Source organism: Cyrtonyx montezumae, unplaced genomic scaffold (assembly GCF_038088225.1).
Source record: "Cyrtonyx montezumae isolate F1298 unplaced genomic scaffold, pur_monq_1.0 scaffold_3, whole genome shotgun sequence".
NCBI classification, from domain to species: domain Eukaryota; kingdom Metazoa; phylum Chordata; class Aves; order Galliformes; family Odontophoridae; genus Cyrtonyx; species Cyrtonyx montezumae.
The window spans coordinates 75,455,737-75,511,295 of record NW_027072034.1 but is presented as its reverse complement, the minus strand read 5'-3'; the positions used below and the strand labels follow the sequence as shown (position 1 = coordinate 75,511,295).

Sequence of the window (55,559 nt, the reverse complement as noted above, 5' to 3'; positions counted from 1 at the left end):
AGTCAGATAAGCTGAGTCATGATAAATCCACTCACATGTATCTTGAATCTGAAGTGCAGAATGATCAAGGAACTGTATGTACAATGAAATTTAAGTTAAAAGCCTTCTCAGGGTTTTACTAAGTACACGATGATATGAGAATACTGGTCACTTCACTGCTCTTAAGTAATCCTCAGATTTTATGTCCTCTCCCTGTGCACTACTGAACTGAAGAGGAGGCATTTAAATCACGAATATAAATCACTTGTACCTGTTCGGGGTTCAGATAAAGCTAAGCTTTGTACACCTGTGATCTTCTGTCCTCCTCCAGCTCCAGCAGAAATCTTTTAATCAAATGGGTGCTACTTTGCAAGACTAGATCTTCAATTTTTTTCTGTTTCCGAAGCTTAAAGTGAGCCATGGAACTGGGAGGCTTGACTGTTTATCTCAAAGGGAGGAGAGACTGAAATAGGTATTCAGGAATTATTTTATACTTAATTTTTCTATTTTACACTCGTTATGCAGCATTTGAAATTGGTCAAGCCTGAGTGACAGTTGCTGTAGCTCTCTGTATCCCATCTCAGTCTGCACGTTTTGCTGCTGAGATGTACTATCTGCTTTTGACTATGAAAGGAGTAGAGACTTCTTCCATGTATTCCATATCCTTCAAAGGCGAGAAAAGTTGAGGGATGAACAGAAACATTTATTTACTTGGCCTAGGCAGAACTTCCCCAGACTGCTAATCCTCCAGTCTCTGCTGTCCAGCCTATGTCATTCACAAATGCCAGACCTAATTAACAGTATAAATGTGGCCTGAAAGCAGTTGCTGTATACTTAATCCTACTGCATCTTGGATATGCTTTAAGCCATATGATTAAGTTAGGAAGTTAAGATGTCATTAGGAGAATTTAGCATAGCTGCATAACTAAACTTTAAATACATACCACACCTGATTCTGCAACAGCTTCCACACAGATTCCTACTGATGCATTCCTATTGCATAACCCTCTTCCACTGCCCATGCAAGAAAACTTTATGGAAGGTACGTTTACTTCTCTTTTCCATTTGATACAAGGGCATAAGAAAGCAACCTGATCTTAGAGAGGTGATGGCAGAATACGGCTGAGAATAGGAGAGTAATGATTAATACATTAATTAATCAAGAGGCTGCAACATTAGTATATCACTGATCCATCATGAGATGCTGAGAGACAAGGACTCAGGAAAAGGAGTTTGAAAGTATTCAAACCTATACTTGTTTATCTTGACAGGTGAATGTTTTTGCTTGAATTTCATTAAGTCCTTAAGGGAGACAAGGATCAATTTTTGACCTTTTTTTGCAGATAGTGTGGAAGAAACGTATTTGATTGGCAACAGGAATTCTGTATGGGCTTGAAACATAGATCAGTGGGATTGTATAGATCTACAGTCAAATTGCTTCAAGTTCCAGATATTATGGAGTTGCCTATGCCACTGCTCTACCTAACGTTTTTTCTGTCCCCATTCATTTCCATTGCTTTGCGTTAACATGCTTCAACTGCCACAAGTCCTTTATTTTCTTGTTAAAATAAGAGAAAATGCATGAATTCTATGACAAAGGAATTCCTTTATTTAAGGGAAAAAAGAAGGAACACTTTTTCCATTACCAAGTGAAAACTCTACAAAGTAAAGTATTTCTCTTCCAATAGTATTTTAATATAAAAACTTAAATCACTTACTGTGGTCTTGCTGTTCTAACAGGCAGTCCTGTGGCACTGCAGGAAACTGAACCCAGGTAGCTTCAGCCTCACTCTAGCATCTGATCGTCATTTCATTGTCTCAGTGAAACCAGTTCTGTGACCATTCACCAGAAGCAAAACATCCTTAATGCCAAAACAAATACACAGCATCTTTGCTAGCCCAGCACAGACTGAAGACTAATAGCATAATTAAAATGAGAACCTTTGTTTAAAAAAAATTTATTTTGAAAGTTAGATACAATCTTAAAATTGTACAAAGACAACGAGCACTCAAATTACACAAGAAGTAAGCAGTGAGTACATGAGAACACAACAGAGGTGAGTCTTGCCTCTCTTCATATGTAAATACAAATAGAGATAATCCTTGTCAAACTTCCAGCTTATTTGTTTTCTCCTCCCCATAACTAGCTCGTGATGCTGCAAAGTTTAGTGGGGAGCATGTCATCATTCAGTTCAACACAATTGATAAAAGGGGCTCGAACTAAAAATAGTCCTTCTATCGTGAGAATATCCCATACTTTGCAGAACCAAGTTTCTCTCTTAGTTGAAAAAGCCACTTTCCCTTTCATTATATCCCGTGTTTCACTTCCTATAAGGACCTGCTGAATCAAAGGCTTGAAAATGCTTAAAAAATCCTAGAACTCACGTTTTCCAAGAACATGCAAGCTGAAACTAACATGATGTACATATGTAATTCACAGAACAGAGAATATTCCTTTTATCTAGTCTTTTACATTTTGAAAGTGTTCTAAGAAACGCATTTCAGAGTCATTTGAGCTGTGAATTGGCTAAGCTAATGTACATACATGGCCATAGTACATTCTTTTTTTTTTTTTTTAAATTACATGTAATTTCAAATATATTACTAAAAAAATGCAGTCTTCCTGCAGGAAAAATAAAAAAATTAAAAAAAGCAAAACCCCATGCAGACTGCTAAACAACATAACCACAGCCCCTGTTCCGGGAATTTGTTGTTACTTCATTTTAGAAATACCAGAAAACCTCTGCTGTAAATCTTTCTTAAAATCAATAGTAATTAAAACAAGGTTATGTTTTGTCCAACTGCAGCCACAACAGCAAAATTATGGTACGAACTTGACTGCTTGAAGGACTCGGTACCGAGGCTTAGGGGAACCATTTTCACTTTAAAAGCAAACAGCTGTAAATGTCTTGTTTGTGACCTGGGCTATGTCCATTAATATGAACTTATTAATTTTTGTAGGCCACTCAGAAGTGCTTTCTTTTTCCACTGTTTTATATCATTACAAGTATCTGTTGCAATGCTACAGTATGTTGATTATCATAGTTATTATTTTTTTAATATAAGAATACCATTATGAAGACATTATTGTCTTACAGATTGCTGTGCATTACAATTCAGCTCTGTGCAAAATCCTGATCACTTTCACTTCCAGGTTGTTCTAAGTCGCCTACAGTATGGCTACACCGAAAGGGATCCTCATCAGGCTCATACCTTCTGCAGCAATTCTGCATTAAAAAATAAATTGAAACTAGACACTTAAGATACTAAAGATAGCTACAGAATTGTATTAATTCTGTGTACAGAGCCTAAAGTTATAGACTGCTTCTGAAGTAGAAAGTAAACTTCTGATAGACTGAGTGATATAATATTGCTTTGCTTTAATGAATGAGTGACTGCTTTTAAACAAAAGCTGTAGCTATCACTAACTTATATTTTCAAGGTTTTCTCTTTGTTTTGCTGTGCAAGAGTATACTTAATATTACCATATGTTTTTTTTTCTTTTTCATTTCACTGCAATAAGACAGCAGCTGTAAAACAAACAAACAAACAAAAAAACCCCCAAACCCCACGACAAAAAAAAAAAAAAGCCCCACGTCAGGACAGAAAAGGCTCTTGGCAGTGTACCTTTTACTTGGCTGTAGAAGATTTATAAAACAGTTCTAGCCCAAGGCAGTTTATGAGCTTAAGCAAAAGCCAAGCTCTTGCAATAGCAAATGATATTTGGGAAGGCAAATTTTGATATATAGGATTAGAGGAAAAGGAAAACAAAACCATTATTACACCAGAAGCTAGTATCACTGACAGGATTGCTACAACTGCATGAAATCCCACTAGCTTCAACAGGAACCAATAATGCAGCAGTGTACTGAGTACCTATGTACTGGCACGTGCCTTCTGCTGTTTGCTTCTGTCCATTTTTTCAAGCACTTCCCATAGCAGAAGGCTGCAAGACACTGTTGTAATACTAGCTGCATTTCTGCAGAAATTGCACAAAAAAGCAGTTGTTAGTAAGAATGTAAGTCTCTTTTAATCCAGCAAAAGAGACTCTCCTCTAGAAATAGCCACAGAAATAAAATAAGTAGGTTACTTTGTCTCTTGTAGCAAACACGTAGTATTGCTGTAAGTATCCTGAATAAAAGAAATAATGTGATATTGTGAAACTTTACAGGAAAAGGAAGGTGAGCAGAAAACTGGCTCTACTTGAGGGAGTTAAAGCATGCTTGCATCACTGTATCACTGAGTGGAGCATTTCTATGCAACTTAGAAAATGCTTGACACCTCCTTAAATTCCAAACATCTAAAGAAAATCAAGCTCTTTTTACAGCGCTCCACCATTCCATTAAAAACATTTTAAAGCAAGCACTTGCATCAAGTTGACTATTTGGCATAATAATTTGAATTAGCTTAGTAACAGTTCACTAGATTCGGGAGAGAGTAACATTACTGAACTTCTTTTCCTTTTTGTCAGTTCAATGGATGCCCTCTTGGCACAGGATGAGAAATACATCTCAGGTGTGTAATTCCATTACAGCTTCAAAGTGTACGGGCTTTCCTAGTTGTTGTTACAAATACCGAATAGCCTTTGCAGTAACTGTTTTGAGAAGTGTTTTAATTATTTTACCTCCTTTGACTAAAAGGCTGAGGCAAGAAGTAAAGGACTCAGGGAAAGATGCAGGAGCCTCCACCCCTGCATGCTGTAAAAAGCTTGCTCAACTTCACTATTTTTTTGCCTCCTCGACCTCCAGTTTAAATCCAGCACCTTTTATCTTGCTATAAGAAATGGATATTCATTCCCTCTACTACTATGACCTTGGTCCAGTGTAAGATTCATTTGCTAGCGACTGTGCTGCAAACCAGTTTACTAGTTCATCTGCTTAGCTTTCAAACTTTGGCACTGAAACTGGAGGGAACGTATTAAACCAAGAAAAGGATATGAAGATTTAAAAAACCAGGCATGGCAAACCTTCAGAACTTTTGTAAGAATAGTGGAGTTCAAAGGTTGGTACAAAAGGCCACCTATTTACGATAGGTAATGAGTGCATCCACAGTTGCATCAAATAGGATTAAAATATTCTAGAAGAAAAACGTTTCCTCTTAAAACATAAGCCAACTTGATTAGGAAATTGCCATCGTCCTCCCCAACAGATCGGTTGTGTTAAATAACCATTCTACAGCCTCTTGCATTTTTAATGTGCCGAACTTCTTGGTTGCTCACAGAATAGATTCTGGACAAAGCAATCCACTGACATGATGAACAGTTCCTATCGCATCCTCTTCTTTGTGTATTTCGATGTACAAAGGTTTAGGTAAGGGAGGTTCTCCACCCAAGTGCCTTTTTTCTAAGCATCAGCTGCAGCTGTACTGAACATAGATGGGATGTATGCCAGGTATGTTCCCTGCACTCAGTGTGAGTCCTACATCAAAGCAGCTCCGAAGTCTACAGCAGGGTTAGCGACAGTCTCCAGCATACCATTTAATTCACAAATAGATTGTCATTTCTACAATACAAAATAGCTTGTAAAACCAATATGTAACACTGTATATATGCATGAATATAAAAATAAACCACACCATCAATATGTAAAACTTCACAACGATGATTAAAACAGTTTTCTTCTCAACGATCTTCAGTATTGATGAGCTGGTTCTCATTGTCGTACCCATCGGGCAGGTACGCTTTCCTTAGCTGCTCTGACTTAGGTATTGAACTTCCGTTCTTGACGTAGCGAGACAGGAAGGCCCGCACAGAAGGATGATCAGCCTTCTCAAGAGGAATATTGGCTTCCAGGCACATTTTCACAAAGTCCTGGATGACGCTGGTTTTCTCTGTCTGAGCAGTGCTGTTGCACTGAAGGGAGGCAGTCAGAGTCCTCTGCTTCTTCCTGACGTTCTGCTCTTCAAACTCCGCCTTCCGCTTGGTGTGCGTTTTCGACTTGAGGTGGTCGTTGATGGCTGATTTGCGAACGTGATTCAGAACCACGTTGCAGGAGGTGCAGAAGAGTTTTCCGCCATCTTCGTGCAGCTCACTGCCAAATTCAGTTACCCGATCCTGAGGAGTTACATACAAAGCAGTCTTCGAGCGGTTACGTGACGGAGTGGACTTCACTCCAAATCGTTCCATTGCGGCCTTCGGTGAGCTTTGCCTGAAAGCTGAAGAAAAACACTGTTAAGACATGCTAACCATTTCAATCAAACCATCTTGAGTGCAGTTCATTCAGTATCCAGCGCAGTGCTAACTGCCATCTGAAAGCCAATTGCATGTAAGATACATGGACAAAACTATAATCAAACGGTTCTGCATCTTTTAGTTACTTCGAAGAAGGAAGTTCCTTGTGGGTCAGGGTAAACTACTTTTTAGTTCCTACATCTAGAAAGTTCAATAGAACCCTTCCATCTGTTCATTGCTGAAAGTCACACAAAGATGGTTTTTCCCCCCACAAAGACAGTTTAATCTTGAAGATCAAGTTTCCCTTCTTAATACTTCAAACATATTTGACGTTTTGTGAGCTAATGCTGAGTCAGTATTCTTCTGCTTATTTCCTCAAAGTTTGCATTACATGTGTCAGAAAAACCCTCAAGCAAGAAGGCCACCACTGCTCATTTATACAGCCTCAAAAATAAGTGATCTGAGCTTTGCTGGGACTCATAACTGACTTGGAACACCTCTCACTTTTATTCCTGCCTCAAACATCAGAGATTAGACTGGGCCTTAACTTAAGAGTCAATTTTTTTTTTTGTCATTGCAACAAAAGTGCAATAAAAACAGTCTGATGTAAACAGAAAACTGCATATACATTTCAATTAAAAAATAAAAGCCTGTTTTTTTTTTCCCATGGAGACAACTACTCTCAGAAACGTAAATGATGACTCAGAAAATACAGCTGGACTGTTTTTAACACTGCTGTAAAAATACATTATCAAAGCAAGCAATAACCTAGTCAAGTGTACTAAAAATCAATCAGGCTCTCTTTCTCTTATTCTTTTTACATTTGCACTGTAGAAGAGTGTAAAACTTCCCTATGACCAAGTTGAAGGTTTTGGGTTGCTTTTATTTTGTTTGTTTTTGAGCAAGAGGACACTTCGCAAATACTCTGAGGAAATCTAACAAGTTGCCTGGATATTTACGTATGAGGATGAATGACTTGCAGGAATATTGTATTACCTCTGCTGAATACAAGACAGAGAGACCTGTGTAACAGTAGATGTGTTATTCTCTTTGTTTACTTGTTCCACGTATTTTGCTGTTGTAATGCTTAAAACAATGTGCCTTTAAAAGACACCAATTTCCCAACTAGCTGTAAGGCAAGCCTGTCCAACTTTAGGAATGGAATAGAGCTTGTGCTGTCCAGAATGCCTTTCACTTGCTCTGGAAATAGAGCACTCAGAATTCAGTGTTGAAGATTTTAGTCTTCAAAGAACACATTGCTACACGAGGAACTGAGATCCTTTTTGGACGTAGAAGAGGAAGATCTTGCTATTAGACACTTCCCAGTCCGTTTTCTGAACTATCTACTACGTTCCACATCTACAGGCTTGAACGATCCTGCTCAGCCCTATGGAATAAGGCATTTTTTTGTTGCCATCAGTGTTACTTTCTTCTTTTCGTTACCTTACAGGTTCTATCCACACGAGTTTCACCAGCAACCAAACTTTCAACAAGCCCTATCCCAGCGTCAACTTGTTGCTCAGGTCTCGGAAACGTCAAAAATGAATCACCTACAAAACAAAACTATTCGTGCTCGTATCAGAACCGGAGGCAGCAATTCTGCGAGCCCGACGAGCGCTGAAAACACGGGGTGTTTTTCCTCCCGTCTCGAGGATTCTGCACAAGCGATGCAGGGCTGGTCCGCGGCTCTCAGTGGCTGCGGGAGCGCTGATAAGCCAGTAAGGTTACTGGAGCGGGCGCGTCCGTTTCCCGTGGCACTGTCCCCGTGTCGACGCGGAGCGCCCGCAGCCCCAATAGGCGACACGAGCCCGCGGGAGACCTCCGCGGCTCAGCTCAGGAGGGCATCGCGCGGTGACAGCGGGCCGGGCCCTGCCTCCCTCCTACCCCAGCGCCCTCACGCCCCGTCGGCCCGGGGCCGCCTGGTCCTCCCTCAGCCCGACCGAAAGCAGACAGGTGTGGTCCCGCAGCCCCGGAGGCACCGCCCCCTGCCGAGAGCCGTTACCCGCTGGGGCCGCGCCGCCTTCGCCCGACGCTCCGCCGCCGCCGCCGCCGCCGCCGCCGCAGCCAGACACTGCTACCCACCCTGGCGGCCGCGGTAGGCGGGACGTAGCAACCGGCCTAGCGACCGCCGCCCAAGAGCGGCGGACGGGAGGAAATCCGCTGCTGATTGGCTGTTCCCGGCCCGGCGGCGCGGAGACGGATGGCGCGCTGACCTAATCGCGAGTTGGAGGCGGGCGTAAACGCCGTGATGGAGGCGTGCCGCGACCAATCGGAGCTCGCGAAGGCGACCTCCGCATTTATCGGACGGGTGCTTCTGCTAGTGGCGGGGAGGAAGCTGAGGAGGGCGCCGTGATGGGCGGGAGCAGCGGCCAGTGAGAAGGGCGGTGTAAAGTAACGAGGAGACTTTTGCTCCAATCACAAGACGCTCCGGCGGGGCTGGGCGGAAGGGAGGAGCCAGAGGTCAGGGGTCAGCGGCGAGCCGTCTCTGCGCTGGCCGGCGGGCGGCACGGCGGCCGGCCCAATAGGCGCGCGGCGGGGGGGCGTGGCCGGACGTGAGGCGGCGCGGCGGGGGCGGCCCCTTCCGGCGCGGCGGGGCGGGGGCAGGGGGGCGCTCGGTACGCGCAGGGCGGCCGGAGCAGCATGGCGGAAGACGAGAGCGACCAGGAGTCGGAGAGGCTCAGCGAGGAGCTGGAGGCCCTGGCAGCGCCGGGCCCGCCCGCCGGTCTGCCGGCCCTGCTCCACAGCCAGTATTACTGCCGTCGCTTCTGCCAGGTGAGCGCCGCCCCGCCCCGCCACTCCTCGCCCCTCCCCCCCCCCCCCGCGGGCGGCGGTGGGGCGGGTGGGATTCGAGCCCCCGGTGCTCTCCTTGCGGCGGCCGGGGGCGGCGGGAGCGGGGCTCGGGCCGAGTGCCGGGAGGGAGCGGAGGTGTCTGCTGGGGGTGGGCGGCGGGGCCGGGCCACGTGCGGCGGGGGAACGACGCCCGGTGGTGGAGATGGTGGGGCCGCACGTTTATAACGATGGCCAATTCAGACTCCCCTAGTTTTCCTTTTTTTTTTTTTTTTCTTTTAATTACTGTTATTATTATTATTAATTTTTAATTGTTTCACGGAAAGCGGTGTATCTTAACGTGGGGCCGCGTGCAGAAATTAATTCTGCGCTCTTTGCAACCCACGTTCTCTTTGCAAAGTAGCGAGTGCCAACAGGTTGCTTTCCCTGCCCAGCGGGTGTTGATTGAAGCATGAGCAGTTGTAGATATATCACAACTGTAGCACTTGCAGCTCTCTGAAGCAGTCTGGGCTTTTTTTTCAGGGCAGTTGCTTCATTTCCCGAACTTCGTGGCTGCTTACCTCAGTACTCTGCTTGTCTTGTTCCATTTAAACAATCCTCCATTTCAACAAAAGTTGTCTTTTTGTTTTCTTGTTTCTTAATGTGTCGTGATGCCTGAAGGACTAGTTAATGTGCTTTACACATTGTTTATTACTGTATGTGTTTGAAATTAGCTCAAATTGCACTGCTCAGTGAGTCCATAGGTTGCTGCTTGGGTTTATCTAGAAGCTTTTGTATTTGTTTCTGTTTGGTAACATGTATAAACTTAGTACGTTTGTTTAAAGATCTCTGAAGGCATTCAGGAGACATGAGTGGCCTTGGAAGTATGGAATAAACCACAGCTGGAAGAAGAGACAGCTGTACTTGATTGAACCCTGTTCAAACAAATCTTTCAATCTTCTGTCAAGACTGAATGTTTTATCTTAACGTGTTTTAGCTGCACTAACTATGTGATGATAACAAGGAAGTGAAGGTGAGGTGATGGTTCATAATAGCACCAATCCTCTACTCCAGGCACTATTAGGAATGAGTAGGAAGCAGGACAGGAGAGTAGAGAAGGGGTTTCCCTGAGAAATGATTGTATCACAGTTATTAATGTTAGAGTGTCTAAATCATTTGACCTTGACTTCTCCTGGAGTTTCTTTTATATAGAAAAATTGCCAAGCCTTCTCCCCTACTTTGCTTTACTTTTAGTTTATGAACTCTCCATGTGGACAGCCAATGTTTCAAGTATGTAAAGGACTGTGTTTCTTTTCTTTTATTTTTTTAAACAACACATGCTTTAAATAACCCTGCTGCAAGTGAGATAATATATTAATGTTTTGTTTCTAGGCACTTACCTCGTTTAAATTAGGCCTGGTGATCAGAGATTATGTGCTCACTCAAAATATATGCTTGTATGTTTTGTTCAGGCATATTTTTAATAAAGAATTCTTCTACTGAGTTAAATATATAAACTCAAGATGTAGTTGGTGTAGCGTACTGGCAGAAAGAACCAGTGACCTTTTATGGTGTGACACCAAATGGAGCCGAGTGCTCTGCAGTAGCTTGTTTACAGTTAGACTGACAGTGGTGGAGTTGTCCCGGTGCACCTGTACCTGTGCAGACAGAGGCTCATAAGCCCGCAGCCTCATCAATAAGTCATGAAGCATATTTCCATTTTTTCATCAGAAACTATCAGTGTACACATAAGGTTTAGGTCACCTCTTTCTTGGAACATCTGTTATAAAAGATAATTTCTCATTTAGATACTGTGTCACTTTATAAGGTGTGTATCTATTAGTGTGGGTTTTCTGTCTTGGTTTACTTGTTGTCAGAACATGTCACTTTGCACTTTAACATCTAGAGATTCTGAAGCCAGATCTTCTGGCTGTTGTACAGAACAAGCCTCTACCTTGTTCCCCCCACACTGATAACATAGCTTTTGTTGACTTAATGGTTTTTGGCACTTCTGAATGTCCTGGTTTCCCTTGTTCCTTGTCAAAAGTTGAACAGCATTTGTCGAGAGTTGCTTAGCAATAATACTGTACTCTTGAACTATCTGAAGGAAGCACCCATTTGTTCTTCAGAATAAATATTATATTACAGGGATATGATAGATTGCATATAGTTGTGTTGCTGTCTGAAGTGTGTGCGCATTCACGTTTTTCAGTAAGAGCTGCAGCAAAAGTGAAGGAAGGCCTAAAGCCTTTTAAGCCTGTTGAGCCATTTGCTGCAGGTAGAAGCAGAGACCTCTTGACTGTTTTTAGGGTGAGAGACTGGCAAGGACCTCAAGAAGCATTGGTGTCCGTGCCTTTTATTCTAGAATTCTGTTAAAAGGTTAGAAGATATTTGGAAACAGGGTCAGTACTCAGGAGGCCTGGAGTATTGTTGCTGAACTTTTAGACAGTAGACTAAAGAATGCTTTCAAAAGATAACTCTGGGCTATCATATCATTTTCCTAAATGCTTGCATAATCATGATTTATCAATTTAAGATCCAGTGAGAGCATGGCGACTGCAAAGCCACGTGTATTTTCTGGAATCTGATGTGTTTTGACAGAGCCATTACATCCTGAACCTTCCAAGGCAAGGTGGGATAAAATATATATTTTTTAGATTTTTGGGGTTGGTAACATGGGGAAATAAGATTTTTGTGTCTGGGAATGAAAAGAGACAGCTGGAAGGTGAAGTAAGTGCCTAGTTTATGTATCTGTGATTCTTTCTAGAATTGCTGATTTGGCACTTTTTTACATTTGTAAAGTTCACTGTGCACTGAAGCCACTTATGTGTTGGGGAAAAAAGCAAGTCTGCTGCTCCCAGCTTTCGCAAGCCAGAGAGAAGGCATCTGTCACTATTTGTAGCTTTAAATTGGAAGATAGTATCTGGTAGAACCCCTTCAGTGTAAGCATTTGGAAGAGCTTCCTGAGCTTTGACATTTTGTGTCACGTAGGGAATTTGAATTTGTTTTGTGATTTTTCAGGGACTCCTTTCGCCACCTCTAGGGACAGTGACCATGGGAGATTTCTGTGTGAGCACATACAAATAGTGAGGGGCAGTTAAAGTAGTGCAGTGTTTAGCTGTTAAAGGAAGTGGTTCTATAATTAGAAGGATGAATTTGATTTGAAAACAAATTGTAACAGGGAGATGAAAAGTGAGCGTAGCTTGCTTTGTTGAGTTTGAAGTGGATATAGTTTTATCAGCTACCCTGAAGTTGCTTATTCTTGTCAGTCTTTTCTTGTAACATTAAAAATCAAAATATTACAGCTACACCCAGCGTTTCTGTAGTCGTCCACATGGCTGCATAACTCTACTAGGTATCACTTTTATGTTACTCTTTACTGACTCAAAGCACCTGGCAATTCTGAAGTAATACTGAGGGAGCTAAACACTTGATCTCTTGCTGTGGCATCAGCTTACGGTCTTCCAGTGTGACCTGACTTCCTGAAATAATGATTACTTGGTTGGCTTTTGTTAATCAGAGGTATCTTGAGTCACTGCTGGGGAAATAATTCTTGTGTTTGTGCATTAGGAAGCTAAGAAATAAAACTTAGTAACATACTAGAGATGATGATGGCTCATAGATCAACATTTTAGTAGACAAACAAACACAAAAATAAAATACAATCCAGTAGTGTGTGGTTTAGCTGTTATTTGTCTACTCATGATTTGGTGTATGCATTGCTTTCTTTAAACGAAGGTAGAAAAATACGCACGTCTTTGATCTTCTCTTTTGGGGATAGATGCATTCTTACATTTTCTGTGCTCAAATTTGAAACTACTTGCCTTTGATTCTCACTTTAATCTTCAAGTCAATATTTGTTCAGTTACTTTTATATTCTATACAAAGCAAAACCAAACTTTATATTTTCTACTACTTTTTTAACTTCTCGGCTTCATGTTTGATATTCATATATTCTTTAAAGATGAGCTACAAAAATCTTGGTCACATGAGTGCTTGTTTCTTTGAAGCATTTTTCTCTCTTGAAAGCAGTTATTTGTAGTTTTAAACAACTTTTTTTCTTACAGTGACTTCTGCTGTCATAATATATATATTCGTATTTTTGAATGAAAGGACTTGATACTTATTTGGGGCTTTGAGAGCACCTTTTACAGTCTCATTTGTTTTATTTGATAGGTATTGTTAGGTGTGGGGTTTTATTTAGTGTGAAATTACTAGTTAAATGAAAGCTTTTAAAGGGAGAGTAATGTAGTTTGAAATAGATGACTTTACCTGTTAGTCAAGGAATATAATATCACTGGCATTTAAACTATTTAAATGTGCAAATTAGCTTGTTCTTGAGCTTTTTTTCCTTTTTTTTTTTTTCCTGTGTCTTTCTCCTCTTGGCTGGTAAAAGCAAGCTGTTTCAATTTGCTACCAGTTACCAGCTTAGCTGTGCTGCGTGATAGTCAAGGGAGATTCAGACTTGAAAAGAAATCCTTACAAATTAAGTGTGATAAGCACCGTTTCCTACAGAGCTTAGTGGCAATTGCAAGCATTCAGTTTATACCTGCAGAGAATGGTATCGAGGGTTTCATAGTGACGCTGTTTCTTTTGACACTTAATGGGAAACTTGATAAGCCACTGTGGTGCTTGTAGGATACCTGGCTGTTTTCTGTCAACTTTTGGGGAGAATTCACAACAGCAGTGGGTTAGCAGATTCTTAATTTGTAGATTGATTGATTTGTAGACTGAAGGAGTCAGTCAGTGCTCTGGACTTGCCATTAGCATGAAGACTTTTCTTATTCACATACTCAGTTCTCTTTTCATATTTTATTCCCTTTAACTTCTGTGTCTGCTTTATCTTGAGAAATCACATCTTTGCTGTAAATATGAACCCCTTTCAGCTTTTGGAAGAAGGCTGGCTTTCTGGGATTTTAGTGTTGTTATCTTGCTTTCATTCCTTTGTATTTGCATACTTTTCAAGGTAGAGATTGTGTTTCTCCTTTTGCTTCTCTGTAAATTTGTATGACTTCATTGCAAGCTTATTTCTATTGCTGCTTTTCCAACTTTTAACACCTTGTCTCAAAGTTTAGCTTTTGTATGAAAAATAAGCTTTTGAGTTTTGCGTGGAAAAATCTGTCAAAATCCTTGTAACTTTTGAGTTACACCTTTATACACTTAAAAAGAATGTTTGGAAGATGCTTCTGTAGCATATTGTGTCTGGTAGATTATAAATTGCTTGCAGTTCAGGCTTTTTCAAATAATAATAAGAGGCAGAACATTAGATAGGTATCATAATAATAATGTTCTTTGGTTGCAGTTCTTCAGATGATGGAATTAAATAATCAGCCTTTATTTGAGACTCACCTTAAGTTATGTTTTGCTAACATCATTTGTGACCTGAACGTAGATATTCCCATGTTAAGTTCACACATTGTCAGTCACCTCTTCCATATATAAAACTATTTCTATATGTTAGTTGGTTTTCACCCTAGGATAATTGAAAGACATGGAGAAACATTACATTTTTTCAATAAATGTATTTCAGTCATCAAGTAATGTCTTTCATAGGTACATTAACTGCACTGTCACTTGTAGTCAAATTTACTTTTGTAGGGTTAATAGTTTAAACTCTTGTGCAAGTAGTAGACTGTAAACATGTCTGGATACTTGCTCTTTGGTTAGCTAAATGTAATGAGTATATGGAACTCTGCCTTAGATCTTGTTCATACTTAAAGCCAGCTCAGCCAAATACATGAGATTTCGGCAGCTGGGAGTGGGGGAATGTATTTAGCTTTAAAGATAGAACTTTGGCAGAAACTTGTCTTTCAGGATGTGTCATGCCGTTGCTTGGTGATGTTTTTTTCTTTTGCCAGAAGTGTGATTATGTTTGGTTATTCTTTATGTAATATTCATGTGAATTTCTGTAAAGCCGTTGCTTACATCCATTTTTTAGTTACTGATTTGAAATGATTTTATATGATATTTTCAATAATGTCTTATGTAGCCTTACAGTCTTAAGATCTTCTGTGTTTGAGTAATTGAATCTGGTTTTATAAGGATGCAGTTATCTGGATAGCATGTGGGAAACATAACAACATACAGGGCATCAAATGAATAATAAAAAAAGGTTTTGGTTATTTCTTCGCTAAATCTATTATTACTTTTTCTTTACTTTTACTCTTTTAGAAGTGAACTCTTGGTAGATACCTTTTTTCAGCTCACTTAAGTCTCTTTGGAGTAGTGTAGCCACTCAGCAACCCTCAGCAGCCCTTTAGGGAAGAGAACCACAGCTCCATATCACAGTGTGAAAAATATCTCTCCTGACACGTGGCTCCTGCTTGCCAACCTTATTTGGTGTCCCCCCTGCACTTGTCATTTCTTTACAACCTCAGGTGTCCCAGTTTAACTCTTGACCCTTATGTGGAATTAGTTTCACTCCTTAGCATTTGTTGCCTGGCTTCAGAGCTTTTCTGGTCCTTCCTTCTGCATCAGCTTTTGAGATGGGAATGGGCAGGTACACAAAAACAGCATGGAATGTTAAAGATGTCATGATATACTGTGCTTTTGAGCAGTTAGCTCTCTGCTTTAGGATATTTTTTCTTTGTTTGTTTTTGGCTTGTTGTTATTTTTGCTGAAGTACCACTGCATCCTTGTGTATGCTGAATTTCATCACTCCCTGTCCTAAACCCTTTCTACAGTTACTTACAGTTTGTCCTTTATAATAGCAGGGAAAAATTATTACCATAACCAAATGTGTCTGTCTTGACTGGTTGTAATCATTTATAAACATGTCAGTACTACATGTGGCTGTCAGGTCATGTTGTAGAACACCTGGTAGAAACTAAAACTTTTCTTTTGTATAATTATTATTATTACTTCTACCTCATAGAGGCTATAACAACTAGAGGCTGTTTTCTTGATCTGCTTTGGTTTTCATGAGGCTTTTGTTATTCCTTATGCAAGGTGACCTGCTTCAAATTATTTCAGAAAGATCACAATAGGTGATGTCAGTACAGTTTTCTGAAGTGCTTATTATTCCTTGTAACAGGAAGACTATTTATCCACGAGTCAATTAATGCTTTTCCAATTGACCTAGATATTTGCTGTGTTAAACTAACTGATTCTGAAGCAGGATTCATGAAAATAGTTTTAGTAGAAAGGCAGCATACCATTTCAAAATAGAAATCAATCTCAGCTATTGTTAGGGAAAATTAAAATAGCAATAAAAAAGTCAACATTGGTCCCATTATCAAGAGCTACTTTGCTTGGGACCAGATGTAACCAGACTGTCAGAAATGGTTTGCTACCCTGTTCATATGGTAGAGCCTTGAATCAAGTTAGGTATGCACCTTCGGTGCTAAAAACACAGGCTAATCAACCTGATTTTTGTTTAGCTGAAGTGGTAGTGGACATATCTGAGAGAGGTTCACAGCCTTCAAGTATGAAAGAAACCCTGCATAATGGCACATCTCATTTTTGCTTTAAACTATGCTTTGCTAGCCAGCCTGGCTTTTGAGGTAGAATGCCTATGTGAGCAGTGAGGGTTGGCACTTCACAGCTTTCTTGAACTCTGTCATTTATTCCTTGTGTATACTACAGAGTGTTTCAGCTTTTTCTCTCTAACTGGGCTGATGGTACTGTGGTTCCCACCTATTTTCTCACTTCCCACAGATGTAGGAGAGCTCAGTTAAGTTTCCCCAGCTAGTGAAGTGTATACCGTACCTTAACCTAAAGCTAGTCCATATCCTTCTGCCTCTATTGAAGCTGTGCTGTTGTGATGGAAAAAAAATGAGAGTAAATGAACACAGGGAGCCTGGCTGTAATTCAGTGAGATAAGCAGTGTGCCAGAGCATGGAGGAAATATAACTTTTCTGTCTGCTCAGTGCTGCATATGACTCACATTGTTGCTATTGATTAAGGAGTAGAGAAGGCCCGAAGCCCTTTAGCTCCTATTTTCTATAGGGCAAAAGCACAGTGACAAGACTTACAGCCTTTACCAATCTGTGTTTTAATGTTGTGCTGAACTCAGTGCTGTCTTTTATACAGAAACAGTATGAAAGCAGATTGGGTGGAACTTAGTATGTTGATAACTGTAGAAATTTCAAATGATGTCTTAATTGAGCCACCTGATAGGGGGATAGGTAATGTCAGGAATATGTGGATTCCTGCATTTAATGACACAAGTAAGATAATTGTGTGACCAGGAAGGGGTTGGATACATGTCTTCTGTAAGACACCTATTTTTTTTACCTTCTTTATCCTTTTTTAAAGAGTGATGTGGTTTCATAACTGTAGATAAGTGTATAGTTAGCTTCAGGCTCTGTTGTACACATAAAATGGGCCAAATTTACTTATTTGGTTATGTAACAGAGAACATCTGCCCTTCCCTGCTAACAAGAAGGCTAGAAGAATGTGGGGTGGTCATTTTCCTCTCTGTATGTTTGGTTAGAATAGGCTGTCTGAATTGCTACGGACTCCATAATTTGTATTCACTTGCAAAATAAAAGCTTATTTTAAATGCAACTACTATGTACTGTAGTAACATAGTAGTATTGTAACTACTATGTTAGTATATAAGATGGGTGTATTTCTCATCCTTACTCTCTGTAAATAAATACTCTCTCAGTTAAGTATTATTCGTGTTACAATGTAAGTAATGAAGTTCCTACTTTTTTAGTTGGTGACTGAAGTTGGTCAGGATTCTATCTTTATGGCTTGAGAATTGTTTTTGTTATTAACTCTACTTCTAAGGAAGGGAGATGAAGCAGGTACAGTACAAACTATTTATAGTTTCATGATTAAAGAGGATGTTTTTGGTTTGTAATATGGCTTTCAATGTTTTTGTCATTAGGTTGTTGAAGACTATGCTGGAAGATGGCAGGTTCCTTTGCCTCAGCTTCAGGTGCTTCAGACAGCTCTCTGTTGTTTCACATCTGCCTGTGTATCATTCCCAGCTGAATGTGAGCACGTACAATACGTATTGAGTAGCCTAGCTTTGTAAGTACACCATATTTTTCTTACTATTTCCCTTACAATGTAGAATGTTGGTGTTGTACTTCTATAATAGCAGTAGGGTTTCAGAGATCCTGAGAGCTTTTAAGGTTCATGTAATAAGCTAAGTATTTAAGACAGGTATCTTATACTATTTGAGAAAATAATAAATTTTAAAATAGATTTTTATGTTCAAGTTCTGAAAATACTTATGGGAATGATTTGATGTGATTTTTGGCCAGTTATGTGTCTGTTCAATTTGACAGAGAACTGCAGAGTACTAAAGCATATATCTTGCTGTGGTCCTGGTTTTCTTTATGCAGTGCTGATTTTCCCACTTGAAAGCTGAAAGTGTGAGGGTAATAATAAGTAAAATTTCAGTTTTTTTCTTGCTCTGAGAGCCTACTTTTCAAATCTCAAAAACTATGGTGCTGGACAGAAGAAAAAGAACAAACCCAATACTTTAAGTGACTTGGTTGTACTTAGCTGAGGTCCAATGTACTTAATTTTCTCATCAGCAGATGGAGATAAAAATCTGAGAGCTAGCTCTAATCTGCTAGTTCAATTTGATTGGATCAGATTTATCTGTCCAGTTTTCTTGTTGAGCAATGCTTTCAAATATAGCTCTGTCTCTCAGTCAGAAATTTATTTGGAAATGTCTTGCTCGTGCTTTCTCTGGTCTTCAGAGGTGATTGTTTTTGTAGCCTTTTTCAGTTTACTTGGTCTGGAGGAATTATCTGCTATTCTTGACCTATTAGTAATAGTTAAGTAAAACTTTAAGCTTTATTCTGTACAGTTGTCAGAGTGTTGTGAAATGACACTAGAAGAACTGAGTGAGTTTTTTGGGAGAACTGTTTAATATTTGATTATTTATGGAATCAAAATATTAGATTTTTAAAACTGGAATGCTCAGAAAATGACTAGCAAATGAATCAAAGGATTGGTGACCTCTCTTTTTCATTAGTTTTTAGGAAAAAAACATTTCCTGAAGGTCAAATCACGCTTTTAAGTCTTTTCAGATAGCAGAATTAGGAAGGAATTGGAAATTCAGACATTTGTTGTGTTTTGGATGGTGGCTATTCCTCATAATCTGTCTTGATTTTTTGGAGCTGCATTTACTTACATTTCTTTCAATTTTAGAATTACTGAATAATGACCTTTTGTGTCTTTGTCTTCCGAGTCTGTTTGACGATATCATTAGGGGATTGTGAGACTTAGTGACACAATTAACTGGGAAATGTTAATCAAATCTTACTAGACAAATTGGTGGATATTAAGTCCTAGGTTTCAGAGAACAAGAATCTGCCTGACTTACGTTGTCATACTCGAGTAAAACTTCCTGAGTAACCAGACAATAAACTCTTAGCAGTAGTGGCAGTTGTATTTCTTGTATGTATTAACCACACACAAATTCATCATAAATGAAACAGCATCTGTACTTTCAATTTCTGATATTGTTGCCAGTGTTCTTAGGCAAACTTCTGATTCCAGTAGTTTTTAATAAGTGTTGTGGTAAAGTAAGAAGCACCATTATTATGCATATAAATATGGGTTTACAATATCGCAGGCTGTGTATTAAGACAGCAAAGCCAGAATGGTATTGTGTATAGTAATTTTAACAAAATGGAGACTGATGACTAGGAAATATAAATAGTTCGGTAGTTTCCTTTATTAGCAATCCTGCTACAAGGCAAGCTTTGAGGGAGCTGTGATTATTCCGCCTGGAGAGGAGGAGGTGTTTGTGGAGATCTTATCGTGGCCTTTGTTGTTTAAAGGGAGCTTATTAAAAATAAATAAATATATATATAAAAGGTGAAGAGCAACTTTATATGTGATCTCATAGTAATGAGACAAATGGGAATGGCTTTAAATTAAGGCAGCACTCGGCAGAGCCAGAAGAAGCATATTTTTCTCCATACTTTGGCACATTGCTTATCTCACTGCATTACAGCCAGGCTCCCTTTGCTCATCTAATGGTCACATTTTTTTTCCATCACCTCAGCGCAGCTTCAATAGAAGCAGGAATATGTGGACTAGCTTTAAGTTAGGGTTTGGAGGACTCTTCTCAACCATGTGACCAACAGTCATGGTACTGTGATGAGATCGTTAATGATCTCAACCAGTGAGATAGCCATGTTTGGTTATGGTAATCATTTTTCCCTGCTATCATAAAGGACAAACTGTAAATAACTGTAGAAAGGATTTAGGATGGGGAGTGATGAAATTCAGCATACACAAGGATGCAGTGGTACTTCAGGAAAAATAACAAGCCAAAAACAAACAAAGAAAAAATATCCTAAAGCAGAGAGCTAACTGCTCAAAAGCACAGTATATCATGACATCTTTAACATTCCATGCTGTTTTGGTGTACCTGCCCATTCCCATCTCAAAAGCTGATGCAGAAGGAAGGACCAGAAAAGCTCTGAAGCCAGGCAACAAATGCTGAGGAGTGAAACTAATTCCACATAAGGGTCAAGAATTAAACTGGGAAACCTGAGGTTGTAAAGAAATGACAAGTACAGGGGGGACACCAAATAAGGTTGGCAAGCAGGAGCCACGTGTCAGGAGAGATATTTTTCACACTGTGATATTGAGCTGTGGTTCTCTTCCCTAAAGGGATACTGAGGGTTGCTGAGTGGCTACAGTTCTCCAAAGAGACTTAAGTGAGCTGAAAAAAGGTATCAACGTAGAGTTACTAATTATATCAGTAGTAGCATCCATCTGTTGCTTATGTATTTATCTTGAGTTGGTGAATGTTGCAGTCTTTGTTTATTTCTTTCCTTGGTCAGGCATATATGAACTTGTGTTTAGATTCTGGACCTAATGCCAGCCTTGTTGCTTCAACCTATGCAATTCTGTGATGTGTAGGAGTGGACCTTAAGGACCACCTAGTTCCAATCCCTCTGCCATCGACATGGTTGCCAGCCACTAGATCAGGCTGCCCAGGATCCCATCTAACCTGGCCTTAAATGCCTCTAGAGATGGAGCATCCACCATCTCTAGACAACCTGTTCCAGTAACTCACTACCCTCTGGGTAAAAAAAAAATTCTTTCTAACATAAATCTACCTTTTCTTAGTTTAAAGCCATTCTGCCTTGTCCTATCACTATCAGATGACCCTTTCCTACTTGTATGCTCCCTTCAAGTACTGGAAGGCCACACAGATCTCTTTGGACTGTTTGGGTCCTCACAAAGACAGCAGTGGGGCACCGACTCCTTCCTCTCCCTGCTGTCCATCTCTCTTTTGATGCAGCCCAGGATACTGTTGGCTTTCTAGGCTGCAGTAGCACACTGCTGGCTTATGTCCAGCTTCTCATTCATCATGATCCCCACATCCTTCCCTGCAGGGCTGCTTTCAATGATTTCTTCTCCCAGTCTGTAATTGCATCTGGGTCTGCCTTGACCAACACTCAACACCTTGCACTCAGACCTGTTAAACCTCATTAGATTCTCAGTTGCTGACTGTTTGAGCATGTCCAGGTTCTTCTGGATGGAGTCCCTCCCTTCTGTTGTGTCAACTGCATGACTCAGCTTGGTGTTGTCAGCAAACTTGCTCAGGTTGCACTTAATCCCAATCTCTTTGTCACTGATAGTTATTGAAGAGTATTTTTCCCAAGACAAACCCTTGAGGATTTTTCCCAAGACAAACTCATGGCCAGCTGCTACCTGGACATACAGCTGTTGACAAAAACCCTCTGGCTGAGACCATCCAACCAGTTCTTCATCTGTCTAAAAGTCCAGCCTTCAAATCCATCTCTCTCCAATGTCATATGGGAGCATGTCTAAAGCTTGGGCAAGTCCAGGTAGATGACATCAATTACCCTTCCTTTATCTACCAACACTGTCATTCTGTCATAGAAGGCCACCAGACTAGTCAGGAACAGTCTGTCCTTGGTGAAGCAGTGCTGGCTGTCTCATCACCTCCACGTCTTGTAAGTGCCTTAACATCTTTTTCAGGAAGATATGCTCTGTGATCTTCCCAGGCACAGACATAAGGCTCGCTGGTCTGTAGTTCTCCTAGATCTTCCTTTCTCCCTTTCTTGATGGAAGTTTCCCTTTTTCCAAACACTGGAGGCTTTGCCTGACAGCTACAGTTTTTCAGATATTATAGAGAGCATCTTAGCAACCACATTATCCAGTTCCTTCAGAAACCTGGCATGCGTGTCATCTGGCCCTGTAGACTTGTACTCATTAAGCTTCATGAGGTGATCTTGGACTTTGTTCTAACACCAGGAAGGATTTTGCTCCCTTGTTGCCCAGTTAGAAGTTCAGGGGCACGTGGAGCATGGGAAGCCTGACTGGCTGTGAAGACTGAGGCAAAGAACTTGTTATATACCTCATTCTCCTCCATGTCTGAGGAAGCCAGCTGTCCCTTTACATTTATCAGAGGTGTTATGCTCTCCTTTACCTGTCTCTTTTGCCCAGTGTATCTGAAGAATGCCTTTTTGTTGTTTTTCATATCCTTTGCCAAATTCAGTTTTGTCTGTACGTTTACTTTCCCTATTTTATCCCTGCACATCTGGATAGCATCCATATATTCTTCCCAGGTCATAGGTCATGCATCCCTGCTTCTACTGCTTCTACTTCTTATACTTCTCTCTCTCTTTATTTTTTTTTTTTCCTCCTAGCCTGACTATCAGGTCCTTGCTCAACCACACTGGCTTCCTTCCTCATCTGCCTGATATTTTACTCTGGTCGATGGAGAGCTCTGTTGCACTCAGAAAGGCATCTTTAAAATGCTGCCAGATCTGCTCTGTTCATTTGTCCCTAAGGACAGTTTTCCAGTGCAGCTTATCCAAAAGTTCCTTAAAGAGCCTGAAGTTCACTCTCCTGAAGTTCAGTGTCCTGGCTCCACTCTTTGCCAGGCCCACATTCCTTAAGATCATGAACTCAACCAGGACGTGGTTGCTGCAGCCCAGGCTGCCTCCAATCATAATGTCTTCTGTGAGCTCTCCAGCATCGATGAGCACAAGATCCAGCAGCATTTCACCTCTGGTGGATCTGTCTTACACCTGAACCAGAAGGTTGTTGTCAGTGAACTCCAGAAGTCTCCTGGACTGCTTGCAGCTCACCGTGTTGTTTTCCCAGTAAATATCTGGGTTTTTGAAATCCCCCACCAGGTTGAGGTCCTGTGAGTATAACACCACTTGCTGCTGAAATAAAAGCACCTCATCAACAGGCTCCCTTTAATCAGACTGACTATAGTAGACTCCAGAGATCACATGCCCTTGGACCAGTCACTAAGTTTACTTCCACAACCTTTCAACCTGTTTATGACTTTCTCAGGGGCAGTTCTTGACAATCTATCCACTTGACATAGAGGGCAACTCCCCCACCTCTCCTACCTCACCTTTTCCTTCTAAAAGTCTCATAGATTTCAATCATAGTATTCCAGTTGAGTCATCCCACTGCATTTCTGTGATAGCAATGAGATTGTAGTTTTCCAACTGCAGCATGGTTTCCCTCTCCTCCTGCACTGATGCAGAGGCACTTCACCTGGGCTTTTGGCCACATTGTCTTCTTGCAAAAGCCCTGCCAGAAACCTCTGGGAAAAATCTGAGGTTTTCTCTCTCTGCTTCCTAAAGTGATAGTGTTCCCTGACCTTCTCTGTTCCTCGGCTGTACATTCCCTTTCCCCATCAAATCTAATTTAAAGCCGTGGTGATGAGCCCCACCAGCTTGCTGCCTAGTATATATTTTCATTGTAAAATGCAACGGCTTGAGGGCTCTGACCAGCACCTTGTCTGTCTAACACAGCTATGGTAACCTGCACCTTCTTGTGCACAGGTTTGCTGTCACCCCCTTTCCCCTTCAAACCTAGTTTAAAGCCCTGTCAGTGAGCCCCTTTGACTCCTGGGCTGTGGAATTCTTTTCCTCCTGTGATCTAGGGGGACATCACTATGTCTATCAGGCCAGGTGCCAAGTCAGCCAGTGGTTGAAAAAGCCAAAATTCCTGTGGTGACACCAGCCTCTTGGCCATGTATTTATCAGGTGGGTTTTCCTGGTCCTCTTAGTAACCCTCCCTGCCTCTGAATGGATGGAGAAAAGCACCACCTGTAGTCCTGATCAGCAGCTGAATTGCTTTTATCCAACAGAGAGTCATGCTATTAACAGGATAAAGTTAGACATGGCAGTCTCTGAAAATTTTGCCTGTAACTTAGGGAAGCTTCTGCAGTCCTACTGGTTGCCTTTGCTGCATGGACAGCAATGACCCAATCCCAAAGCTAGTTCATGGGCTAGCTTGTGAGGGGACAGCATCCTCTCCAAAAGGCCATGGTCGCTTACTGTGCATTGCTTGTTAACTGCCCCATCACCCTACCATTTTCACCATGCCATTGAGGTACCAGAGGCAACAGAGCAAGGAAGACCTTGCCAACAGCTCCTTGTGTTAGGTTGGCAGTTAGTCTGCAGTTCACTTGTAGAAGACTCACAGCAATTCTTCCCTGACACAATTGATTGAAGCTGGTCAGGAAGAATTTAGACCTGCTGCTTTGGGTTCAGAGGAGGCCATGAAGGTGATCTGAGGCTTGGAGCGCCTCTGATATGAAAAGGAGAAGGCATCTTCCAGGGAGACATTATAGCAGCCTTCCAGGACCTATAGAAAAGACTTCTTTAGTGTTAGTTTCTCATAGTTCTTTTATTTCTTTTTTTTTTTTTTGGTCAAATCTTACTCTGTTTAAACCGATCAAAACAAATTAAACCTGATTCCTATATCACTTGCTATAAGTAGTTTTGTCATAACCAAATATTGTTTAGGTTCCACTTGGCCTACTGTCCTGATCGTGGCATGACTCAAGTCTGACCTTTCCTAAGAGTCAATACACAGCAAAAAATGTTATCAATGCAGAATGAGATACTGTGTTTCTAAATAAAGTACTCTAAAAAAAATATTTTTTATTTTTCCCATACCATATCTCAACTGTGCTTCGAAGACCTGGAGGTGGTGAAATTGAAGTTTAATCAATTCATTTGAATGCCAAGCGGAAGATAAACATAGTCCTGAGTTCACGTTTGCACAGAATGTATTTCTGAAAATCATCTTTAAAGAGTTTTATTTGCAAAAGTGAAATTAATTGCACCTCTAAGTCTGTTTTTCTGTAGAAAGACTGTAGTGGATGTTAGAGCAAAACAAGCTGAAATGGAATAAAATATTTTCATACAGGTTCCTTTTCATGCTTGAAAATGTGAATCACTGGGAATCTGCACTTACATGAGGTTATTACTCCTTATACAGTGTATGCTTTAGTTTTTGTGCAGCTGTCTTCTTTCTTACTCAGAATTGCTGCATATCTGACAGATGCTTTGGCATAGGGTTTCTTTTTTTATCGGTGAATGGGGAGCAGCAATTCTTGAGAGAGAAGAGTAGGCAGGTATAAGGTGTCCTTAGCTTACAAAAATGGCATGACAGATGGGATTTTAAGTATTCTTAAGTATTTTCTGTTCTATTGCTGACTCACGTTTGTAAAATAGCTTATCTGTAGCTCTTAATGTATTATATTTGTGATTTGATGCTTGATGCAGAATGTGTTTGGGTTGTGGAGTCTTAACTGCCAAAATCCAGTGCGGGATATCAGACCATTGTGGAGTTCTAGAAACAAAAATAGTGGTTAGGAAGTCTAGGTATTAGCCAAACGTTTTTACAATGACTCTTTAGTGTTGGCAAGGACCCTTAACTTATGACAATGCTATTTTGTTTTAGTGCTGTGGAAGACTGTAAACTTACGTAAGTTTCTTGAATGAATGTTTTTAGTTTGCCTGACTTGTCACTACTTCTGTTTTTTAGGAGTTTTTTTGAATTGCTGCTGTTTTTTGGAAAGGATGAGTTCTATGAAGATCCTTTGAAAGATATTTTAGGTTCAATCCAGGTAGTGTTGCCTACTTTATATAACATTTAATATTATTTTAGTATCTGTTAAGACAGTTTTTTGTTTTTTTTTTTTGTGTGTGTGAATATATAACCTGAAGGGAACATACCATGATAGTATATAAAAAAAAAAAAAAGGCTTATACCAGTAAATTAATAGAAAAGATACTTGAAAGGAAAGCCATTTATTCTTAATTTGTTTCTGTATGTTTTCAACTAAGCTTGGGCAGCTTTTTTTTCTATGGCTAGTTGTATACAGCTGTTAAGAAGAAATATTCCTCGGTTTAAAATTTACTCCTCTCAACTCCCTCCTTTTTTTTCATGCCCAATAAGGTGGTGTTCTCTGGGCCTGGTACCAGTTTGAAGAGTTGAGTTCAGTGCATGGGAAGGAAAGCACTTGTGCCAATCATGAGAAAATAAGTTTAATGATACGGAATGAAAGGGTGGAAAACAGGGTTGCTTCTTTTGTTAATACTGATGAAAGAATGGTGTCAAGGAGTGGCTTAGCAGCATCAGGAATGGACAGGGCTTCTTGCATAAAAGTAATGATGCATTTTGATAGTGAAGTTTTAAGTGCTTTTCAAAAACTGTCTATAAACAAGCACTGTGATGTATAGCAATTTACGTGTTGGGTTTTTGTATTATAATTCCTGATTACATTGAATTTTAAACAATGAATGTATTTAAATGGATATTTACAACAGATTCAAAATTTCATTATTGAGTATTTAGATTGCTCTGAAAGTAATACCTCCTATTTGTTTCCATGGAAACTGCAACAAATGCAAAGAGCACAATAGCACTAGTTGACAGAGCAAATTCACAGCTACAAAATGCTATTTTTTAAACTAAGAACCACCACTAGAAATGCATTTTTGTCCGGGATGAACAAGAGCCTGCATGCTGCGCTTGTGTAAGGAAAAAAATAAATTATCTGTGTGGTCATCTGCAATGTGACTTGTCTTTCATGCTGCTATCACCACTACTGAAATGCGCCATCCATCACCTCACTGTGATGACATCCACTATATATTCTCCATAAATGTTCAACAAGAGTTGAATAATGTCAATGTGTGCCATTTTTTCTTCATGGTGTAATTCAGTGGCATGCATTTGCTTCATCCATACTTCAGTTTTGTCAGACTGGCCTCTGCTGCCATCTGCTGCACAGCAACAAAGTGTAAGGGACTATTGGGAAGGTTGAGCCTCCGTTGCCATACCACCAACATCCACTGCTGACATCATGAACCAACATAATAAGATGGGATACATTACTTTTGGAGCAGCTTTTGAATAATCAAACGAGTCATGAAAACAATTGTTTCAGTTACTTAACCACTTTTATATGGTCCTACATGATCATCTGAATATAAAAGAAACCAGTGAGGAGTTGAAATAAAAAAGAATTTACAGGAAAGAGAGAATGTGGAGAAGTTAATTGTATATTTTATAGAAGCTATTCTTCAGTTGCATTATTACAGTCATCTTAGCTGTCTTTGAAAAAAAGAAAAATAAGACACCTTTTAATTCCATTTCAAAATTATATACTTTTTTTACATGTTATTGTTAATGAACTAGAAGTATTCTAATCATGTTAACACTTTTACCAGTAAGTAACAATAAGAGGAAGTCTTGATGTATATGAAAATCATGATTGTTAAACCAGTCCGTGTTATTTTTGGCAAGCATTATTTCTCTTACACAGAAATCTGGATAAAAATGGGTGCTTGAGGACTGGTGTTTCATGTGTCTTAATTCAATTTTTCTCTTAAAGTCTTAAAAGCGTTTGTACTCCATCCCTGTGTCACAGTTGCAGTGTCAGTGTGCCTAAATCTGTACTGACTAGCATCAGGTAAAGGCTTTTTCCACAAAGTGTACTGGTAATAGTTCCAATGAAAGGTTTTTTGAAACTCCAATGAGTTTTCAGTTTTATGTGAATAGCAGGCTCTTGCTTAGTGCCAGCAGGAAGTATTTTGGCTTCCACAGTCTTACAGAATGTAAGACGCTGCTTTAGGTCTTTGTGTAGACCTCATCGGTGTAAGACTTTGTAGACTTTGAGGAAGTATTGGAACATGAATGAGTCTTCTAACTTTGTATCTTCTTGGGTGCCTAACTGTATTTTTCGACAGTGCTTTTCATTTTTACAACTGTGTTTTCTTTTTACTTGTAGGAATGTCAGAACCTTCTAAATAAATACAGAAATATAAACCTGGAACTGGTGACTCGAATAATTCGAGATGGTGGACCTTGGGAGGATCCGATATTACAAGCGATTCTTAAAGCAAAGCCTGTATCACAGGAATTAGGTATTTAATTTCATATTATTATTATACACATATATTTTCCAGCACTAATTAAAAATTGTTACCTTACACCTGTTTGTTATGAGGGTTAGGTATTGTCTGCTGGCATTGCATGTAATTTTTTTAATAGTTAAATGTATCAGGCTTTTTTTTTTTAAAGGAAACTACATTTTTGTGATAATAGTTTCAGTCTAGTTTAATACTGTAGAGATCAGATTAATCAGATACAGGAGACCACTGAGCAGTCACTTATTAAATGCATTTATGAAGTCCTGGTGTGTTCTAACCTTGAACATGGGTAGAGAGAAACTGGACTTCAGTTGACTTCTGATCATGATACTTCAGAAGCCTCTGATGTGTAATTTTGTTTAGTGGTACCCTAACTCATTTTTATTTTTTTTTTAATTGTAAATAATTGGTTGAGTCTGGAGCTTTTCTTGGCTCTATTAGGAGTGGAACTTGTGACTACATCTTGTAGCTGTTTTCTGTTAGCAGTAGTATATGCAATCTTGGTTGGGTTTAGATGAAAGAATTGTTTTTTTTTCATAGCCATAACGATAAAAATGGCATATATCCAGTGCACAGTGACTGTCTTTGCTAGCCTCTTAGATAATGTTTTTACTAACAGTGTTCATGGAGGGGACTCTTATAAGTTGTTTTCATTCAATAGTGATTGAAGATAAAGCTTTTCTCTTGTTACTGTGATGCAGTGAATGATTTGTGTTCATTATGTTGTTTATGAAGATGTGCATGTTTCTTCGAGGTACGATCTTTGATTGTTGTTCTGTCTCTTGTAAAGTAAGCACTTATTTTATTGCATCTCATGACTGACTAGAAGCTTTGGTGGTTAAAATCTGAAGCTAGGTGTCCAATGGAAGGAAAAGTTGTAATCCTGAAAGATTAACATACATAAATAGAACATCTCAGGAAAGAATGAAAGCACGTAAGACTAGATAGCAGTTTGGAATATTTAGTTCAATATCCGTCTATCTAGCAAGGAATTGTTTTAATCCTTTTCCTTACTGGTTTCCTAGATCAGCATGATGACTTAGTATGATGAGTAACAGTTCAAGGATTTTCACATAGTTTTGCCTGGCAGAGAAGAGTGAGACAGCCTATCATCATTAGATGATCATTTTGTTTCCTTTTGTTGCAGGCTACATCTCCTTACCTTCTGCTAAGATATTCTTACTCCCTGTGTCTTCTGATATACCCCTCTCATCTGTTACCACGCTTTTAGATAACATCTTTTGAGTGCTTTTTTTTAGTCTCACTTCCTATAAATCTGATTCTTGTGAATTCTTATACAAAGCAAATACTCTGTGGTGCTTTATAGGCTGGCATTATTTCATGTATGTTTTGGTATTTGGCCATGTAATTCCCTCAGGGATCACTATTTTAAATGAAGATAACTGTCAATTCCTGAATAGGCTGAATCATCAATTGTCACTTGAGGAAGTCTGATGGACGAATATGCAGCTCACACAGCACATATTTAATCTTGTCCCAGACTCATTAGTTGCACATGCACGGTTAGGCTGAGACAAACCTTTCTGCCTGTCCTTACATACCTTGTAGTGTACTTGGAGGTGTTGAAGATATTGCAGTACATATTGAGATGGCTGCAAAGGAAGACAATCTTTGGCTTTAAATAAAATAGCAGGGTTTGATTTGAGTTGTAATTTTCTTGAACCTTGGGAGCAATAGGCTTCTGATGAATGAGAGAGAATAAAGAGAACCTAATGTGAACTTCTGGAAGAGAATATTGTAGACAGAGGAACGTTCAGATGAAAGCAGTTAATTATTTTCTAAGCTGACAGCTGGCATCTGTTGCTCTGAAGCAAAGTGCTGCATACTCTGCCTGGACAAGAATAGATGTTGTTGTCTTCAAACTGTTTTCAATGTACTGCATGCTTGTCTAAATGCTAATATAGTTAACAGTTGTCTTTGGCTTTGGAGAGTTAGAAGCAGTGTAAATGCCTTCTTGGAAAAAGAGGGCATTCCACAACAGGGAGGGAGCAGAGCCCTCTAAGTTGTTCAGCTGGAACTCAGTCCGTTTAAAAACAGTGTTAGAGTGTACAGGAGACCTTGTTCGCTGGGAATTCACATCAAAAGTGGAATTCTTACTTATAAAGTGGAGGAGCATACTGAGCTAAGAATTTATCTCACAGAAAATGAGAAAGATATAACAAGCAATATTCTAGTTTGCAGACTTATTTGGAGGAAAGGGATGTTATAGCCAGTTATACATACAACAGTTTCTTAAATTTTCTTAAAATTACCAGATAATATGAGCTAAATGTTTCTGGATTAAGTTGTTTGTTTTTCTTTAATGTCAGTATTCAATAATCTGTGGTGTAATGTTTGTATATGAAACTAATAAATGCAATTATTATCTGTGGAATATTAAGTCCAAAAAAGATGTGCTTTTACATGACCTTAAGGATTTTTCTGTACGATCACGGTTCCCTGCAGTTATGTAACCACTGTTAGACACTGGCTTTTCTTTCCACCTTCATCTTTATAGTGTTTAAACCCAAAAGTGCTAATGGATAGTGGGAATAAGATCTATGATGGTAAAGTTTAGAATATATCTATTAAAATAATCTGATCTAAAACCTTGTATCACGTTGGAATGCGTACCTTAAATATTCACTTGCATATGGTAGCATTAGCTTTCATAAAATACAAACAGCAGAGAAATCTTGTTTCTGAGCATAAAATATGTCTTTCAAACCAAGAATCCTTTAAAAAAAGAATCATTGTAAATGCAAGGTTGTTTCACAGGTAATATTTTATTTGGGGTAATGTCTCCTCTTGGCTACACTGATAGTGGTTTTCAGTAGCCACTTAAATTTTTATAAAATCTATTGTCTATTTGTCCCTTTAGGTTGCCTATAACTTTCTTCATACAGGTTCCTTTTAAGGTATAAACTTCCCATGCTTGCTTTTGATCAACTTAAATGACTTGAGATTAGTAGGTGTTTAATTATGAAATACTGTAGCAGTGCAGGCTATGCACTGAAAATTGACTTTTCTGACTTTTTCTCTTTGATAAGAGAACCGCTGAGAATCCAAGAGTAAGATCAGGCTGTAATTTCCAAGATGTTAACGTGAACATATTGTTAACATCTCAGAGTGCTTTTGCTTGAGAAGATGCAAGTGATTCTCAAAATAAAAGCAATATTATATAATTTGTATGCTTGAGTGGCATTTTAACTTTTAATGCTAGAATCAATATGATCTTTCAAAATAGAAAGCTAGAAGTTGTCTTATTTCTTTATTTTCTAGTTAATTAAATGTTTGTTTCAGTTGTTGAAATTCTAGCTTCAAGGTTAGCTTCTACGTATGAAAAAACAATTTCTGTTGATCAAGTCTACTTAGGTGTTAAAACATATTATATTTGTTTTTTTAAAAGCAGCATTTTTAGAGAAAGGAAGGTTTTATATTCCACTTCTCTAAGCAATACCAAAAGTTTAAAGCATGTGATTTGCAAATATTTTTTTCTATACTTAAAATTCTTCCATTTTAATGGGTAATGAGTGTCCCTAGTTATTATAAATATTTATAGTTAGTGTTGGAAGTGATGTAGATCCCATGTTTCAGACAATAAACCAATTCCATTGCTGAAAACGGAAAGCATTTTTTTCTTTAAAATGTTTGTATCTGCTGCTAAATTGTATGTGTTCTACTGATCAGTGTTAGTAATTTGAGTTCATCTGTTATTACAACAAACATTTTTGTTTTGATTATAAAAATAATGATTTCTGCTTCCAAGAAAAAGGACACATTCTTAATGATGGCATTTACTTAATTATTTGATTGCTTCTTTAGCAGAGCTTTTTCTTTATATTATTTATTGACATTGCACTGTTAAAAGGAGAAATTTATGTATATTTGGTGTTTAGACTTAATGTTCTAATTGCCTTAAATTCTTTCTTTTCCATACAGTTAACAAATATTTAAGCTCTGAAAATCCACTGTTCTTTGAACTACGTGCCAGATACCTTATTGCCTGTGAACGCATCCCCGAGGCAATGGCTCTTATCAAATCTTGCATAAATCATCCAGATATCAGTAAAGATCTGTATTTCCATCAAGCTCTTTTCACCTGTCTTTATATGTCACCATTAGAAGATCAGCTATTCCAGGAGGTATTGTTTGTCTGAATTTTTTTTTATTGAAGTGGTACTTGTTATGTACAAAATGTCAAAAGGAGCATATGGAACTCTTTTTTTTTTGTAGAAAGAAATGTCATAAAAATCAGCAGTTACACTGGTATTGCTTAACATAGAGCTGGTTTAAGCTTTGAGAAGATAAATGTAAATGCCTAGAAATATTGTTGGCTGAAATGAATTTTTTGGTCAAGTTTACTTACCTATATATTCCCTATTTATCTTAAGTCTCTAGCATTTTGTAACTTCAGTGAACTGGCTGTTATTTTACAATTGTCTATTATTTATCAAAGCCACTTGAGCATAGTTGATATCAGTCCCACGTTTTCTGTGCTATACAGCTTTGTTAGCCTTTAGTCTTTAGTGTTTCTTTAGTTTTGCCTCAGTATGTGACTCCTTATAGTTAAATGTGGTTGTACTCTTACTACTGATAGTGTTTTCTGGAAAACAATATTTATCTTAACTTTTTTTAAGGAACAAAATAACCTACCATCATGCAAGAAAAAGCTTTTGTGTGGTTTTTAATTTCTCTGATAAATTCTGACTTGCATTACTCTGAGAATTACAAAACAGCTCTAAATCACTCCAAAGTTTCTATTCACAGGCCTAAACAAAAACTATTCCAAAGAAATAATAGTAGTTCTGCAGCTTTTAGTGGCTTCTTTAATATAGTAAGGTCTGATAGGTTTTCGTTTCGTGCTAGCAAATTTATCTAAATTGATTTTATTTTAATTATATAGCACTTGTTGAGGACTGATTGCAAGAGTGGAATTGAGATCATCTGCAACACTGAAAAAGAAGGGAAGACTACCTTAGCCTTACAACTATGTGAATCGTTCCTAGTCCCACAGCTCCAAAATGGGGACATGTATTGTATATGGTAAATACTTTATTTCTGGTGAAGCAGCTCAGCAGATAATTGCTTATTGCCAAAATGAAATTCTACTGATTTTGATTTATAGCTCAAGTTTAAAATACCAGATAAAAGCATTCTAACCTGACCTGTGAACATTTCTTGTACTTCTGTTATTCCTGTTGCCTTTTCATGCAGTCCTGTACAATGGTATTCTACATAGTAAGTGACACTTAACTGCTTCAAAAGAATAGAAGGATGAGCCTTTAGATTCTTTGGGCTGCAAATACCTATAAATATAGCACTTTTTTTGTTAGCAAAGTGTAATAGTATTCTGCCTCTAGACTTGCTGGCAGTGTAGATATTTTCCTGTCCAGCTAGTTACTGCTTACAGTAACCAAACTGTAGTATGTCTCTTGTTTAGAGAGTATATGGTTCTGAAAATGTGCTATGGATTATGCAAACTTTTACCTTAAAAACAAAGCCATAATGTAATACAGTTCTCTAAGAAAGGCTTAAGTAAGAATGTCTTTGTATTCGCTACTACAGCTTGATAGTTGAATACTTTTGTGGCTAATAAGAGTTTTCTAAAGAGTCAAAACAAATTTTATCATTCCCTGAACTGAAGGGTGCCTGAAAAGGCAATCCCTGTGCTTAGTTTGAACAATTTCTTTACCTGAGGTGATGTTTGTGTGACTTGATGAAGTGTGCTTAATTTTTCTGATACTATAGTTCAAACAAAAAGGCTTAGTCAGCAAGCATCTGCAGTTTTCAATCAAAGATAAAAATGTTGATTTGCATAACAGATTTTAATATGGAGTCTAGAATTTGTAAAGAATTTACTTGCTTCCAGAGTTAAGGGAACTGAGAAGTAAGATAGATATTCTCTTTTTCTAGAGGAAGTAATGAAGATTGGATGTGATTAAACAAATGTCACTTCATTAATTTTACTTTAGCTACTGGATATGTAGTTGATTACATTGAATCAGAACCTTTGGAAATCTTATTGATGACATAAATTCATAATGTACTGGCAATTCCTAATTATTCTGTGGCATTTTTTGGTCCAGTCTGTCTAGGAAGAGCTGGCTGTGACTATCCCTGTAAGACAGAAGTTAAATTAAAATAAGCATGTAGCTTGTCTGAACCTAGCACTGAAGATTAAAATGTAATCCAGTTGGGCTAATTGCTGCCAAAATGCTGTGTCTTCTGAATTCTTTCTTATTAGGAAATTTTTGGATGTAACCTATGAATTATGTGGTCAATGCTTTCAGTTTCAGGGATTCAGACTTTTAAGAAATATATTGTAAATGTTGACATTAAACCTGATTTTATACCATCTCCTGTCAGAACAAACAGATTAGCCTTCCCCCTACCCAGTTGACTTTCAGATTTTATGTCTGTTTTGTAAATTCAAAACAAAATGTTGGTCCTTACTTTTGGTGAAGTGGATATCAGTAGTGAAATTCCTAACCAGAATAGGCTAATGTACTGTTCAAAATGTTTATTAAGAAATCAATTCTAGCTGCTTCTGGTATTTTAAGCTTCTGTTTGGAATATGAAACATAATGATCTTACAGTGAGTTTAGAGCAGTTATGTCTATCCAGGTGAAATAACTGACTGGTTCTTTACAGATGTTAAGTCATAATGATTGCATAGCAAATGAGGGAAATCTGCTTAGTGTTTAATGGATAATGTAAAGTAGGACAAAGCTTGTCAAGCAATTAAGCATGACTGAACTGCTGTTCAAGCTTTGGAAAAAGTTGGAGTCAGGTTAGCGTACATCATGTATTTTTACCCAGAGAAGATATTCATGTCTTCAGGCACAGCACAAGTCATTTTACCTTGTTTGGAATTGAAGGCCTTGCAGATTAACAGGAATCACTTTTAGTGAAGTTAAGATACCAAAATAGATTAGAAAGCTGTAAATAGTAGATATCTGTATGAAATAGATCTTTGAGCTGAAACCGTTAGCTCTGTCTGCTGTTGTCTAGATTGAGATGATCTGAATTATTGTTTTTCTGAGGTGAAATACTACATATAGGCTGCTCAGAAAAAAAAAAAGTAACTGTGGTAGGTCTTGCTTAGAATTATTTGTGTACAAGATTGTTATCAGAGATCATTCTGTAATGACATGATTGACTTTCTAAAATCAACAAGTGATCAGTCCTCAGGAAGACAGGATTTTGTTGGAACAGGCATAGCAGAATGGCCTGCATTCTCTGCCAAGCAGTATTTAAAAGCTGTTTTGACTGTTTTCAAGTGATTCATGTTCTCTAAGTCAAGAAAATCTTTTCCATATATTCAATCAGTCTTTAGTCTTCAGGCAGTTTTAATGATTTGGATAACTGTTCAGCATGTATGTTTTGGTAAACTATGCAATCTCTACTCAAGCAGACAGACTTTCCACTTATCAATAGCAGAAAATGTTTTAGATTAGCTTAAGGAGGGCAGGCTTTACCATCCTTTTATGTTACTAATGGAAACACACAGTGCTTTTGGTGCATTGTGGTGGGTTGACTGTCTGGAATACCTGCTATTGCTCTGTGAACTTCAGATTTCCCTAGGCATGTCAATAACAGTTTAGGCATGGGCAGTAGCACAAACTACTCAAAATTTTCCTACTTAAAAGTTTCAAGCATATTGCCAAGTATTTATGCTATATTATGTACGTAATATGCAAGCAAATAAAAAGCCCAAAAACCTGCCCTTGCCTACATTGTATGGAAATCTGTGTTGTAGTCAATGCCATAGAAATATCCTGTGTGCTGTTGACTTCAATGTTAATAAACTTGATATGAAAAGTATGTAAGTAATGGAAATTGAGTCCAATCAGAAGTTCAGGAATGCTTTAATCCATAAAAATGAAAGTCAGAAACATTCATGAGAAGAAGGAGCCTCCATGTCTACACAGAGGAATAAGTCTAAAATATTCCCTGTCACAATCTAGCCAAACAGTGGTAAAACTGATAGAATGACTTGCTCTTAACCTATGGAGCTGTTCCTTCTTTCAGTTTTCTCTGTTCGTTTTTCAGTTCTTGTGTCAGACCTTCACTTGTCTGAACAAATCATATGCTACTTAAACCTCTGACTCACCTGAAAACTGATTTTGAGTTTCCTCTGGGTTTAATGTTGAAATAGCTTATTCTGAAATTTTAAGAAACAAAGCAGAGAAAAGTCAACAGCAGCATCTGCTGTTCTGTTCAAAATTAATAAGCAGTGAGTTTAAATAGTTACTGAACTGCATCCTTAGCGAAAGTGTTCCATTCTTTCTTTCTTAAACTTATGGCTGAGATTTAACTGAATTATTATTATTATTATTATTTTCCAATGAACGATTTGGTTGACAAATGCACTCTTTTTAAACTTCTGTGTAAAGTTTGTAAAGAGACCTCAAGAACTTAAATTTCCAGACAGGTAAAGACAGAGGTGAACAGCTTGTTTCTTTAGAAAACCTGAGACTAATTCTGTTCTTTGAGTTGTTTGTAGCGTTCCTTTTTCTCTGTTTCCCCTCTGTAAACCTTATCTTTTTTTACTTCACTTTTCTTGGTTTCTAATGAAAGAAAGAAATCAAGATCTTGTATCTGCTTCAATCAGAACTAAACCTGTTAAACAGAATTATAGAGCTGTCCTAAATTTAAAAATGAAGTTAGTGTTCTCACATAGTCAGTTCTGTCACTTCAATTCAGACAGATGCTGACTTCTAAGTTTATATCTTAAAAAGTATGTCTGATTTATGTCTGACATAGACAAGAGACTCTTGAGTATCAGCCAAGTATTTTGTCAGTGACTGCATCTATTGTGAGAGGAGGCTGATAGAAGGAAGTTATCTTCTTTCAGAATATGAAAATCGTTTGGTCTCCTTTTTTCATTGTAATGTTGTGATGAGAATTTCTGTGTAGTCTTACTGAATCAGCTCCTGTGTAAAATCTTTGAGGTGCCAGATTTTCATATAACTAAGAGTTAGATGTTGATTGTAAAAGTCTCTGAATTCAAGAACATAGCATTTATAACGGGATGTAGATTTCAGTCAGCTATATTTTATAGACTAAAAGTATTACCTGTGTAAGAGTTCTGCTACAGAGATCTAGCAGTGTGTTCTTTCATTTCCTTGTGTCAGTCAAATATTGTTTGACTTGAATGATAAAGGTGTGAATAGTGATGGACCCTGTAGCTGCTGTTGGTAGGGAAAACTGATGATGACAGCAGTAAAAAAAAAAAAAATAGTGATTTGTGTAACTAAAGAAAGCATTTCTTGTCAACAGTCCATAATACTGTCTATGTTTTGACAATAGTCTTGTTTTCTACACTTCACTTTCCACTTATTTTCCTGAAGGACTCCTTGTCGTTGCAGTGAACTTAGTTTAATCCTTAAATGTTAACTTTGCAGCTTGGTGTTTGCTGCATGTGGTATTAAGGGCTAAGTGCTATAGCATCACATTATACTGTGGAGTTCTCTGTTACTATACTGAATATGTTAATATTTTGTTGCATACTTAATTGGATGAGTAATAGGACATACTCTGAATGCTTTAACAAAGTAATTGAATTCCATTTTCTGTTGTATACTTTGTTTACAGTTGTGGTGTTAATTAGATTGGTTTTAAGCCCTCAAATACAAATTTAGTTGCAGAATATACAACTTGTTACTCTTTGTAACACGTCATGCTTAGTGGTAGACTTCTTTAATACTCAACATAATCAAAGTATTCTGTTCTGTGCTTATAGGGACCTGATTTTCATTTGGAGCAAACTGCAGCTTAAATCTAACCCCTCAAAACAAGTATTTGTTGACCAGTGCTACCAGCTTTTAAGAATTGCTACAAACGTCAGAGTAATTTTCCCTTTCATGAAAGTCATTAGGGATGAAGTAAGTTTCATGTTTTGTTTGCTTTTTTTTTTACTCTTTCTTTCCATACTTTGTGTTAATAGTGAACAAGTAATGTTCATGTTTCTGTAGAATGGGAAGAAAGGACAGGGAAGGGCATAGAACTAAAAGCTTTGTCAGGTTCTCAGATATTTGTCAACATCAATTTTGTCTTTGATCTGGTGTGTGTTTTTATGACTTCTTTTTAACTGAATTGTGTTGAGTAAGGTTTTCTTCGTTTCTGACTACAGAAAATTTCAGTAATGGTGTTCTATATAAACTATGGGGAAACTGCTTATAAATGTATGGAGTAAATGTGAAAGATATGTGGTTCTTTTTTTTTTTTTGTGTGTGTGTGTGTGTTGTTTTTGTTCTTTTAGCCAGGAAATAGAATGTCTGTGCCATTGTATCTGCTTTTCACTCTAAGGTTCTGAATCCTTCCACAATTTCTAACCAAAGGTGAAGTAGTGCTTAACATAGTATAAATGAAAGAAGAGCTTGACTAAGATGGAGAAAACATAATTTTGCTTCAGAAAAGTATGCTATGTTTCATGCTTAACATGTTTTCTGCTTTTCTTTATGAACGCCTGCAAAAAAAGAGGAAGTGTAATGTGCAACCCTTTCTGCACAGTAGTGCCTGCTGAGATTCTAAACATGTTGCTTTTTATCATTGGCTCGATTGAACAAAGCTTATCTGTTTTCTGTTCCCTAAATATCTGAGTAATTAAATTATCAATTATTTTGTCAGGGTTGATGTTCTGCAGTTCTGAATGCAGTGATTTGCTGCTGTTCAAGTTTTTAAGCTTAGTATGTGTTCTAAAGTGACATGAGTAACTTGATGTTTTAGAAAGCTGCATTTTTTAACAACCAAGATATAAGTAAATATATTTAACACACATTTAAGTGTATAAAGCTTCACTGAAACTCTTCTTACTAGTCTGCCATGTGTTGGGTAGTATGTTTCTGACCACCCCTTAAAATTGTAAGCTCAAGGGAGGATTCCCAACCTAAAGTGGAGAAAGGAGGAATTCTGAACATTGGAAGGCTGTCTTGTCAATTCTGAAAATTCAGGCCTGTAAAATGCTTCACTAGGGGTTGTTATGGCTTCCTCAGTGGTGATTGTTGAAAATCAAAGGCACTGTTTTACAGCTTACATTTTGCTGTTGATGTTTAGGCACTGTTTATTCGAATTCCCCCCTCACACTTGCAGAACCATAGGTCAGACTTTTAGATTTGACTTTCAGTCTGTAGACTTCAGTAAACCCAAAGGGAAATTACCGTACTATGTAAAGCTGTTTCCTTTCTGCAGGTTGGTGATGACGGTCTTCAGATATGTGTTGAGATATGTGGATGTGCCCTACAGTTGGACCTCCGTGAAGATCCCACTATGAAGAGTCTTATTTATAAAGCAATTGCTCACTTTCTGCCAAATGACTTGGAGATCCTCAGAATTTGTGCGCTTTCAATCTTTTTTCTTGAGCGTACCTTGGAATCCTACTACACCGTTGAACATTTATATAAATGTGCAGATGAAGAATATAATGAGTGCACTAGTTCTGTTCAAAACCGTGTACGTTTTGAATTGCTTCCTATTTTGAAAAAAGGTTTGTTTTTTGATCCTGAGTTTTGGAATTTCTTGATGATCAAGCAGAATTGTTTAGCGTTATTGGAGGATAAAGCTTTTGCTGGCTTAAGTGAAAGTACACTGGAAAACTCTACCACAAATGCAGAGAAGATAACAGAGTATAGGGCTATGAATGAGGAACGTATCTGTACAACAGATGTAAGCAATGGGGAGCTTGACTCTGAAGACTTCTCTGAAGCCCAGTCCAAAGGTAATGCCAAAAAGAACCATGAAGCTCTTGAAGCGTCTAAAATGTTAGATAATACTGTACCAAGACACCGCTGTGTGATATGCAACAAGGAATTCCTTGGTGATCACATTGTGAAACATGCACAAGCTCACCAGAAGAAGGGCAGTTTTTCCTGTGTACTTTGCAACAGAAAATTCAGGCAAAAAGGACTTATGCTGAAGCACTTGAGGAATCATGTCAGGAAGATAGAAAGACAACATCTTGCTGCAGTTCTTGAGGCCAGTCAGCAGACTCCTGTTCATAATGAACTAGAATGTTCTGATGTTTGTCCCTCTCTTGAAAATGGGAGCTCTGTTGGTTCTAAAGAGAAAGAACCAGATATCGCAATAGCTCCAAGTGCAGCCATAGAACAGGAGAAGGCTGAACAGGTATTCAAGGCAGTGGAAAATCATGTAAGTGACCAGGATGATGTTACTGAAAATAGTAGTTGTGACAGCTGCTTTAATAATGCTCCTGATGCTTTAAGTACAGAAAGCTTGCCTGAAGATGATGAGAGCTCCAGCAAAGAGTCACCTATTTTGCATAAAGTGAACGGAGCTTTTTCTTCTCAAAAATATATAGATGCTGTGGATCAGGAAGGAAGCTTGAAGTGCCCTGCTAATGGTTGTGCTAGAGTGTTTAAAAAGATTCGATTTCTCAATAAACACGCAAGGAAAGCTCATCCAACAGATTTGAAGGTGCAGCAACATATAATGAAGTGGAATAAAGGAAAATGTCGTTTCTGTCAGAGGAAATTTGCTGATTCCCAACATTTTATAGATCACCTGAAGAGACATGTGTATCCAAATGTTTACTTTTGTTTACACTTCAATTGTAATCAGAGATTTAAGCTGTCAACTGAGCTAGCAGAGCATACAAAAAGTCATAATGTTTTTAAAGCTCAGTGCAATTTTGCAGAGTGCTGTGAGCTATTCGAGGAGCTCCCTTTGCTGTATGAACATGAGGCTCAGCATTACTTAAGTAAAACGTCAGAATGTTCTGAAGATGCCAGTGAGAAGGATTCTTCAGATGATCCTTCAGAACTTGGTAGTTGCCATGATGATGATGAATCTGTTAATGAAAAAGAAACTGTAGATTTACCAATTCCAACTTGGAAGTCAAGGAAGGATTCTACAGAACCAAAGACATATATTCAAAGTATCGAGAAGAAAGCAAATACTGTAATTCAGAATGGAAATGAAAGTTCATCTGAGGGCACTGCTGCTGTTTTGATAGACCAAAAGACACCTGTGTTGCAGCCAAATTCTGAAAACTGTAATGTTAGTGACCAACTAGTCAATGGGCACAGTGACCCAGATCAAACATCATCAAAGTCATCAGAAACACCTTTGGACAGAGTGGTAGATGAAACAAGGACAGAGAATGGGTCAGTGTTACCCGTTTTACAGAATTCCCACGAAGCACCACAGAATAACACTGCTGCCTCACAACTACCTTCTAAACCAAATCAGACAACAGAGAATACTTCATATGGTGTCATCTTAACAAAACCATATGTTAGACCCTTGCCTCCAAGTTATCTCGATGAACGATACATTAGCATGCCAAAACGTAGAAAAATGTTGACTGATAAAGTAGATTCTCATTCAGAACAAGATAAATGTTGTAGTAAAACAACGGAAAGATTTAGATGTGGCAACTGCTTGACTATCTACTGTAATTCAGAAGCACTTGAGGCTCATCTTGCACAAAAGAAGTGTCAGACGCTCTTTGGATTCGATTCAGATGATGAAAGTAAGTCTTACAGTTCTTCTGGGTCTGTTTGTGTGGAGGCAAATACGAACCAGATAATGGTTCTTGTAAACAGGCTGTCTGATGGACCAGGTATGAAACGTACCACTTGTAAGCAATTGAGGTATGATAAAATTCAAAGGAAGGAAGGTCACTCACATCAATTATTGCACTAAATTGGAATTTCAATTTAGATGTGTTATCTGTGATAAGAAGAGGTGATGAAAATTGGTAGGCAACACTTACGGAAAAGATCTCTTATAAGACAGAGAAAAGAATTTCAGTCTGCCTTTTTTTTGCAAGTTTGAAGCCTCACATGTAGGAAAACGTGAGCAGTGTTCCAAATGGGGGAATGATTTACATTGAGAACAAAATGAAGATTAACCTATGTATTCTATTTTGCAGGTGCCTGATTCAGTGTTGTGGGAAAATGTATCGAAGGAGGAGTGGTGTAAGAAAGCACTACATGAAGAAGCAGGAGTTTGTTTCCCAGTTGGCCTTAAATCATAAAGCAGTCTCAAATTACTAAAGAAAACATGACCTTGATAAAGAGAAAGCACATTTTCTAGACAGAACTTATAGAGGAATAATGGGAGCTCTGCAGCTTTTGAATCCAGAAAGATTGCTACAAAATCCCCAAAGTACCAGTTATCCAAAAAGCCACATCCATTCCAAATGCGTGATTGAAGCTTATCAGCACAGCCTTTCCAGCACAAAGGTCTAAGGAAAACAATGCATACAGCTGAACAGGCAGAGAAAGCAGAGGCATTAATTGCCTTACAGAAATAAAAAACAGCTGGTTCTGTAAGCTGCTTTAGTTACAGAATGTGGTTAGAGGCTCTTCATCTGCACAGCTGGAAGAAGTCATTCAAGAATGTGTCACTTTATGATGAAACGCATAAGAAATGTGTAGAGGAACTAAACATTCTTTTTTTCAAAGTTTGAGTATGTGATTCCATTATCTGCTAAAAAGTGTGAAGCTCATTTAATAAACTAATACTTGGAATCCAAAAAAGAATGATGTAGAAAGAAGTCTAAGATGGGTGGAAAACTCTTAACAGCAAAAAAAGAATTTAACCCTTAAAGTACAGAGCACGCAAGTAAAAAGTGTGTTGGTGTGATATTAAGTTAGGCAAAGTGGAAATCAAATGTATGCAGGAGAAGGCCTTTAAAATGTGGTTAAAATACATGTAGAGTGTCCCATAAAATATCCATTTTATATGTAGGGAAGACCAATACAAGCAGTAAATGCACAAGATATGTGAATATTAACAGAAGCAGAATGAAACAAATGTGGAGTGTGCAGAGGGATAGACTTGTACTGCAGAGGAGAGTTTAACTGATTTTATGCAAATATAGGGATGTATCAGTTGTTGACATAAATGAAGAGAATTTGAGAAGCTTTCCTAATTTTATTTTTAATTTAATTTTTTTCTTAAAAAAAAAATCATGACAGAAGAAACCAGGGCATGAGTGTCAAGTTAGGAAAAAGATCAGGAAGAGCTTACTTCACACGTGTGGTATTACCTAATAGTGGTAGATCACAACTCAGTATTGTAATAAAGTATTTACTGTGTAAAAGAAAGGGGGAAAATGTGTATTAACTCAGCCTTAAGATACAATGTACAACTCTATCTAGCATCATCTTTTGAGAAGATAGCCTTTCCCACAAGTTAGTGAAGAAGTTTATTTCATGTTAAGCACTTTATCCAGTAACTGGCTGTTTATAAAGACAGTCACAAAGTTTATGAAGGTAAGAATTGAGTCTTTCACCTTTCTAGATCCCCAAAAAAGACAGGATGTTTGGAAGCATGAGTTGGATTTGGATGATCTTTATGGTTCCCTTCCAAACCAGGATATTTGAGTCTATGAAACCAAAAAGATGCTGTTACAGTTTTTGAACTCCATGCTCCAGAGATGTAAATGTGCACATTGTCTAATTAATGTGTTAATTTATCCTCTAACAACTGTCTTACAATATCTTCCCACCATAAAAGTTATTTTTGAAATTGTATTCCATGTTATTCCCTGAAAATATTTGAGTGATTGTCACAGAATGTCCAATGATGAGACATGGTGTGTACAAATGAAATGAGTACAGAAATATAGGACAGCAAAGGCCAACTGTTCCTGCTCAGCTACTTTGCTTCCTGAATAGTTCATCACAACATCTGTATGACTTAGTAAGATGATCAGCTTGCTTAAATCAAGATGCATAAAAATTGAGTAAAAAAAACAAGTTAAATAAAAGATTTGTTCATTGTAGTAATGGCTCACACTTGTAAACTTAAGGGTTTCTCTGTAAAATAAGCTGTTAAATAGTTCTGGAACTATTAGTTCAGTAATGCCTCTGCTAAAAATCCTCTGTCAAGTTGCAGATATTTGCATTAATTCTGCTTCCTTTTCCCTTCCTGAGAGGTAAAAAGAACACAAACTCAGAAATCATATTTTTTGTAATTCTAGTTTTGTTTTGTTTTGTTTTTGTTGTTTTTTCCTTTAAGTTGGATTAACATAAAAGGTTATAAAATTATGATCACAGATGTGTACATTACATTGATATAAATGGCTGGCCCAATTTCTGAGATCTTTATGACATTCAAGGCACCAAAGAATTTTTTTTTTGCTTTTTCAGAAAAGTGATTCAAATGTCATCCATATGTATTGCACACACAGTCTAAATGAATATTTACATATATAAATACATTAAAAAATTTCAAATTCAAGGGGCTGTACCAGCAAAATGCACTTTTGCTTTTTTGGGGGTGTTTTTATTTTTTATATTTTGCTTCATGCTACCAACTATGAATAATTTTTAAGGACCCAGTTAGAATCTTGAATGTTCCCAAACTCCCCGTTTTTGTTTTTTTTTTTTTTTTTGGTTAGCATCTGTTAAATTGGCTGAAGTGTATTTGGGGGGAAAAATTAAAAAAAAAAATAAACTGCTGCAGTTTTAAAAATCTGGGAACTCAGTCAATAGATGTGACAGGTGTTTGTGTAAAGTCCTTCAAGTGTACCTTTTATCTTTGGTGCTTTTTAACATTTTCCTGGAGCTCCATGTGTTTGAATATGCTTTTAAAAACACGGCTGAAACTTGCGTTTCTTCTTTTGTAGATAAATGCATCTATGTACGTGCATAAACTGTGACCATAATTTTTTGTACCCATATTAAACTCATTTTTGTTCAAAGATGCTTTTCTTGGACACCACCATTTGTTTATACCACGTGTTAAGAATATTCACATGAGAGAACTGGAAGACTGAATTCATAAATAGGTGAGCATTAGTTATCACCTAACACCTATCAGTAATATCTTGAATTAATATGGCAAGTGGGTGGTAAAGTTTTTAAGATATGATTTTATTTCAGAAGACACTGTATTTTCTTCAAACTGTTCTCTAATACCTGTTGGTATTCTCAGTTGCAGTATTCAGTTCTGAGCAAACAAATACTGTTATGTGTGTGGGATAATTCTACATGCTTTTTTAGGATTCTTTAGTAAATTGAGTATTATCCTGTACTAAGCCTGCAAATGATAGGGCTGCAAAACGTTCTGAGTCTAGAATTGAAAGGTCTAGTCCCAGGCATTAAGCATCTAATAGGAAATAATTCATCAGGATGTATTGCTTTGATTCAGTAAATGCTGGAGTATATGTGTAATGTAAGCATGGACGTTTCTGAAAATTGCCTGAAGTTACACATGGACATAGCTTTACTGGATCGGTTTGTGCATTTTATTGCTGATAATCAGGTTCTAAAAACGTTCCTTCAGGTGGCTTCAACTTGGATTTAAACTTTTATTGTAAGATTGTCTCCTCTAACCTGGTGACAGTTCACTGTAAAGGTCATGCAAGCTCTAATTCTCAGAGAGTTGCCATTTTGTGGGCACCTTTCACAAAAAAATATAATTATTGAAAGTGGTCATATCTGTGGGGGAAAGGTCACTGGTACTTTGGTTATTTAGCCATATTCATTGAAACTCTATAAATTGTATAGTTTGGATAATTTATAACATTAAACTTTGTGATTTTTAATATCACACGGAAGGTTCAGATGTACTCATTTCTTTTATTGTTTAACACCAACGGCATGGACAGGAGACTCAAAGGGGGTGGTAGTGTTACTATTTTCTTAATTTATTTGGTACTGTATAACACCTTTCTGATTAAATGCAGCATATGCATTTTGGGGTTCTGTTAATTTGTAAAAGCTGTTACAAGTTCAGCAAGAAAGGAAATTTGTGCTTCCTTGTTGAATGTTAAATTATTTTACTTTGCATTTTATATGAGAGTACAAATTAAAACTGAGCCATCAAACTGCAATAAATCAACAGTAGTGTTTCATTTTAAAAACTTTTTTGTACTGTACATAGATTTGTTCAATAAAACGTTGTCTTTGTTGTTGATAGAAAGTGATCTCGTCTTTTGGGGATCCGCTCTGTAAATACTACTGCAGCGTACTGTAGTGCAGCGAAAGCTTCGAGCGCGCTGTGTACCTTACTAGGCACCAGCCCGTCTTGTGTATACGCACGCTGCAATACATTGCTTGCCGCCTCAGCTCTGCTTGTGAGCCGGGTCGGAACCTAAGTACCGGGCGTTGTTTCCGCCCGGTGACTATTGATAAGTGGATGCGGTTCCTCGGGGGCGGTGTTGAGCCGGACCGGAAGTCGCCGTTTCTAGGAGTTAGGCCGTGGGACGGCGCCGGGCGGAGGCCATGGCGTCTCCGGGGCTGAGCGAGCGGGAGCGAGCCGGCTGCCGCGAGATGCTGGAGCTGCTCGAGACCGAGGAGCTGATGGCGCTGACGGACACCGTCACTAACCGCTTGGTACACCCTGAGAACCGCCAAGGTGTGCGGATTCCCCTGCGGCGGGCGGCCTTCCTGCGCGGTCGCCCCTATCTCAGGTCTAGGAAGCGGGCGCCTGTGCCTGAGCAGCTCCCGCCGCCGCGCTGCCCCTGAGCCCCTCTGTACCCCTTGGCCTGTGGCCCAGCGACGGAGGCGGAACGGAGCTAGCCCCTGCGGCCCGCTGCGAAACGCGGCTCCCGCTGGTTCGGTTGAAGCGCCTCGGAGCTTTTCCTCCGCTGGGGCTGGGTCTGTGCCGAAGACACCGGCGTTCGTGTGCCTGCAGGTTTTCTCCAGCCTTCTTAATCTTTATAGCGATTATAGATAAAAGAGGCGGTGGTTTGGTTATTCAGCTATGCTTCATTTCGGGTTTGAACTTAGTGTTTGTGGATATATAAGTTGCTGAGAACCCAGCCTCCGTTTGAGTGAGAACTGGCTGCACAGTGACTGTAAAAATATATTTCATCTTGAGTTCCAAATTCTGCTGCAGAACCGTGCAGCTGAATGTTTGAATGCTACATTTCAGTGCACTGGTATTGCATTGCTACACCTGATGTTTTCTTATGAACATGAGCTTCGTAACATGACTTGTGCAGGGATAAAACTGATACAATAACATTTCTTCTACCTCCAGGAGCCCCCTTTTGTCAATCTACTTTGCAGTGTCTAAAAACTAAATTCCTGGTACAGAATGTTTTTTCAATGTAGGAGAAATAAGAGATGACCTATTTTCTGTCAATTGTCCGTTCCCAGGAAGCATCTGAATACTTATATGTACTTGAAAATAGTGATGTTTTCTGGCCAGGTTACATAAACTATTCATTTGATGCAGAAATTAAGACTCAGATTGCATGTTCAGAAGAACCTGGAAAGATTTGTCTGGTTCTTCTTTCTCTGTGTAATCTTGCTTTCAAGAAGACAGGTGGATAATAGGCATGTTTCAGAATATCCCTAGAGCTTTTCAAATGGAAAATGAAATAGAGCTTTTGATGAGTGAAAATACACTACAGTGGCGTGAAGCAGCAAGCCTTAAACACTCTGCCATGTTAGAATCAAATTATATTGCTCTGAAGTTATGGCAAGCCATGTCTCTGGGACTGTGGGTGAAATGCATTGTGAACAAGAATCCTTTCACTTCTGAAGGCACCTGGAGTTGAACATCTCAACCAACCTGAAAAATATTGGTGGTTTATTTGTAAACGTTCATCCTTTTCATCAAGCTTAAATGATGCACAGTTCCAAACGGTCACGGTACCACTAGCAGGGATTGCAAGGTCTGTAGCTCTTCAGTAAAACCAACAATGGTATTTGAACACATTCCAAAGCTTTTGGCTTCTTTGTGTAACATGACTTGTGTCTAGTTACTTCAGATTTCAGTTTACGAACAAATCCGTAACTGTGTGCATTTCACTTAGTGTTGTGATCTATTGGGAGGTGCAAATCAAGAGCTTAAGAAATAGCAGAGGTTTGTGTCTTAATTGTGAGAGATACAAGTGCTGACTTCCATTTCTTCGCTTGCAGAAGCCATTCAGGCCATCTTGGTTTACAGCCAAAGTGCAGAAGAACTTTTGAAACGAAGAAAAGTATGTCGAGAAATACTTTTTAAGTATTTAGCAGTACAAGGAATTGCAGTATCTCCTTCCTCCGAGAAACATCAACTCATTGCCTATGTAAGGCAGTACTGGGACGGGAAGCTCGTATCACATGTCTTAGAGTCAGGGGAAAGAAAAACATACGCAGAGGTGAGTGCTAGCTTCTGCAATATATGAGGATACAGAACAAGAATCACTGTGAGGCTTTTTGCATGCATTTGAGAAGGTATTGAATCTCTTAATGTGTTTTTTTTGTATGTGTGTTCTTGCTTGCTCTGATCAGATCATTTAAAGTAACTGTGCCAATGTGTCACTTGCAGAGTATACTACAAGTGCATTTTAACTCTAATGTGTGGGGACTTCCTCGTGCTTTTAAGTTGAACTGCCATTTAAAAATAGGGGATATTGAGAGATAATTCTGTAGACTCCAGAATAACTCAAAGCAGTGTTAGTGGTGTGGAAACCCTGCACAGTCCCTTGCCAGTTTTTAATGTGATAAATGTTCTCAGAAGTTTTGCTGCTAGCTGGGGATTTTCAGTCTTTTGCCAGCCATGCCAGGGATTAGCATTTGTAAGGGCTTTTTAGAAAGGGCTCTTGATATGTTTCTAGAGGCAGTGTGCTCAAAACAGCATTGTCTGTAAGCAGAGCTTTTCCTTAGGTCTTGCAGTTAATAGAGAGCACTTTTACGTCATTGAAATGTTAAGTTTGTAGCAGTGCCAGTTCTGTGCCGTTTTCCTTTCAATTTAAATAACGCTCAACAAGTTCAAATTACCACATTCAGCCTAATCGCTGTGGTGTAATGAACTTTCAGGGTTTTATTATTCCTGGATCTTTACCATGCAGTTTTCAATAACCTTGCTCTCTCAAGTACTATTTCTCAGCGACGTAATGAGCAACAGCCCCACCAGCTGGACTGCTTGAGCTCTGTAGCTGTTGAGAATTCAATGCAGGGAGCTTTCCTCTGGGGTTAGCTGATTAAATTGAAGATTTAGCTGATAATTGCTTTTAAAACAATGTTTTACGTGCATGTTTGGAAAGAAAACTTTGCTTCTGCAAAATTTTTCTGTTTTACTTACCGCATGCATATGATAGAACTGTAGAAAGGCTTGGGTTGGAATGGATCTAAAACATCTTGCTTTGCCTTTGTTTTTGCTTAATCCTTTTGGTCCTTGTCACGTTGAAGGCATGAGTAGCAAACTTGCATAACAGAATTGGAAGTTAATTATAGTTTCTTGTTTGACAGTTCCAGGATTTTTGTATAGCTGAACTTTTCATCTTTGATTGTAAAAATAGACTGATTGACAAACCCTGCAAAGCAACTTTGCCATTTAGTTCTTTTTCACCTTGCCCTTGGAAGTCATGTGCCTCTATGCTGGGAAGTTAGAATGATTTTTTTTTAAGTAAAAAAACTTTGCCTGTTGTAAAAGAAAGAAGAGAATAAGTGAACTACATATTTGTACGGATTAAATAGACACTCAGAGCAATACTTGAACATCCAGTTGTTGCCTTTCCTTTAGAAAGAGCTGTTTTTATAATCAACTTAAAAACCTGTTGTAAATATTTAATTGCTAACCAATTTGTTGCCTTCATTCTTGCTTTTCTACATGTAGTTGTAGACATAACAAAGAAAGACTACAAATAATATGTTTTTTTAATTATTATTTAAGCCTGGCCCATAACTGTATTTAGAAAGTACGGCAAGCAGTGATAGGACTCTTGGAGCAGTTTGCTGCCCTCTTCTGGTTTGAATTTTACAACACGGTCTTTGTTTCCTAATTGATACTCAGGTTTGCTACTTGCTGTGAATTTGGCTTCAAAATTTTACACCCGTTGCTCGTGAGTGTCATTTTCATCAGCTCAACATTAAACTCAGATATTATTCAAGGTTTTTTTTTTTTTTTAATCCTTTTGTCTTAGATGAATTTTAGGAATGCCTTGTTCTGTAAAACAAGGTAAAAGACAGCATGCAGCTTGTTTGTGATCCTTAGGGAGCTAGTCTGAGGTGTATTTTGAGTAGGTTCATGCATTCTTGAAAATCCCTACAGCCTTCCTGTCCCGTTTAAGTGATCAGCTTTACTATTAGAAAAGTAACTGAGAATCAACAAGTCTTTTTTTTTCCTGTGTGCTTTCAAGAGGAGAGATACAATAAGGCGTGGTTCTCTTTGATTTGTGCTCCTCTTGTATTAGAAACATACTGTAGACTATAAAAATTACTTATGAAGGTGATCAAACACATTTTGGGTGATTTTAGCAGTCTTGGTGCTACACAAGGCTGAGTTCAGGCATGTGATCTGGTGCTGAGACAATTCTGGAACACAGTAATTCATTGAATTTCAGTTCTTCCTGAATTCTCGTGCATTTATTAGCAAACACTGCTAGCTTTGCTAAATCAGAAATATTGCTGCTGGCCACAAATCAGAAGTATTCTGTCAGCTTCAGGTAGCAGGATGTGCATTTTCAAAAGGTGACTTCTCTGTAAGCAGTTTTCTTAACAATTGTTTGAATGTGCAGAGAACTCCACAATTCACAAGCTTGAAAGGTAGGAAGAAACAAGAGACTGAAGACAGTATGGCAGAGGAAAAAAATGTCAGCATATTTGCTAACTTTAGTCTTAGTGAATTGGTGCATCTTAATATCAGATCAGCTTTTAGGGATGAGTCTGTAGCCTTCTTAATTTTCTGTAACTTTCTTTTCTAAGTGTAAAGGTCAGCAAAAAGTTAATTGCCCAAGTATTTTTTATGCTGCCAGAGATATTTTTTTCTCTCTGTGAGAATCCTGATCTCACAGAGGTGGTTCAGAAACATTTCCCCTGGCCTTTTTTCAGCAGAGCCAGGATTTCCCTCTTGGGTTACAAATTGCAGACCAAGGGAGAACTGCATTTCAAAGAACCTACGCTGATTGTCTTAACTGAGAGATGATTACAGTCTTAAGAATAAATGTTTTTTTACTTTGTTGTTTTCTTCAGGTACTCTGTCTCTGAGTACTTGAAGATTTGGAGTGTTCAAAGTAAGAATGTAAATGACTTTGGACTGTTGAAACTGGCAAACTCGCATGGTAAAACCAAATAATACTAAGAAAAAAATATTCTTAATTGCAGAGTCATGAAAATAGGCAGAAGTCACAGGATGATATTCATAATCTAGGAGAAGAATTCTGCCAGTGGTTCTTTGAACTCTTAAATTCTCAGCATCCTTCGGGAGTAAAATCTGAAGATACGTGGGGACCTCAGCATTTCTGGGAGAATGCCAAAATGAAGTTCTGTTACAACACAATAGAAAAGAACATAGAAGAATATGATGGTGCAGAAATGGTGAGCCTTCGTCTGCTCTCGTTGGTTAAAGAAGAATGTCTTCTATTCAACCCTAACTTGACTGCTGGTGGACTGAAATGTGCCATGTCACGACATGGGTTAGTACTGGTAGCAGTGGCTGGCACAGTACATAGAGGCAACATTTGTTTGGGTATCTTTGAACAAATTTTTGGACTCGTTAGGTGTCCAATTAGAGGGAATACCTGGAAAGTAAAAATTGTGAATCTTAAAATAGTTGGACAGAATGCTCTGGAGCCTGGAATGCAGATCGAAAAACCCTCCATCAAATATGAGTCAAATCAACTGCAAGAGTGGTACGATGGGAAAGAACTGGCACTGCTTGAACCTTACAAATACTGAGCAATTCTTTCAAAACTGAATGACCGATGGTGGGGGGAGAAAAAACATAGAGCACTTACAGTGTTTAGATGAAGATTGAAATGATTGCAGCGACGTGATATTGTCTCTTTCTTGAGTCAGATTTGCTGGATCACAGGTGGAAATACTGAGCCTAAAGGTGATGGTTTGGGGCACCTTTCCAACAGTTAATAAACATTTAAACATATTACTGTAGACTTTGTAACTATAGTTGGGAATGGAGTTATTACAGAATGCGGGTACATTTGAATATGGGAAGCTTTATATCAAGTTGGAAGACCACGAGTTCACAAGTTATAAGTTGCTTCTTTTTGGGAAACTGTTTTGAACTCCTGCTTCTGGCTTTTTTGACTCCGTGCTTCTGGCATTTTGAAATTGGGACAGGTGAATGTCTGATTGGTCTTTTAAAAGTCCCAGGAAAACTGTCTGCTAATTTGTGAATCTTTGGAGTGAACAGGCAGAATAAAGTGAATGGAGATGCTGCCTGTTTATTCTGAATGTGATTTCCTCTCTAATCAGTAGTAGTAGCTCAATGGGACAACACAGAGGTTACCATTGTTGAAATTTATATCCTTTATTTTCTCTTACTTCGCAGTTCCACTGTTGAGATGGTTTCATGGGCATCTGTTTGTAGCACTGTCTCTCTTGGATCAAATGGTTGATTTTAGGACTTACAGACTTAGTGTCTGAAGCAAATGCTTTGATAATTATTTTGTATATACTTGCAACAGAGTTTCTAATATAATAATTGTAATTTTTATATGTTTTCTCAACATTGGAATTCTTGTCTACTCCTAGCTGCTTTATCACGTTGTCAAGACAATGGGAATTTACAGCAAGTTGTGATATAAAATAAATAAAAAATCTAAATACTACTGAAATTATTACCATTGTAGAATTTGACTGCTCTTTACAATTCTTTTTTTCTTCTCTCTATTAAGTGATTAATGGTGAAACTAGAGAACAACTTCATTTCTAGCATCTTATTTGATTTATTTAGGAGTTTTGTTTGTATTTTATAACTTCACCAATACGAGTAGTGAAAATGGAAATGTTTTGATGTGTTTGTTAAAGAAGTCAAATGGTAAAATTCTGGGCAGATGAGGGGAAGAAAGATTCAGGTATGTGATATACCAAGAAATACCCTGAACTGATTTTTACAAACAGTCTCAATCTAAAGTTTTTTTTAACAACAACAACAACAAAAAGTCTAAATTGATTCATTTTCTAAGCAAAAGTTCAAATACTGTGTTGGAATGTTCTTTCCCAATAAACAGTTGAGGTGTGACTTAATAGCTACTAATTTATTATAAACAAACATCAACCTAAATTTCATATTTAGAAGAAACAGTTTCCTTGTTTGTTGACAGTTGTGTTCCTTTTAAGGTGAGGACAAAAGCCAACCCAAATGGACACTCCTTCAACGTTCAGTTTGCAGATCTGTACTACAACCAAACGTTTGATCTTTTGCAGAATTGTAGTTTCCAGCTGGCACTGTAACTGTTACTTTAGTCACTGTGTTAAATATGAACGTGACAAAGGGTGTAGTGTTCATTGCTGCTTTAAGCAGATTTGATGTGAGCCATCCCCTTCTTCTCCTCAGGTAAGTGTCCTTGCTTCCTTCTTCTGTCAGTGCTTACACCGAACAGGGGGGGGTGGGAACTGGTCCCAGTTAAAACCAGCATCTCCTTAGCAACTCTTCTGGCTGACCAGCTGTGACAAGGCTGGCCACACCAGTACCCACAGAAGGAACAGAGAATTTCCTTTTTTGGTGCTAACCTGAACTTCTCTGGAGTTAAATTTGTGATCAGACAACAGCCTCTTTCATTCAAAATGTTTATTTTTGCTAACTTCAAAATAATGAGTGCAAAGAACATTGTGATAAATCAGCTTTTTACTAAAGTTGCTAAGTAATGAATTTGTTCTTACTTCTTGAGTTCTGCAAAAACTGTTAATGCTGTTCCAGGCCTGTCACCTCTGTAAATTCCTACTCTGTAGCAGAGTGGAATAGAGGACATGCAATTTAGTGATGACCTGCGGGGACAGCTGAATGCTCTTGTGGTGCTGATCGAACTGCTAAGATCTTGATAACTAGAGTGCAGCAGTTATCCCAGGTTGCTGCACAAAATGCACAGGAAATAGCACAGTACCTGCTCTTTACAGTCTCGCCACCTGAGTATTTGGTAGGTGCTGACACTTGGGCAATGCTGAGCCATTGTGGCTTTGCAGTTGTTAAACTGATGTGACTTTTTATCCTGATATACCTTCCTTTTTTTTTCTCTCAAGCCTGTGTTTGCTCTTAAAAAGCATACTGTATCCCTTCTACATACACTTCTTCTCCACTTGGAAAAAGGATTCCAATTTTGGTTGTTCATGCTTTCCATTAGGGAAGGAGCCACAACTGTATATAGCATTGAATGTGGAGGTCTAAGATTATAATGTGCAAATGCTGCTGTAATGCCAGAGTGACACTGTTTGGAACTGCATTGTTTTCTTGAAATAATCTTCAGGCATCACTGCTGCAACGTTTTTTTCACATATGACTGATTCCTTGATCTTTTCAAACTGAATTGAAGCAGACACATTAGACTGTCATGCATGAAAAACTGGAGAAGTGAACTCCAAGGCAATCAAGCTCTGTAAAAAGCGAAACAGGGAAGTTTCTTTTTCAAAAGACAAAATAAAAATCCAAAGTTAAGTGTGCTGTTTCTCCCACAGCTTACAATTAACAGGAACTGCTGTAAACAATTTTCTCCAGATAAATTTAATTTTAAACTGTCAGGCTCTTGTTTTGAGTCTGATTCTCCAGCCAAGAGCATACAGTGCTTTTATCGTTACAGAGAAGTTGGCAGTTCCAGCACTGTTAAGAGTAGGGACTGTATATCCAGCAAAAGGTGAGAGGTAATTCATTTAGTCTGCCCATCAGTGAAGACTGATAGAATATAGCTAAGTAAGGCTATTTATATGTCCAGGAAGGTAGCAAGAAAAGAGTCCAGCAGCTGTGATAACAGCAGATCTTGGAGTGCCTTGTTAATGGAAGAAGGGAAAACATTAAAGAGCAGAATTTTATTTACACTGACAGAATTTCCGCTAGTGTTAGACTCCTTAGTCTGAGATGTTGAGTTTCAGCTCGTGACTGATGTGAATTTCAGACTCTCTTTGCAAAGGTGAATAGCATATATGTTACACAAGTAAATTTGGAATGCACAGTAATGCCAGTTAATTGCAAGGATCCTCTTTTCCAAGCTCATTCACAGCTGCTAGTACTAGTAAGAAATGACCTCTTAGAGCTGTTGGGTTAATAAACAGTGCTGTAATCCTTGCTCTATCTCCAGAAAATCCATAGGCTTGATTCAGTCGGGCTTTTCTCAGCAGGTATAATAGCATTTTGGTGACATCTGGTGGCAGATTCATTGTTTGCCTGTAGTTAGTGCATTCAATCTGCGCAGCGATGCAGGCACAGCTACTAAAGGCTTGCTGTAGAGAAAGGTGAGGAACTCCTCTGAACAGTGCCTGTTTTATTCCCTCCTGCTTTGGCCTTTTGGATGCCTGACATTAGCTGGAGCTCGGTTGCCCTGACTGAAAGGAAGGCCTGAAGGCAGTTCATTGGCCCTAGATAAAGAACTCACAGATGTTGCAAAGTTTTCAGCTCATCAGTAACGTCAAGTTGTGATACTGAGGAAACCTGTTCTAGAGCTGTAGAGAGAAATGGTGAAAAGAAGACTTCCTGGCAATAAGATTTCAGCTGACTTAACATGCATTTCTTTTGTCATCTGGTACTGTTTTTTGTTTGTTTGTGGGTTGGTTTTTTTTTTTTCAGAATATCTTCCTCGAGTGCCTGGGATCTTGAAGGCAGCACAGCTGCTGTTTCTTAATATTGCCCGT

At 38.5% G+C, this 55,559-nt stretch overlaps 3 protein-coding genes across 5 annotated transcripts; 2 read left to right on the top strand and 1 right to left on the bottom strand.

Moving 5' to 3' along the window:
- Window positions 1–4,653: 4,653 nt before the first annotated feature.
- CGGBP1 (CGG triplet repeat binding protein 1) lies at window positions 4,654–8,245 on the bottom strand. The gene is made up of 2 exons (XM_065741943.1): window positions 8,151–8,245; window positions 4,654–6,132 (listed from the first exon to the last, which is right to left on the bottom strand). The coding sequence occupies exon 2, from the start codon at window positions 6,101–6,103 to the stop codon at window positions 5,600–5,602; it is 504 nt and encodes a 167-aa protein (XP_065598015.1). The 5' UTR covers window positions 6,104–6,132; window positions 8,151–8,245; the 3' UTR covers window positions 4,654–5,599.
- A 534-nt stretch (window positions 8,246–8,779) lies between these two features.
- Window positions 8,780–43,790, top strand: ZNF654 (zinc finger protein 654). Of its 3 annotated transcripts, XM_065741940.1 has the most exons (9): window positions 8,780–8,920; window positions 17,751–17,896; window positions 25,673–25,754; window positions 27,924–28,059; window positions 32,008–32,210; window positions 32,972–33,111; window positions 37,814–37,955; window positions 39,262–41,560; window positions 41,963–43,790. In XM_065741940.1, the coding sequence occupies exons 1-9, from the start codon at window positions 8,789–8,791 to the stop codon at window positions 41,968–41,970; spliced, it is 3,288 nt and encodes a 1,095-aa protein (XP_065598012.1). In that variant the 5' UTR covers window positions 8,780–8,788; the 3' UTR covers window positions 41,971–43,790. The 3 variants fall into 3 exon arrangements, with proteins under 3 accessions (XP_065598012.1, XP_065598013.1, XP_065598014.1); XM_065741942.1 differs by lacking the exon at window positions 17,751–17,896 and having other exon boundaries at window positions 8,849–8,920; XM_065741941.1 differs by lacking the exons at window positions 25,673–25,754; window positions 27,924–28,059; window positions 32,008–32,210; window positions 32,972–33,111.
- Window positions 43,791–46,173: 2,383 nt separating this feature from the next.
- CUNH3orf38 (chromosome unknown C3orf38 homolog) lies at window positions 46,174–52,549 on the top strand. Its single transcript, XM_065741939.1, has 3 exons — window positions 46,174–46,401; window positions 47,916–48,136; window positions 51,084–52,549. Exons 1-3 carry the CDS (start codon window positions 46,269–46,271, stop codon window positions 51,654–51,656), a joined length of 927 nt encoding a protein of 308 aa, XP_065598011.1. The 5' UTR covers window positions 46,174–46,268; the 3' UTR covers window positions 51,657–52,549.
- Window positions 52,550–55,559: the final 3,010 nt, after the last annotated feature.

Excerpts from the sequence above, each read along its gene's own strand:
- CGGBP1 (XM_065741943.1), bottom strand. The coding sequence starts at position 6,103 with ATGGAACGATTTGGAGTGAAGTCCACTCCGTCACGTAACCGCTCGAAG.
- ZNF654 (XM_065741940.1), top strand. The coding sequence starts at position 8,789 with ATGGCGGAAGACGAGAGCGACCAGGAGTCGGAGAGGCTCAGCGAGGAG. Across the intron at positions 28,060-32,007 it reads GCCTGTATCACAGGAATTAG|TTAACAAATATTTAAGCTCT; the intron begins GTATTTAATTTC and ends TTTTCCATACAG. Across the intron at positions 32,211-32,971 it reads AAGATCAGCTATTCCAGGAG|CACTTGTTGAGGACTGATTG; the intron begins GTATTGTTTGTC and ends TTAATTATATAG.
- CUNH3orf38 (XM_065741939.1), top strand. The coding sequence starts at position 46,269 with ATGGCGTCTCCGGGGCTGAGCGAGCGGGAGCGAGCCGGCTGCCGCGAG. Across the intron at positions 46,402-47,915 it reads ACACCCTGAGAACCGCCAAG|AAGCCATTCAGGCCATCTTG; the intron begins GTGTGCGGATTC and ends CTTCGCTTGCAG. Across the intron at positions 48,137-51,083 it reads AAAGAAAAACATACGCAGAG|AGTCATGAAAATAGGCAGAA; the intron begins GTGAGTGCTAGC and ends TCTTAATTGCAG.